The sequence below is a fragment of the Tasmannia lanceolata genome, unplaced genomic scaffold, assembly GCF_043159265.1.
Source record: "Tasmannia lanceolata isolate RefF3 unplaced genomic scaffold, GAP_Taslan_0.1 ptg000003l, whole genome shotgun sequence".
Lineage (NCBI taxonomy): Eukaryota > Viridiplantae > Streptophyta > Magnoliopsida > Canellales > Winteraceae > Tasmannia > Tasmannia lanceolata.
In genome coordinates, this window is record NW_027518680.1 from 38979396 (window position 1) to 39051484 (window position 72089).

At 41.6% G+C, this 72089-nt stretch overlaps 2 protein-coding genes and 1 long non-coding RNA gene across 3 annotated transcripts; all 3 read left to right on the plus strand.

Moving 5' to 3' along the window:
* Positions 1 to 11726: 11726 nt before the first annotated feature.
* LOC143854455 (uncharacterized) lies at positions 11727 to 31011 on the plus strand. Its single transcript, XM_077364444.1, has 4 exons — positions 11727 to 12265; positions 13345 to 13503; positions 28825 to 29421; positions 29780 to 31011. The coding sequence occupies exons 1-4, from the start codon at positions 11918 to 11920 to the stop codon at positions 30749 to 30751; spliced, it is 2076 nt and encodes a 691-aa protein (XP_077220559.1). The 5' UTR covers positions 11727 to 11917; the 3' UTR covers positions 30752 to 31011.
* Positions 31012 to 35316: 4305 nt separating this feature from the next.
* LOC143862278 (uncharacterized) lies at positions 35317 to 37660 on the plus strand. The gene is made up of 2 exons (XM_077373294.1): positions 35317 to 37138; positions 37221 to 37660. The coding sequence occupies exons 1-2, from the start codon at positions 36695 to 36697 to the stop codon at positions 37380 to 37382; spliced, it is 606 nt and encodes a 201-aa protein (XP_077229409.1). The 5' UTR covers positions 35317 to 36694; the 3' UTR covers positions 37383 to 37660.
* Positions 37661 to 42587: 4927 nt separating this feature from the next.
* Positions 42588 to 49440, plus strand: LOC143854462 (uncharacterized). The gene is made up of 2 exons (XR_013237525.1): positions 42588 to 45565; positions 48826 to 49440. It is a non-coding gene; the product is annotated as an uncharacterized LOC143854462 (long non-coding RNA).
* The last annotated feature ends 22649 nt before the right edge of the window (positions 49441 to 72089 follow it).

Below are 72089 nucleotides of genomic sequence, written 5' to 3' on the forward strand. Positions count from 1 at the left end.
CAAATCCAGTGTCGGCCCAGGGGCAATCCGGTAATTACCTAAGAGTAGGTAAACCTAAACCCACAGGAGGGCCGACACCTGTCCTGGGGTAGGTAATCCAACCACCCCAGGCCTCTCTCTATAAAAGGCCTCTTAAGGCTTGAAGAAAAGGGTAATAACTTCTGAACTACCACTCTTAAAAACTTGCTCTACACTCCTGCTCGTACTGACTTGAGTGTCAAAGGGCCTGTCCGGAGTAACGACTCCAGGTTGGTCTTCTGACCTCGTGTGCTCCTGCGCAGGACTTAGCTCCTTCACTTCGGTTCCTCGGGTCCTCCAGCTCAGCTCTTACGTCACTGCCGTATTTGTTACCGATTTTCGGCCTAACAGATTGACGCCATCCGTGGGACCCCGAACTAAAAGCTATTCGAATCCCCTATACAAAATGGCAGGGCGAAAGAGTGCTCGGGTACCAATTGCACGAACTACCCGAGCCGTAATACCCGCAGGACCCGGAGCGAACGAATCGCCTCGCAGGTGGTGGCTCCCTCTGCTACAGCAGAGCAGAGCCTCGCTCATTCGAAACACCTCAATCCCACACCCACTCCGGATCAAGTTCAAGCTCTCTTTCAACAAATGACGGCTCTTGTCGGTCAGTACCAACACCTGATCCAAGCGTCTCCCCAACAGAAGCTCCACGGCCCGTACAAGAAAGGTCGAATGCCCACAGGGGAGAGCCAGCGCGCCCCAGTGGAGACCGAACCCACCACTCCACAAGGCGAGCCCATCACTCCAGAACCAGGCATGCCCATACAGAACCTCACCACCGTCGGAGGTAGCGGTCCCGCTCCGCACGAAAGCACCGAGCCCAGGAAGACCGCGCACCGCAGGAAAAATCTCGGCCTCATCAAAGGAGTCCGGAAAGTCAGTCCGGCTTTGCGGCGAGCCCATCGGTGGAGAGAAACAAGTCGTTGGACCGAGCAGACCAGAGGGCTGACCCAATGCTACGACGAATAGAAGAAATAGATCACCGTATAGAAGAGCTGGCAAAAGATTAAGGCCGGCCCACTGCGAAGACGTACTCAAGCAGACCTCCGTTCACAGACAATGTTATGAACGCGCCGGCGCCCAGAGGGTTCAAAATGCCGACGGTTCCGCAATATGACGGAACCACCGACCCTGTGGACCACCTGGAAACGTTCAGGACTATGATGCTCCTCCACGGCGCCTCTGACGGATTCCTCTGCAGAGCATTCCTGACCACACTGACCGGTGCAGCCCGTGACTGGTACTCAAGGATCAATCCGAACTCCATTAGCAACTTTGAGGACTTTGGGGATGACTTGGTCCGCCATTTTATGAGCAGCCGGAGGCCAAGGAAAACAACAACATCCTTGATGGCCTTGCGGCAGAAGGATAATGAACCTCTGAAAACATTTGTCAGCCGTTTCAACAGAGAGGCTCTTCAAGTGTCAAACTTGGATCCATCAGCCGCCATGAATGCGCTCCTCACCGGCGCCAAATTCAACAATTTCCGCCGATGAGTTGCTCGCCAGAACACGCACTCACTGGCAGATCTGATGGCAGGGGCCGAGGAATATATAGCCGTGGAGGAGACTCTAGCGGCCTTAGACTCAAATCGGAGGAGAACCTCCGAAGAAAAGAACTCTACCAAGCAGCGTAGGGATGATAAGGCCCCCAAAAGGGAGAGGTCCCCCAGAGGAGGGAAGAAAACTTTACTCCTCTCAACACCTCCCGGAGACACTGTAAGCCCAAGGGTCTACTCTCCTATCTTGTTTTGATGATTCTAAACATAATTGATTGTGTTTTTGAATACTAATCAATTTGCTTTGAAGTGTTGTGTTTAAGATAGGATTGATCATTGAAGAAACCAACACACAACATGGTCATGCTTGGAGATATCCCATACAAGAGTCAAAGGAGCTAAGTGAAGCTCACCTCATCTCTCAAGCAAAGCATACACAAGATGGAAGATCAATTGAAGACCAAGACTAAAGAGAAGTTGAAGATTGCATAGGTATCATTGTACATCCTTTCTCTTTAGATTTCCAAGTCAAGGCAAAGTGTTTTCAACTTGTTTTTCAAAGAACACTTAAGAACTTAAAATGCATTAGTGAATGGTTATGTGATGGACCAACATGTTGGGACCCTCATAAACATTCCAAAATAACCATAGGAGTTGAGTTCCAAAAGCTAAAAATCAAATTTGCAATAAAAATCAAAAAGTGCGGATTTTTAGGCTTCTCGGAACTCCGAGAATTTTTCTCGGAGCTCCGAGCTCGGAACTCCGAGAGTTCCCTCGGAACTCCGAGACAATTTCTCGGAACTCCGAGAAATGGTCCAGTAGAAATTTTATTTCTTCTGGCCGTTGTCTCGGAACTCCGAGAATATTTCTCGGAACTCCGAGAATTCTCGGAACTCCGAGAATGGTTCTCGGAACTCCGAGAACCTCGCGACAGACTAAAAAATAGCCGTTGGGATTCAAATTAATTGTTGGTTTTTGATATTTCCACCCCCAAACGGTCATATTCTTTGGTGTGGTTATATATACAACATGTAGAGAAGTTTTTCACTCTCTCTTGATCTTTGAAAAACATCCTTAAGCATCAAAAACATTTGCAATCCATTTTAGCTTGAGTTTTTGTTTTTCATCCCAAACTTGCCTTTCACTTGTGAATCTTTTGAGTTTGGATATAGTAGTGCTTTCACTTGCAAATCACCATCTTTGAAGAGCAATCAAGGGTCTACAAAGAGCATCAAGCTTTCAAGAAGAAGCCAAGCTATTCTCTTTCAAATCTAGTGTAGGTGGCTAGGGCATTCCCTTTTTAATTCCCTAGAGAGCAACCGCTTAGAACTCGGCGGAGAAGGAGAGTCTTTGTAAAGGTGTAAGGGCATCCTTGTTTAATATCCCTTGGATTTGTAACCGCCTCGGAGCCGGGCATCGTGGAGGTCTCCTATAGTGGAATCCCTCAAGTGCGACCTTGAGTAGAGTGGAGTAGGCCGTTGGCCGAACCACTATATATCGGTGTGTCAATTTCTCACTCTTGCATTTCCATTATTGTTTTGGTTTGGCATTTCACTTTGTTCTTTCAATTATATGTGCACTAACCAAATATTTATTCAAGTGAAGAAAAATTCCAATTAGGGTTTATAGATAATTTTCAAAAGGCCTAATATTGAGTTAAATTCAATTCACCCCCCCTCTTGAGTATTTCAATTGGTATCAGAGCCTCGTCTCTATTTTTTTTAAAAACCCTAACCGGTTTAGAGTAAAGATTCAAAAATGGCAAACTACCCTCAACATCATGAAGGTTATTCAAACACTAGGCCACCCTATTTTGATGGTACAAATTATGGTTTTTGGAAAACTAAAATGAAAATCTTTTTAACTCAAGACTATCAAATGTGGAGAGCAATTAATAATGAATATATCCTACCCACAAGAAATTTAAATGATTGGACCGAAGCCGAACAACAAGCTTCGAATTATAATGCCAAAGCCATGAATTCTCTCATTTGTGCTCTATCTCCCGGAGAATTCAATAGAGTATCAAATTTGAATTCGGCTAAGGAAATTTGGGACACTCTAGAAGTCACCCATGAAGGAACCAATCAAGTTAAAGAATCTAAAATGAACCATATTTTTCGGCAATACGAACTTTTTCAAATGACACCCGATGAAACAATTGCCGACATGTACACTAGATTCACCAACCTTGTAAATGGATTAAGGGGACTTGGAAAACAATTTTCCAATAGAGATTTAGTAACTAAAATTCTTAGGTCCCTACCTTTGTCTTGGGAATCCAAAACCTCCGCAATCACCGAAGCCAAGGACATGAACACTTTGAACCTAGATGAACTTATAGGGTCCTTGATCACACATGAAATGATTTTCAAAACAAAAGCACCCGAAATCGAAACTAAAATCGAAAAAGGAAAAGGAATTGCTTTTGCTTGTAATGTAGGTGAAAGTGAAGATGCAAAGGAAGACATCGAGGATGAAGTAGCTCTCCTAACAAGAAGGATCAAGTTCTTGCAAAGAAACATGGGAGGCATGAGAAATAGAAGGACCAATCCTCCATTCAAGAAGAAAGAAGAAGTTGGTGATGGATCTTCTCAACCCCGATGTTACGGTTGCAAGAAGCTTGGACACATTCGCCCGGATTGTCCACTCAACAATGAACCTACTTCAAACAACCGCTTCAAGAGAAGAGAAGGCAAGAAAGGAATGTCCGCCACATGGGATGAGGAGATTGAAAGCGAAGGCGAACAAAATGATGGGGAAGATTGCCTATTAGCAAGAAATGTGTGCTTCATGGCCTCAACAAATGACAACAATGAGGTAAACACTTTAAATGATGTCATTATCTTACAAGAAGTTTTAGATTCCTTACAAAGTGCAAATGATGAACTTGAAATTCAATTTGATAAAATTGCATCACTTGAAAATTCTCTTGCTAACATGACAAAAGAATTTGGTTGGTTAAAAAAGGATCATGAATTCTTAGATAATGAAAATGAAAAATGCAAAGTAGAGATTCATGAGCTAAATGCTACCATTAAGACTTTGAATGAAAATCGACAAAATCTTTCTATTGAAAATAACAAACTAAAGCATGAAAACGGTAAACTATCTTTTGAATATGATGAACTCAAGAAACTCTTTGAAAAATTTGAAAATAGTTCATTAAAATTGGATAAACTTGTAAATCTTCAAAGAATGTCAAGTGACAAAAGTGGACTTGGACATAGATGGAATACCACAATATCTAACTATAAAAACAAACTTGAAAAGACCTCCTCTAGTAGTACCAAAATTTGCTTTTATTGTGGATTGTTAGGTCATTATAAAGTTGCTTGCTTGCATGCTAAACAAGATAAGATCAAATTGAACTCTAAAGTGAAAACAAATGAACATAGCAAGATTAGGAAGATTTGGGTACCTAAGGGATCTCACTTGCCTATTCCTATGTAGGTATGCCTTAAAAGCCACAACAAGAGGAACACATGGTACCTTGATAGTGGATGCTCTAGACACATGACTGGAGACCTCACTCAATTCGCATCACTATCACTCAAGGATGGTGGAGAAGTTACCTTTGGAGATGACAAGAAAGGAAAAGTCAAAGGTGAAGGCACCATAGGTAACTCTACCTCTCCCATACATGATGTACTCTTTGTTGATGGCTTGTCCCATAATCTTATTAGCATTAGTCAATTATGTGATAATGGTTTTGAAGTTGTCTTCAATCCCGACAAATGCATTGTTAAAAATAAGATAAATGGAGAAGTAAAATTCATAGGGTCTATAGACAATAACATTTATACAATTGGACTAGATGATCTTAGACTCCAAAAAGTGACTTGTCTAAATGCCATTAGTGAGGATTCTTGGCTATGGCATAGGAGGTTGGGTCATGCCGGAATGGATCTCATTTCGACCCTCTCCTCAAAAGAAAGTGTTAGAGGATTGCCTAAGTTCAAATTCATCAAGGATCACATTTGTAGAACTTGTCAATTAGGAAAACAATTGAAAAGCTCTTTTGCACCTAAAAATATGATTTCAACTTCCTACCCTTTGGAGCTACTTCATATGGATCTTTTTGGACCAATGAAGACTAGTAGCCTAGGTGGAAAGAGGTACGTGTTTGTAGTTGTTGATGACTACTCACGATTCACATGGGTCATATTTCTAGGACATAAAGATGAAACTTATGAAAACTTCCTAACATTATGCAATCAAATTCAAAATGAAAAAGGTGTTGCCATCTCCCACATTAGAAGTGATCATGGAACGGAATTTGAAAATGTACACTTTGACACTTACTGTAATGAACATGGCATTAAACATAATTTTTCCGCACCTAGAACACCTCAACAAAATGGAGTAGTAGAAAGAAAGAATCGAACTCTCCAAGAAATGGCTAGAACAATGTTGCATGAAAATGATCTCCCTAGATATTTTTGGGCGGAAGCGGTTAGCACCGCTTGCTATATCATAAACAGGGTATACTTAAGGCCAATCTCTAAGAAAACACCTTATGAGCTTTGGAAAAACTTGAAACCAAATATAAGCTATTTTAGAGTGTTTGGATGTAAATGCTTCATTTTGAACATTAGAGATAATTTACATAAATTTGATAAGAAGTCGGATGATGGAATATTCTTAGGGTATTCTTCTCATAGCAAAGCATATAGAGTATTTAATAGGAGAACCCTAGTAGTAGAAGAATCCATGCATGTGACATTTGATGAAAGAGAGCCAACACCTCAAGAAATGCCACATGATGAGGATGAACCCGTTGAACATCTTTTTCCAAAATTGAGTGCTCCTCCTCATGCATCTACTAGTCATACACCACCTAGTGAGGAAGTAGAAAATGAAGATGATGCCTCATTACCTAGGGATAGGAGAACATTGGTTGATCATCCTGAATCCCAAATCTTAGGTGATGCCACATTGCCAGTAAGAACTAGATCATACTATCGTAGTGTGAGCAATAATTTGGCATTCCTATCCGAATTAGAACCAAAATCCATCAAGGAAGCAGAAAAGGATGAATATTGGTTGATGGCCATGCAAGAAGAGTTGAGTCAATTCGAAAGGAACAAGGTATGGAGGCTAGTACCTAGACCTAGTGATCATCCAGTCATTGGCACGAGATGGGTGTATAGAAATAAATTGGATGAAAATGGAATTATCACTAGGAATAAAGCTAGGCTTGTAGCCCAAGGGTACAATCAGGAGGAAGGGATAGATTATGATGAGACATTTGCTCCTGTTGCCCGTATGGAGGCTATTAGGATACTTTTGGCATATGCATCTCATAAAGGATTTAAACTATATCAAATGGATGTCAAAAGTGCCTTCCTAAATGGCTATATCCAAGAGGAAGTGTATGTTGAGCAACCTCCAGGTTTTGAAGACTTCAAACATCCAAATCATGTCTTCAGGCTTGATAAAGCTTTATATGGATTAAAGCAAGCTCCTAGAGCTTGGTATGAGAGGCTTTGCACTTTCTTAGTTGAAAAGGGATTCGAGATGGGAAAGGTGGATAAAACCTTATTTATCAAAAGAGAAAATCATGATATCCTCCTTGTCCAAATCTATGTGGATGATACCATCTGTGGCTCAACTAATCAAAAATTGTGTGATGAATTTGCAACCTTAATGAAAAATGAATTTGAAATGAGCATGATGGGAGAGTTAACCTACTTCTTAGGACTCCAAATTAAACAATACAAAAATGGAATATTTTTAAATCAAGAAAAATATACAAAGGAGTTATTAAAGAAGTATGGCATGGATAGCAGTAAGACATCAAGAATTCCCATGAGTACTACTGCTAAGCTAGAAAAAGATGAATTTGGCAAATCTGTGGATCAGAAATTGTATAGGGGTATGATAGGTAGTTTGCTCTATTTGACAGCCAGCAGACCAGACATTATGTTTACTGTCTGTCTCTGTGCTCGATTTCAATCGGATCCTAAAGAATCTCACCTATCGGCAGTTAAGAAGATCTTCAAGTACTTAAAAGGAACCCAAAGTCTAGGACTGTGGTATGAAAGATCATCTTCCTTCACTCTCATCGGATATTCAGATGCAGACTTTGCTGGATGTAGAGTAGATAGGAAAAGCACTAGTGGGACTTGCCAATTCTTGGGTAAATCACTTGTTTCATGGTTTAGCAAGAAGCAAAATTCAGTAGCTCTGTCCACAACAGAAGCAGAATATGTGGCAGCTGGAGCTTGCTGTGCTCAAGTCCTATGGATGAAAAGCACATTGATGGACTATGCAATCAAAATGGAAAATATTCTCATCCAATGTGACAATACTAGTGCTATAAGCTTAACAAAGAACCCCATACAACACTCAAGAACAAAACACATTGAGATTAGGCACCACTTCATCAGAGATCACTCACAAAAAGGGGATATTTGCTTAAAATATATCAACACTGAAGAACAATTAGCGGATATCTTTACAAAACCCCTTAGTGATGATAGAATTTGCTATATCCGAAGTGCCTTAAACATATGGAGTGCGGATCAAATCAAAGAAATTGCCAAATAAATACTTTGTGCCTTTAACCAGCTTATCTATATAGTATTTATATATATAATCTTTGTTTGGTAGTATCTGCATGAATGAGATGTCAAATTTTTAATCTTAAAAATCACTCAATTGATATTCTTAGCCTTCTTAGTTTTTCTAAGTTGGAGAGGTATCTTCACTTTAATTAAAATACCTAACATCTTGACATATGTCAACATCTCGATCATGAACAGGTATATGTGCATTACTTGGTTATATAATTTTATACCATAAGCATTGATTCAGGGGGAGTTATCCACTCCTATTTTTTTTTACACCCTTTTCTGTCGATGACAAAAGGGGGAGAAGTTTGAAATTGATTATCTATTCAATTGACTATATGCACCACTTGCTTATAACTTGTATCATTTATATGTGTGCATATATTGAGGGGGAGTTCTAGTATTCACTTGCCTACTATGTCACTCCACACACACCTCATAATCAATTTTGTTTGTCATCATCAAAAAGGGGGAGATTGTAAGCCCAAGGGTCTACTCTCCTATCTTGTTTTGATGATTCTAAACATAATTGATTGTGTTTTTGAATACTAATCAATTTGCTTTGAAGTGTTGTGTTTAAGATAGGATTGATCATTGAAGAAACCAACACACAACATGGTCATGCTTGGAGATATCCCATACAAGAGTCAAAGGAGCTAAGTGAAGCTCACCTCATCTCTCAAGCAAAGCATACACAAGATGGAAGATCAATTGAAGACCAAGACTAAAGAGAAGTTGAAGATTGCATAGGTATCATTGTACATCCTTTCTCTTTAGATTTCCAAGTCAAGGCAAAGTGTTTTCAACTTGTTTTTCAAAGAACACTTAAGAACTTAAAATGCATTAGTGAATGGTTATGTGATGGACCAACATGTTGGGACCCTCATAAACATTCCAAAATAACCATAGGAGTTGAGTTCCAAAAGCTAAAAATCAAATTTGCAATAAAAATCAAAAAGTGCGGATTTTTAGGCTTCTCGGAACTCCGAGAATTTTTCTCGGAGCTCCGAGCTCGGAACTCCGAGAGTTCCCTCGGAACTCCGAGAAAAGGTCCAGTAGCATCTGGACACTTTCTCGGAACTCCGAGACAATTTCTCGGAACTCCGAGAAATGGTCCAGTAGAAATTTTATTTCTTCTGGCCGTTGTCTCGGAACTCCGAGAATATTTCTCGGAACTCCGAGAATTCTCGGAACTCCGAGAATGGTTCTCGGAACTCCGAGAACCTCGCGACAGACTAAAAAATAGCCGTTGGGATTCAAATTAATTGTTGGTTTTTGATATTTCCACCCCCAAACGGTCATATTCTTTGGTGTGGTTATATATACAACATGTAGAGAAGTTTTTCACTCTCTCTTGATCTTTGAAAAACATCCTTAAGCATCAAAAACATTTGCAATCCATTTTAGCTTGAGTTTTTGTTTTTCATCCCAAACTTGCCTTTCACTTGTGAATCTTTTGAGTTTGGATATAGTAGTGCTTTCACTTGCAAATCACCATCTTTGAAGAGCAATCAAGGGTCTACAAAGAGCATCAAGCTTTCAAGAAGAAGCCAAGCTATTCTCTTTCAAATCTAGTGTAGGTGGCTAGGGCATTCCCTTTTTAATTCCCTAGAGAGCAACCGCTTAGAACTCGGCGGAGAAGGAGAGTCTTTGTAAAGGTGTAAGGGCATCCTTGTTTAATATCCCTTGGATTTGTAACCGCCTCGGAGCCGGGCATCGTGGAGGTCTCCTATAGTGGAATCCCTCAAGTGCGACCTTGAGTAGAGTGGAGTAGGCCGTTGGCCGAACCACTATATATCGGTGTGTCAATTTCTCACTCTTGCATTTCCATTATTGTTTTGGTTTGGCATTTCACTTTGTTCTTTCAATTATATGTGCACTAACCAAATATTTATTCAAGTGAAGAAAAATTCCAATTAGGGTTTATAGATAATTTTCAAAAGGCCTAATATTGAGTTAAATTCAATTCACCCCCCCTCTTGAGTATTTCAGACACATACTGGCCGCAATCAGAGGGGAAGAGTTCGTAAGGTGGCCGACCAGAGAGAGACAAGTTGAAGTATTGTAGGTTCCACAGGGACCACGGGCACGACACAGACGAGTGCTGGCAGCTCAAGGAAAAAATCGAGCTGCTGATTGGTCGCGGATACTTGAAAAAGTATGTCAAGGATGACGGCCACAGAAGAGAGCGTAGGGAGAAGAGTCTCCAGGGCCAGAGCCCCCGACGGTCACAGCCGCCCCATGCGCGGAATCAATCCCCTCCGCCATGCAGTCCACAGCCAGAGGCGCGCCGATCCCAGCCCAAGGGGGTCATCAACACAATTATGGGCGGGCCAGCAGCCGAGGGCACATCATCTGCTGCTCGAAAAGCATACGCATGCCTAGTCAACGCCGTGCGCACATGCAGCAAAAAGATGAGGACGGAGAATGAAATCTCCTTTTCAGATGCGGATCTCGACAACTTGATACTGCCTCACGACGACGCCCTGGTCCTAACAATGCTCATCGCGAACTAGGAACTGAAGAAAATCCTTGTCGACTACGGGAGTTTGGCCGATATCATGTACTATCATGCTTTCAAGAAAATGATGATCGGAGACGACCGCTTAAGGCCGGCGAACTCCGATCTGTTCGGTTTCTCAGGGGAGGTTGTGAAAGTGGAAGGACAGATTGAACTCCCAGTCCTCGTCGGAGAACCACCCTGTCAAGCCTTCGCGATGGTCAACTTCCTGGTAGTGAGGGCCACTTCGGTCTATACACTATCTTGGGACGACCCGGCCATAACTTAATCTGCGCTGTCGCTTCAGCGTATCACCAGAAAATGAAGTTCATAACGCCAAATGGCGTGGGAGAAGTCAGGGGAGACCAACCACAGTCCAGGGAGTGCTATGCCATGGCACTCAAGGGCAAAAATGCGGTGGAATCGCTGCCGATTGAGCTACTCGATCTAAGGGACTCAGCTCAGGGGACTCAGCTCCTTCACTTCGGTTCCTCGGGTCCTCTAGCTTAGCTCTTACTTCACTGCCGTATCTGTTACCAATTTTAGGCCTAACATATGGTGTGCTACAGTTTACACCTATGAGTGGGCCCACCATCTCCTATCAAATTCATACATAAGGTGGGCCTTTCATTTTATCCCTGGATGGAATGAGACCCATCAATTCTACTCAAACCATTACATAAGGTGCAACCCTCATTTTATCCTCAGTTTTCATGGGCGGGTCCCACAATCTCCACAAACTCAACCGCAAGGGTGGGGCCCACCATTTTACACTCCATGTTTTGATGGGCATGGCCCCACTATTTTACACCATGCGTATATATACAACATGACATTAAGAACTCTTTTCCATAAGAAATTAAAGTTACAAAAAATTGAAACAAGTACAGGTGGCTGAACATATATTGGACGTCCCCGGTGAGCGTCATACTTGTCCGTCACGCTATCATTTCCCATGTGTTTTATTCGCAGTTCCTTCATACGTAACTCATCTTACGTGTCCCTCCCCAACACGTTTTTGCAAACATCCGCGGCATCATGATTTCCTATCTTCGTAATTTTCTTAGCCTTTTCAGGCAATCGATAAACCTCCCACGTAGTTTAAGGAAACCTCTCTCTCTCTCTCTCTCTCTCTCTCCAGCTAAGACTCGTTGGGACCTTCGCCCATTTTTTATTTCCAATCTCTCCCTATAAATAACAAAAAACCGTTCCAACCGGCCTAGCAAAACCCGAAAACCTACCTCAAGATTCCTCAACCGGAATTCTGACAAATCTTGCCGGAATTCCTGCGAATTCTCCCCGGAGGAAAATTATAAAATGGTTGTGAAGATGATGAGGTGGTCTCCATGGCCACCACAAGCAACAACAACAAAGAGGTTTCAAGTAAAGGCCAAGATTTTGAGAATAGAAGGGTTTGAAGGAGATGAAGGGAAGGTTTTGATGGCTGATATGATATGGAAAGGGCATAAATCAGGGGGTTTAGTTTCTTTGAGAAAGAGAGAGAAGCAAGAGCGCCGAAACGTTTCGATAGGGAGGTTGGTTTTGGGAGAAGATGGTGGGCGTTTCGTAGAATTTGGAGATGAGTTTGAGAACGTTTGTGGGTTCTCTGTCTTACACAAAGATCATTCCTTCAATGCGTGGGACGTTTCGATTTCGATTCTATACGTAAGTTTTATTGATATCGTCTTTTTTTTCTTTGAGGTTTCCGTACAAATCGAAATGTTTCTTTCTTATTTTTCCTTGTTAACGAAGATCTTTTGATTCCTTTGTACCAATTGTCCAGGGTGTTTTAAATGTTTTTTCATTCTTTTGGACTCAAAACTGCTTCTTTGTTTTTCGGTTACTAAACTTAATATAATTAAAATTTTGAAATGATATCAGCACAACCATGTTTTGATATTTGCACTAACTCATCTTGTCTTTTATTAATTAAATAGCTGTCCAAGGTTATTACAGGTCTTAAAAAGGTCTCAGGAGCCAATTAAAAGAGCATGGTTGTGCCGATATCATTTCCCTTAAAAAATTGGTGGTAATTTTCAGTGTAGAATGCTTAGGATCGTCCAACACAAAAGTTTCAGGCACTGTTCGAACTCAAAGTCATTTCTCATATTAAAAAACGAACAAAAAGATTTCGAAAATCCATGGAGAAAGATTTTGGTGCCAGAATTTGAGTGTCAGGTACCGAAATCTCCCCCCCTTTTTTGTTAGGGACCACGCTGTCTCTCTTTTTAAACATTCGTTTATTAGCTGTAATGATTCGAGGAACTCTTTTTTTTTTGATTGGTAATTGATTCGAGGAACTCTTATAAGGAAAGAGTTGGATTTTAGATTTTAAAATAAAGAAGAGGGAAATATCAGCCCATGTTTTTACCAGCCCACAAAATTCCCAATATTTTGACATTTTCAACTCATCCCCTTCTTAGCTCCAAATTGACAATAATACCCTCATTATTTATTTCAAACCTACGAATATAAGATGCTAAGAATAAATGCAATTTCAGTGATTGATATGGATATTTTCGTCAATCCAATAAAAGCATCACTGACACTCAATTACGGTATCTTCCAAGAATGATCCGTTTTTATATTCGACTTCGTCGTATACACCGAAGAATATCTGTATATAATACTCCTAGATCATAGAGTTGTGGACCCACCAGTTTATTCGTGGGATGAGTCTCTTAAAATGCATGGGCACCGAGTTTTCAGTGTATGTACTCTAACAAGTAAGAATGATGTTGCAGGGGCCTGAAGCTGAAGAACTCTCGGCAATAGGGACAGTTTCTATAAACCTTGCAGAAATAGCTTTGGAGGTGCAAAAGGATGAAACAGGATCAGAGATTCAAAGAAAGCTTGCAATCCCATTACATGTTGCTGCTGTTGTTAGTGATGCTTTGCTTTACGTAAGTCTTCTTCCCCCCCACTATTAGCAGTGCTTTTACTATTCATGAGAAGTGGTCAATGGGTTTCAGTGGTTCAAACCATTGACTTTGGCAATCTATCAAGTGGGACAGCCTTTGGTCATAATACAATAGTGTGATAAGGTGAATGCCTATCTTTGAAATTCTGGGCTTTATAATCAAGACCGTTGATCATGTAGGCCATGGTCCTAGTCCCATGTCCTTACATGAGATAAAAGATTACAAAAAAAGGGAGCTTGTTTGTTTTGGATTTTGAGAATTGGTTTTCACTCCACTGGAGTGAAAATTAAACATAATTTTGAATCCAATGGTCAGTTTTGGACTCAAAATTGATTCTCAAAATCCAAAACAAACAGGTGATTGGTTCTGTAACACAATTGGTGGATGCCTTGTACCTCAACCATGATGTTTTAGGTTACATCCGAGCTTAATAATTTTCAATTCAGGGAAGATTTCGAAAAAGATTAGGAAAATTTTGGAAAAATAATCATCAATTTTCTTGTGAGTTCAATTCGTTCACTTAAGGATAATCACTCCATCTGTTGTGGTAAAAAACAGTTAATGTGAGGTGGCAGCCCAAGAAAAGCAAACCTGACTGGGGTAAGATAGGATATTGGAATGAATGTCGATCTGATCGTCCAATAGAGAAGGTTCTATACCAAGGTGTGTCCTGCACAAGGTAACACCCGGTCAGAAGGCCAACCTGGAGATAGTCCCCGGACGGGCCCTCCGATGCTTAAGTCAGTATGGGACATCATCTATAGGCCGTACATAACAAAATAGTAATGAACAGTAATTTCTCGAGTTTTGGACCCCTACCTTTGAGCCTTTACTGGCTATTTATAGTAAGTGGGTGCAGTTGATTTACCCTTTTGCCCTTTCGACAGGTGTCACCCCACGATTGGGTAGAATGTGGGTTTTTCCCCTGCCCTCTAGGGTTAGGCTTTTAATTACTCCCTGCTAATAAGGGTAATTAGGGGATTATCATTTGGGGACACGTGTCATTCTCTGATTGGATAATCGGTTTTGAGTCCCCATCAGATGCCCCTAGTTCCTTAGGCCGTGTTTATGGCCTGGGGAAGTTGAAAGATGACTTCAGCCGGGGGTTGTGCCCGTTTGGGGGTTCGGATCGGCTTTGGACGATCGCATATTGGGATCGGATCAGCTTCATATTGGGACCGGCCAAGTACGATCTGATTTTTTGTCATCTTGCGGCCTTGCGCCATAACGGGATCGGCCAAGGACGATCAGATTTTTGTCGCCTTGCGGCCTTGCGCCATATTGGGATCGGCCAAGGGCGATCAGATTTTTGTCGTCTTGCGGCCTTGCTCTATGTCGGGAGCGGCCAAGTACGATCAAATTTTTGTCATCTTGCGGCCTTGCACCATATCAGGATAGGCCAAGGACGATCAGAGTTTTGTCGTCTTGTGGCCTCGCGCCATATTGGGATCAGCCAGAGACGATCGCATTTTTGTCGTCTTGTGGCCTCGCTCCATATTAGGATCGGCCAAGCACGATCGCATTTTTGTCGTCTTGTGGCCTTACGCCATATTGGGATCGACCAAGGATGATCACATTTTTTGTCGTCTGGTGGCCTTGCGCCATATTGGGATCGGCCAAGGACGATCGCATTTTTGTCATCTTGTGGCCTTGCGCCATACTGGGTCGGCCAGAGACGATCACATTTTTGTCGTCTTATGACCTTGCGCCATATTGGGTCGGCCAAAGACGATCGCATTTTTGTCGTCTTGTGGCCTGCCCCATATTGGGATCGGCCAGAGACGATCGCATTTTGTGAGGGAATTCAGACAAACTACTTTCCTCAATAGTTTTTTGTCTTTTTCCCATATGGGGGTTTCTTGGAGCAGGGGAGGGAAAAAGACGCCACTCTTCGTGAATCGTGCCAGCCATTAATGGCCTCTGGCGTTGTGAGACACGTGGCATTGTGGCATTCGAGGATGTGAAGGGTCGTCAGTGTTGTTTTTGGTTATAAAAGGAGATGATCCTCTTCATTTCTTCATTCTTACATTCTGCCTTTTGTTCTCGCTCTGGTGGTCAGATTGGCTGTGTTTGTTCTTCTTGAGTTCGGGGTCCTTCGTATGCTGATCGGTAATCTCTTCCTTGCCTCATTTAGTTCTTTCGCTTTTCGTTTTTTCGTTCATGTCTGGTAGTCGTAGTACAATTACTCGCGTCGAGTCCGGATCCGGTTTGCCTTCGGAGGAATCTTCTTCCTCCAGTAGTAGTTAAGGGTCTTGTTCTTCCGAGAGGACTAGATGTACCTCTAGGGGTTATAGTGGCTAGACCATGGCCGATCAGAGTCACAAGAGAAGGATTCCTGGTCCTTATGTCGTAGCTAGTGACCAGGAGGTAGATATCCTTAGCGACGATCCTATCTTGGATCTGGGTGTAGATCCTGATCCGGTCGTGTTCCCTCTTGATGAGGGAATGGATCATGATTCTGATGTTGAGTTGAGAAGTCGATTGCGGGGGGCTTCAAGTTCGTCTGCTGTGGATAGGATTGTTGATGTCATCGTGGAGGCACAGATGGTGGCCGAAGTTAAGCATCACAGAGCAGCCCTAAAAAAATCGAGTAGACTGGCAGAGTCTAGGTTAGACTTTATTAGAGACATGTATTGTATTCCAGAGCGATTTAGTTTACGATCGGCGGAACAAGGTGATCGCGCACCCAATAAAAATGCGAATGTGTGCATCTATGAGGATTCCCTTAAGGTTAGGTTTAGATTTCCCATAAATCCTTTTGTGGTGGAGGTGTTGCGTTTCTATGGTTTAGCACCGTCCCAAGTGGCCCCGAACTCATGGAGGATCATCTTTGGCTTCATGTACGTGATGAAGAAGAAATTGGAGAAGGATCCTTCATTGGAGGTGTTCTGCAGGTGTTGTCATCTCACGAGGAACCGCTCGAATAGCTGGGTGTACATAAGCCAGCGTTCCGATATTAAATTCATAGTTGGTTTGCCGACCTCGATCCATGGTTGGAAAAATTGGTTCTTTTATGTGAGCTTGGACAATCCTGGTCTAGATGAGAGGTGGAAGGTTCCCTTGGTATGGTTGCCCGTAGATACGAAGATGATGAGTGAAAAGCCTGAATTGTCGAGTGGTGATGAGGCGACCGTCAGAGCTCTCGAGGCGTACCTTCTGGAGGAAGGGTTGATTTATTACAAAGATTTCGATAGTGAGGAAGTTCTGTAGGCAATTGGAGTCAGTTCAAGCCAGTAGGTGTCTTAGGCTTGTTAGTAATTAGGGTTTGCCTTGCATTTAGAATTCTTTTGCTTCCTCTGGCTGTGTTCTGTTATCTGATTATTTGTTGTCCTTTTGATCTTTACTTTACTTTCAGTGATGGACGCTGCTAAGAAGGCAGAGATGTTGAAGCGGGTGATGACGAGCAAAGTAGGACAGGCTCAGAAGAGGAAAGAGCCAGAGAGACCTTCTGATCGTCTAGTCCAGGACAAGGGGAAAGCAGTCAGGTCGACTACGGCCGGTAAGTCTCTCTCCGCCTTAGCACAACTTTATAAGGATACTCATCCTAAAAGGGTTAAGGCATCAGGTGGCATAGCTGGGACAGTAGCGAAGCGTCCGGCTTCGGGGTTATTGCCGGTGGAGAAGGATAAGGTGTTCCGTCCGGATTGGTCTATCCTTCGGACTGACACCGCATTTGGTAATCTGGAAATCACCCGAGAGCATATCCGGAAGGGCGTGCTGGAGAAGGATGCTAAGCGCATCGAGAAGGAAGTCCCTGAGACGGCCTTTGGAGCAAGTTTTGTATCTATTTATTAGGTGACTGTTGTGATTTCTTCTTGTATTTGTTGTGCATGCATTCGTGACTCTGATCATCTTCTCACTCAGTGCTTGTGCTTGCAGCTGGGTTGCTATTGGATTGACTTGGAGAGGAAGTCCATGATGTTTTCTGAAACTTTGACAAGTGTCCAGAAGGAGTTGGGCCAGGCAAACAAAGATAATGAGCAGCTGCTCACCAAGCTGCGCGCGTCAAAGGATGCGAGGAAAAATTTGACTGAGGAGAATGCCCGTCTGAAGAACGCCCAGGAGGAGCAAATTTGGAGAGCATTGGATGATCAGGCCTTGGACCACCTTGCAGAGAAGAAAGAGGCAGTGGAGGCGGCCGTGGAGGCGAAGCAGACCGAACTCTACGAGCTCATCTCTATTGCCTACGCGGAGGCCTTTAGTTCCTACAAGGGTCTTATCTTTATCCTGATGCCGATCTTGACTTTGATGACATTTCTTGGGAGAGTTTATACTCTGGCTCTGTTGCTGACTAGGTCGACGACCCTATAGCGGGGGATGCCGGTCGTGATCGTGATCAGTCTCCTGCCTTGGTTCCTGACGATTAGGATGCTCCTGCCTCTTAAACTTATCTTTTCATCTTCTCTTTTTTATTTCGTGTTAAGATTCTGTATTTTGTACCTTGGCCTTGTAGGCCGCTCATGGACTGTTTAAGAACTTTGGTGGAACTCTGACTGTTTTATTCTGAGTAATTTCTCTATCTTTTGATCAGGATATCCCTAACCTTTCATGATGTGATAACCATTAAGGGTTAGCACTCGTCAGGTTTTCCCAAGCCTTAGGCTTTTCGGGGTTCCCAACTCTTCTATATCACCCGGCTTGGTTTCGGCATTTTTCCCAAGTTGTTCTCAAGATTGAAATGCGCGACCAAGTTAGATGTTTTTGCTTGACCAGAGTTTAAAGACTCGGGCTTATTATTTACTTAACTCGTCATCATGTCCTTTTGTCTCCCAGCCTGAGGTCATACTCCGGCTTTTGGGAGGATTGACAAGTGATTGGTTTTTGGTTATCCGGGATGGAACATTCAGATTCATCTCTATGAATTCGATAATAGTCAAGAAACTCATTCAATTTTATTGATGCCAAGAGTGTTTACATAGATTTCCTTTCTGAGTTTGTTCTTGATTACAAAACATTGTAATAGTTGGGGAGGGGATAGGAGCTCCGCTATTGATAATACTTCTTGAGGTTCTTGGCATGCATGGAGGCGTAAGTGCCCTTTGAGGGTTTCCAGCCTGTAATTGCCTGGTCGGATGACCTGTGCCACTTTGTATGGCCCCTCCCAGGTTGGGGAGAGTTTGCCAACTTTTCGGGGCTGTGAAACGACTGCTTTTCTTAGCACTAGGTCCCCTGCTCTATGGTCCCTTGGTCGGAGCTTCGAATTGTAATATCGTTCAATCCTTTGTTGATAGGCTGCGACCCGAAGCTTGGAGTCTTCCCTTAGCTCGTCGAGGAGATCAAGGTTTGCCTCAGGCCTTCGTGGTTCCGTCCTCCGTTGAAATGTTGTCTACGGAAGGAGGGAACACCAATTTCCACGGGGATAACCGCTTCGGTCCCGAATGTTAGATTGAACGGGGACTCTCCTGTCAGGCCCCTAGGAGTGGTTCGGGCCCTAGGAGTGGTTCGTTAGGCCCAAAGGACACGGTAAAGTTCGTTGGCCCATCGGCCTGACTTTTCATCGAGTCTTTTCTTGATTCCTTGAAGAAGGGTTCGTTTGGTGACTTTGGTTTGGCTGTCAGTTTGGGGGTGTGCTACGGACGTGAACCGCTGTTCGATTTGAAGGTCTGTGTAGAACTTCCTAAATTCTCTGCTGTCAAATTGGGTTCCATTGTCTGTGATAAGTACCCTTGAGATGTCGAACCGGCAAACTACCGACTTCCAAAAGAAGTACTGAATGTTCTGCTCTGTAATTTCTATTATGGGCTCTGCCTCTACCCATTTGGTAAAGTAATCCACCGCTACAACCACAAACTTTCATCCTCTTGGTGCCCTAGGGAAGGGTCCCAATATATGGATGCCACAAAACGCAAATGGTATCGGACTGGTGATGGGAGCCAGAGGTGCCCCTGGTTGATAGGATGTAGGGGTAAACTTTTGGCATTTGTCATATTTCTTGACAAGATCCATGGCGTCTTTCCTCAGGGTGGGCCAATATAGTCCTCTAAGAAGGATCTTCTTGATCAGTGCCTTCCCTCCGAGGTCCTCGCCACAAACTCCTTCATGTGCTTCTCGTCAGGAGAATGTAGCGTCGATGGGGTGGAGGCAATTCAGATATGGCCATGTGTAGGATCTCTTGTATAGGTTTTTGCCATCGTAGCTGAAGCAGGACGCCCTCTGCATCACTCTTCGTGCTTCTTTCTTATCTTCTTGGAGTTTTCCGTCTTGAAGGTATCGAATGATCTCGTCCATCCAACACGGCTCCCGTTCCACTTGCATCAACTCTTGGATCTCTGTTTCAATGGCGGCTTTTTTCATGTGCTCCACACATATGCGATCTAGCGCTAGGTATCCTGATGCTGCTAGTCAGGACAGGGCGTATGGCTTCACATTCTCTTCTTGAGGGATGCGCTCTACTTCAAAGCTTTGAAACTTCTTCGCGATGTGCTGGACTCTGGCCAAATACTTAGCCATTCTTGAGTCCTTGGCTTCAAATTCGCCTTTCACTTTACTAACTACTAATTTTGAGTTGCTGAAGGCTTTGAGTTTATCTGCGTGCACCTGAATTGCCAGATTCATACCTGCTATCAAGGCTTCATATTCCGCTTTGTTGTTGGACGTGCGGAATCCGAACCGGATGGCTATTCAGCAATGAAATTATCAGGTCCTGTCAAGATGAGCTAGCTCCACTTCCTTGTGCATTGGAGGAGCCGTCTACACAAAGTTCCCAGATGGTATTTGGACCTTGCTGATCGCCTTCACCCGGACCACTCTGTCCTTTAAGGTTCGGTGTCTCTTTTTCATGTCCTTGTCCCCCGGGAGTAGTTGTATTATCCCCCCCGGAGGTTGTTGTGGGCTTTCCACATCATCCATACGTTCCTATCCCTTGGGTGTAGTTGTGTTATCACCATCCGAGAGTTGCCGAGGGCTTTCCAGCTTCTCTTCTGATTGCTGGGGTTGAGTGCACTCCACTATGAAATCAGCAAGGACCTGAGCTTTTATTACTGGCCAAGGTAAGTACCTGATGTCAAACTCACTAAGTTCTACTGACCATCTGACGAGTCGCTTGGATGTGTCGGTTTGTGTAGAATCTGTCTTAGTGGTTGATTGGTTAGTACTTTGATTGTGTGTGCTTGGAAGTACGGCCTTAGCTTCCTTGCTGCCATTACCAATGCATATGCCAGTTATTCCATTCGACAGTATCTTGTCTCAGCTTCGTGTAGCACCTTGTTGAAGTAGTATATCGGCTTCTGCTGCCCATGATCTTCTCGAATCAAAACTGCTGCTAAGGCTACAGAGCTCACTGATAGATACATCACCAATTCCTCTCCTGCTTCGGATTTAGTGAGTAACAGAGGTGAAGAGAGGTACAGCTTCAGCTCTTCAAATGCTGCTTGGCATTCGTCTATCCACGAAGCAGTCTTTATTCCTTTGATAGGTTGAAAGAATGGAAGACGTCTCTCGGCGGACTTTGATACAAATCTTCCCAATGCTGCGACCATACCGGTCAATTTCTGTATTTCTCGGATCGTAGTGGGAGGGGCCAAATCTATGACAGCTTGAACTTTCTCTGGGTTGGCTTCAATCCCTCTATGGCCGACCATGAATCCTAGAAACTTGCCTGCTGTGACTCTGAAAGCCCATTTGGTCGGATTTAACTTCATCTTATACTCTCTTAAGACTTGGAACGTTTCTTCGAGGTCTGGAATGTGATCGGTTGCCTTCTTGCTCTTGACGAGCATGTCATCTACATCCACCTCCATATTTATGCCGATCTGGTTCCGAAAGAGTTTATTGAGCAACCTTTGATAGGTAGCCCCAGCATTCTTAAGGCCGAAGGGCATCACTCGATAGCAGTACAACCCTTGATCGGTTACGAAGGACGTTTTTGGAATGTCTGCCTCGTACATTATGATCTGGTTGTACTCAGAAAAAGCATCCATGAAGGTTAGCAGTTCGTGGTCTGATGTGGAGTCAATAAGCTAGTCAATCCTTGGGAGAGGGAAGCTGTCTTTCGGACAGGCCTTGTTCAGATCGGTAAAGTCTATACAGATCCTCCACTTCCCATTGGACTTCTTTACCATTACCACATTGGCTAACCAGTCTGGGTATTTGATCTATTGGATGAAATCTGCTCGTAGTAGCTTCTCAACCTCTTCTTTGATAGTTGGTTGCCGCTCGTGGGCGAAGTGTCTTTTCTTTTGTTTGATCGGTTTACAAGTTGGATCCGCGCTGAGCTTATGGACGCTAACCCTCGGATCAATACCTGGCATATCGGCCGGCGTCCATGCGAAAACGTCAGCATTGCCTCTCAGAAATTGGATCAATCGGTCTTTAACTTCTTCGTCTAGTGACGATCCTATTCGTACGGTTTTCTCAGTTTGATTCTCATATAACGGGACTTGAACAAGTTCTTCTGCTGCTTCGATGACGACCACTTGGGCTTCATCACGAAGATCTAGCATTTCAATGGGCATTGTTTCTGGTGACCTCTTCCCTTTGAGAGCGGTGACGTAGCATTCTTTGGAGTGAGTTTGATCGCCTTTTACTTCGCCGGGCCCTCTCGGAGTTATGAATTTCTTTTTTTAGTAGTAGGCCGAAGGTATTGCTCTCAACAGGTTCTACCCTGGTCTTCCCAAAATTGCGTTGTATGCTGAGGGGTGTTCACCACCATTTTTTAGTGGTAGGCCGAAGGTATTGCTCTCATAGCTGTGGCTCGTGGCGGTGCATTCCCCACGAGGACTGCCAGTTCTATGGATCCCACCACTTTGACGACCTCCCCAGCAAACCCATAAAGTTCTGTGGTGGAGGGTTTTAAGAGATCGTCTTTGATGCCTAGTTGTTTGACGGCATGATAGTACAAGACATCAGCAGAACTTCCATTGTCGATCAAGATCTTTGGTGTTTCGAAGTTGGCGATCAACATGGTGATGACTAGGGCGTCGTTGTGTGGCAAGATTACACCGTTCAAATCAGCATCGAAGAATGAAATTGCATTATCAACTTTCAACTTCTTGTCGGGGATATGTACTGAGTTGACTTGGCGGGCATAAGCCTTGCGAGCAGCCGAGGAGCTTCCTCCAGCGATTGGCCCTCCAACTATGGTCGTGACGACCCCAGCTGGCTCGAAAGATGGCTCTATTCCGGGAGGGCTTGCCGGAGCTGGAGACTTTGCTCGGCTTCCCCGCGATGTGGACCTTTGCGGACTTCTACCTCTGGGTGGACTAGAAGTTCGGGGTTCCCTTTTGTCTTGGCCCCCACCTTTGACGTAATTTCTCAAATGCCTCCGTTTGATTAGCAATTCAATCTCTTCTTTCAAGTGCCGACACTCTTTGGTGTCATGTCCGTGGTCCTTGTGGTATCTGCGGCATTTGGATTTGTCCCTCTTGTTGCTTTTGCTCAACATCTTAGCTGGCCACCTGAGGAAGTCTTCATCCGTTATTGCTGCTAAGATTCGGGCCCTGGAAGTGTTGAGCGGGGTATAATTTTCTTCTCTTCAAGGCAGACTCTTATCTTTTCAGGACGGTCCATCTTCTTATTTGTGCTTCTGATTTGATGATTGCCCATTTCTTTCAGATTGGCCACCATGCCTGTTATCCAAGGCAGCCACTGTGTCTTCCACTGAGATATATTTTTCTGACTTCGCGATGAGATCGGCCAAGGAAGTTGGTGCCTTCCGCGCTATCGATCGTTTTAAGTCGTTTGACTTAGCTCCTGATAGCAAAGCATTTTACAACCGCTGATGGATCCAAGTTAGTTATCTGCAAGGCTTCCCTGTTGAACCGACGTACAAAATCTTTCAAAGACTCATCGCGTTCCTACCTCAGCGCCATGAGTGATGCGGCCATCTTCTTGGGTTGGTGACTGCTCATGAAGTGCTAAACCAAGTTGTTCGCGAGATCTTCCAATGAATTAATGGAATTCGGCCTTAGGACTGCATACTAATCTCTGGCAGCACCTACCAGTGTGGTTGGGAATGCCATGCATACGAATCCATCTGAGACCTTATGTAACAACATCATGGTCCTGAAGGTCTCTAGATGGTCCACGGGATCAGTTGTCCCATCATATCGGGGGATCGACGGCATTTGAAAGTCTCAGGGAGTTGGCGGGTTTATGATGGCTTCCGTGAATGGAGGCTTGCTATTGAAAGCCTTGAGGTCGGGATTTTTACTGACTTTGGCTAATTCTTTGATTCGATGGTCGATTTCGTCAAGTTTGCGCTCTACACGCTCATCCTTTTTATATTCCTTTCTTTCTCTATGCCTTTTACGTTCTTGCAGAGCACTAGAAGCGGAATCTAATCGACTTTCAGATCTTATCTTTCGCTCTTGGTGCTTTTCCTGTCCTGCGATATCCTTCAGGCCTTGCTGTCGGTTTACCGATCTCGACCGATCCCGTCGGCGATTTCGATTCAGTGACGGAGATCGTCCTCGACGTTTGTTTCTACTCCTCGAAGGAGACCGGTCACGGCTGTGTCGGGAATATCGGTTGGACGAGCGGGGACGAGTCCGGGAACAGTTGTGCGGATCTTCGTGCCTCTGAGACATTCCTTCCCTTTGCACGCACGGCTCTGGGACGGCGGTCGTGAAGAGGAGGTCTTGACTTGCTTAGTCAGGTCAGCCACTTGTTGCATCTTGTGATTGAATTGCTCTACTGGGAGTTACACGACGTGTGTGATCGATCGTTGCTCTTCTAATCTTTGATCATCTGAACGGACTTCGGCTACGACCCGCAAAGCTAGGCATCTGATTCTATGAGGAGCGCTGGGAAGCGGGGGATCTCTAGGTGATTGCTGAGAGTGGGCCCCTCGTCCTGATCCCGCGCCTCGACCTGAACCCGCACGGTTGCCCTTCCTGCCTGCCATGTGGGAGATTGGGGACAACTTTTTGTTCGGGTCCCACGGATGGCGCCAAACTGTTGTGGTAAAAAACAGTTAATGTGAGGTGGAAGCCCAAGAAAAGCAAAACTGACTGGGGTACGATAAGATATTGGAATGAAAGTCGATCTGATCGTCCAATAGAGAAGGTTCTATACCAAGATGTGTCCTGCACAAGGTAACACCCAGTTAGAAGGCCAACCCGGGGGATAGTCCTCGGATGGGCCCTTGATGCTTAAGTCAGTATGGGACATCATCTATAGGTTGTATAGAACAAAAATAGTAATCAATAGTAATTTCTCGGGGTTCGGACCCCTACCTTTGAGCCTTTAGTGGCTATTTATAGTAACTCTATGCAGTTGATTTACCCTTTTGCCCTTTCGACAGGTGTCGCCCCATGATTGGGTAGAATGTGGGTTTTTCCCCTGCCCTCTAGGGTTAGGCTTTTAATCTGCTTATAAGGGTAATTAGGGGATTATCATTTGGGGACATGTGTCATACTCTGATTGGATAATCGGTTTTGGGTCCCCATCACCATCTAAATGTTATCTTGTTGATTTTCTCCTTTCTTTAGCTTTCTTCCTAGTTTATCCCAACAGCTAGGTGTTGGCCTCCCACTTCGCACTATCCTTTTTCAGATAGTTTCAGTTTTTTAGCTAGGAATTTTTTCCTTGTAAAGATCCATTATGAACTGATGTAATCTTTATCTCTCTTTTAAATTTAGTCACCCCATATACAAAAAAGGCATTTAGCTCATGTAACCAAATTCTAGTTAGGGTATTAATGAAGAGGGTTTGGGCACATTAGTTGGATCTGTTAGTCTCTATTGGATCCGTATCTTAATGTCCGAAATTACTTAGGATCGTTACAGAGGCGGAGCCGCCAAATCCAATGGAGCGTCCTTCATCTGAAATAACTGTGCTAATGTACAAAAATACCCTTCATATTTTTGCTCATTTAGGACTATTCATGAGTGCATTTTTGTGACATTCCAGACTGGTCTTGCTCTTCCTGCTGCTTCCCATGCTTCCTGCTTGTGACTACTTGCCTTGCCCATCCTACCCAAAACCAAGAAAAAATATTGTTTTTTCTGCTTCTAGTTTCAATGTTGGCTCTCTATACCCTCTTTTGGGCATGTTTGGCTGCCAAGAATTGTTTCTCACGATAAATTGGGTGTGTCCAAGTGGAGATGAGGATGAAGTCGGCTAAATATCCGAAAACAAAATCCCGGAACTAGTGTCTCCAGCGAGGAGAAGTTGCTAAAAATCGAGAAACCAAAAACTCTATTCAAAACTGTAAGCCCAATGGTTCCCACCCTTGGCACTTCCTTCTTGTTTTGATGATTCCAAACACAAGTGATTTTGAGTCACTAATGTGTTTAATTGTCTTTAGTTGTAGATCCCATTAGTGTGAATTCAGAATCGAGGCCTAGAAGCTTAATTGGAGAGCATTTGGAGTGCTAAAGAATCTTTAGATCCAAGAAGTGAAGGTTACTTGAAGCCGAAGTTCAAGAGAAGATTGAAGTGCTTTTCAAGTCAATTTAGATTGTACTCCTCTCCTTTGCTTTTAGAGATGTTAAAGGCAATGCTTTTCAAGTTAATTTAGATTGTACTCCTCTCCTTTGTTTTTAGAGATGCTAAAGGCACTTAACATAGTTTTAAAACAAACTTAGGAAAATGTATTTAAAAACTAGGACAAAAGCCCAAAGCCCAAAGCCCAATGCCCCAATGCTTTTTTGTATAAAAACAAGTTATTAAAACCAGGCCAGTCGACCTAGGTATCCCGGGCGACCGCGGGATGGTTGCTGGAACTCCAGCATCTTCTCTCCAAAAGTGGGCCGGTCGACCGAGGCAAGTCCGGTCGACCGCGAATGGGCTCCTGGAAATCAAGGAGGCATCCAGAAAGGACTTGGAGGTCAACCACTACGGTTTGAAATTCAAAAATAAAAAAGGAGGGCCGATAAGGACGGGCGACCGCCACACCCCGGTCGACTGCCACCATCTGGCAATATAGCCGCTGGAGCCTGCGGGACTTGCTTTTCTTAGCCAGTTATTTACCCTTTTGCCCTCAAACGGTAATATTCTTTCTTGGGCTATATATACCTTATCCAAGACCTTCTAAAATATCTCTTTGCATCATTTTGAACATCCAAAAGAGAAAATCAAAGTCGTTTTAGTGCCTCTCTCATCTCTAAGCAAATAAGTGGATTAGGCTTATACTTGTACATCTTTTATCCATCTCTTGTAACCCTCTTGAAGGGATTTTAGTTTTCTTTCTCCAAAGATCATTGTAATTTGGCGAGTGTGCGTGGAGTCGCGGAGCCATCTCCACAAGAGTGAGTGTTGGGGACGCGGAGCTTTCTCCGGATTGGCAAGTCTTGCGAGGCAGAGCCACCATCTTTGTAATTGGGTTGATTCCCCTCCTTTAAGGGAATCCGTAGTGAAATCACCAAGAAGTCTTGGTGGAGTGGAGTAGGTCCTTGGTAGTGACCAAAGCACTATAAATCTCGGGTGCACTCTTTCTATCTCTTTGTGCATTTGTGTTTTGTTTTCATTAATATTCTTAAGGTTTTACTTTGTCATTTAGTTTTAATTCTGCAATATCTTTGGCGAAGTTTTTGAACCCAATTCACCCCCCCTCTTTGGTTTGCCATCACCCCTGGGATTTCAAAAACCGGATCAACCTTCTCCAAGTTCTTAGCAACTTCTCCACTAGTTAAGGGATTTTGATTCCGGATTTTTAGTCGACTTCACCCTCATCTCCACTGGAGACACCCAATTTATCATGAAAAACAATTCCTGGCAGCCAAACGTGCCCTTTGTTTCTTCTACTTTCCTCATTCCTCTTCCCAAACCCAAAGGTCTAATTGTGTACAATGTAAGGAGGACTTAGACCTCCCATAGACAGTTTAATTCGAAGAAAGTAAGATCCAATTCATAATAGATTGTATCCAAGAAATAGGAGGATCCAATCTAAATTGGATCCATTGACACCCCTAATCCTACTTACTACTCGTTGCATATCGAATCTTAATAGATTGTGTCCAAGATATATGGTAATCCACTTACTACTCAAATGTCTAGGTTTACCTAGATTATTTCCTTTTATGCATCTCCTAATCCTCTCTACTTTCTGGCACGACATCTTGACCATCCAACACTTTGTCACCAACAAATGCTGTCTAGGATGCACCCACACTCACCCTTGCGGCTTTACCCTTTTGTTGTTTGACGTGAATCATACGATCTTCTTGATGCTTGATCGCACAAACTACATCCTCTGACACTCGAAGTTCATCTCCAACCTTCCAGCCCATCACCTCGATTTTAGTGAGAGACCATGCCTGCGACCTTATCTACCATGAGACACCCTTTCCATGTTTTAATTATCAAGATGAATTTGAATTTCTAACGAGATAAATGAATCTCTAAGATTTCTTAAAAATGATTTTTTTTTCCAGTTATTATCTGATTTTTTTAATAGTCATTTGGATATGTCACTGTTCAACTATCTACTGATTTCACATTCTACTGTTCAAAATTGCATTTGCCAAAATTGCAATTGTTTAATAAAAGTAGTTTAGGTAATTTTTTTTCTTAATTATAAATGCAGAACCCATGGCGTTGATCAAATCTTTTATTTTTTATTTCTTATTTTCGTCATTTTATTTTTAGTATTTATTTGGGGCGTCAAAACTTGTCTATTTAGCTTTATTTTGGTGTTTTTAGAAATGTTTTTCGATTACCTATCTAAAGAGCCCAAGATTACGCAATTTGGACTTGATTTGGCTAAGTTATAGGTAGTTTTAGGATAGGTTTAGGATAGGGTAAGTGTCTATTATAGGATTACTATTTTAGGATTATCTTAATCATATTTCTTGCTTTTATATTTGTTGCTTAAAATAGAAGATAGAGAATAATTGTTAGGCAAGTCTTTAGGGTTGCTATTCTTAGGTTTTGCCTCTTTATATGATGTAATGGCATGAGGAAAGAGGAGAGATTGAATAAAGTTTATTTTTGGGACAACTCTTGTGAAGAGAGCATTGGCTCTTTCACGTGGGTGAAGGAGCTTGGCTCCTTTCACGTGCTATATTGGAGCTTTCCTCCAAACCGTGGCATGGGTTTTCAAGCCCCCATGAGATTATTTTAGTCGCTACTTGTGTTTGATCTCCATCTTTGTGTTGCCGCTCCATGCTCCCTTCGTCAGAATGTGTGGATGAAATGTGCATCGAAAGTTTTTGAATGCCGTTTTCATTTGAAGCTTAGGGGGTTGTCCATCCAATCAATGGACCATACTATGGATGGTCTAAATCCTCCTGCCGTTCATGCATGGTTTGATGTGCTAAGAATTCCTCATCAAATGTCGACCAAGAATGGCATTTTTTTCAAAAAATGATATTTTCTTGTTTAAAAGCTTGTGTTGATAGGATACCCCTCCTTCAATTGCAGATATCCTTCAGCTTCATCGAGATTAGGATTTTACATGGGTCTCCAGAAAGTATAGAAGAAGACAGCTTCCTCAGAAGAGTAACAAGTTATGTGTCATCATCCCGAAGAATGAAGAAGAAGAAGAGCCCAGGGGATGAAACAGACAATGGGAGCTATGGGAGTGTCTCTGAAAGGTTTACTGCCGACGAAGATGAATCTGACCTCTGTGAAACTGAAGACTCACCTGATGACGAATTGGGTCCCACCCAACCGAACCAATTGGGCTACAGCTCCATTGCTTCCGCTGCAAACCGTATTTTGGCTGAAACCGTAGAGGAAACATCTGTGTATTATGCTAGTAGAGGTAGTAACAGTAGTGTAGAAACAAGTTCAGTGACTCAGTTGGCATCATCTTTACGTTCAGAGGCTCGGTCCGAATTGCCCCCGAAGGGCGGGTTTCTGTCATGGAAGAAGAGGAGGCTGAGCTTCAGATCTGGAAAGAGAAAGGAAGAGCCTCTAATTAAGAAAGGGAATTGTGATGAAGGCGGAGATGACATCGATATGATTCGCCGACAGCTCAGTTCTTCCTCAGACGAGTCCGCCTCTTCCACTGCGAAGGTACGTAATTAGGATTCCTGGGTGTGTCTTTGAATTATATCATTGTTTTTCTGTATCTGTAGTTTCAACCATGTCAGTTTTGCCTTAGGCTCTGTTTCTTTCGACATAAAATGGATGTTAAACAAATTTTATGCTCTTTTTTACGTGAAAAAGTGTGCATAAAATTTGTTTTACAGCTGTTTCATGCCAAAGAAACAAAGCCTTGATGTAATTTGCCTGCTTTTTTTACAAGCTAGGCAAACTGACATGGTGTTAATCCCTAATTTTTAGAGTGCCTATATATACCAGCCCCCCTTAAAGAAAAACATGTAATTAAGACACTAGTTCTCCTCTTAACTGTTACCTTGTGTTGTTACAGAATGGAGAAGTGACATTGCCAGAGAAACAGTGGCCTGAATCTGACTTTGGAGAAGAAGATTTCAAAGTTGGCAGTTGGGAAGAGAAGGAGCTGATTAGCAGAGACGGGCAGGTGAAACTAAAAGCTTGTGTTTTCTCTGCTTCGATCGACCAACGTAGTGAGAGTGCCGCTGGAGCCGGGGCTTGCACCGCCCTTGTAGCTGTGATTGCTGACTGGCTACAGTCAAACCAAGGAGCCATGCCCACAAGATCCGAGCTAGATAGCCTCATAAGAGAAGGCTCTTTGGAGTGGCGGAAGCTTTGCGAGAACAAGGCCTATAGGGATCTCTTCCCAGACAACCACTTTGACCTCGAAACAGTGTTACAGGCAAGAATTAGGCCAATAACAGTCATACCGGAGAAATCTTTTATCGGGTTTTTCGAACCAGAGAGCTTTGAATTCTTGCATGGTGCAATGTCATTCGATCAAATCTGGGACGAGATCATGAATAATGTTGGGGATGTGGAGCCAAGGGTTTATATTGTGAGCTGGAATGACCATTTCTTCCTACTGAAGACCGATGCCGATGCTTGTTATATTATCGACACATTGGGGGAGCGTCTCTTTGAAGGATGCAACCAGGCCTACATTCTGAAATTTGACAATGAGGCCAGAATGTATAATTCTCTGGAGAAAGAGACAGATGGGCAGAGCGAAGACCTTACGAAAGAAAAAGTGGGAAAGGGTGTGGGGATGGTGATAGGAGGAGAAGACAAAGGGGACAAAGGGAACGGCGAACTCATTTGTAGTGGGAGAGAGTGCTGTAGGGAATTCATTAAGAGATTTCTGGCTGCTATTCCATTGAGAGAATTGGAGATGGAAGTGAAGAAGGGAACTGTGTCAAACATTCTCCTCCATCACAGATTACAGATAGAGTTTCACTATAGCACGCCTTCAAGGGCGTCCATGACAGAAACCATTGATGATAATTAGATGGTTCTTGTTGCTTATTTTTTTGGAAATTCTACAGAGATCAAGTCAGCTGAATTAGCTTATTGACACGGTTCCTTTTGTATATTCGGGTGTGTATTTAATGATTGAGATGAAGTAAAGAGATCAATGAGAAACTAATGTTTGTGAGGACAGATATTATTGGGTATTGTTGGAGACAAGCTTTTACAGAGCTCAATTTGATTGATTTGCATATTAATACAGGTGTTGAGGACGATCGATGAATGGTCTCTTTCCCATCATTACCACCCCTTTTGTTTGTCTCATTCTTAAAATGACATCATTTTCAGGAAAATACTGCCAAAAGGGAGTAAAAAAGTAGCCAACTTCAGGGAAAAAAGTTATTGCGAGGAATGAAAATGCTACAAATGGGGCGTGGGGGGAGATATCATTTCTTTTTTAATCTTGAGAAATTTAGTTAGTTATGCCTTCAAATAATCCATGGAAGAACAAGGTTACCAAAGCGCCCTTGATGGTTTGGAATTGAATTTTGGAATCCTAAGAGCTTTAGAAAAATGCAGATCTATGAGAAAAACCGTCAAATATTAGTTGCATAAGAAATCTCGAAGGAAAGGTGTTCTAGAAGAATGAAAAATAAGTACAGAAGTATCAAGAGGATAAGTGATTGGCTAAGGGACTTCTGTAGTCTTGTAAACCAAGGAGAGATTTCAGCCTCTTGGAAGCTTTTTCCCTGAAATTTCTTGTAGTTACGCCTATGAAGGCTGTTACTAAGTGTTAGACCGAAAATCGGTAACAGGTACAGCAGTGACGTAAGAGCTGAGCTGGATAACCAAAGGTGCTGAGTCCTGGGGGACCGGAGTGAACGAGTAGTGAAGTGGCTAGAAGCGAGTCCTGCTATGAGGGCTGAGTCCTGCACAAGGCAAGCGAGGTCAGAAGACCAACCCGGGTTTTACTCCGGACAGGCCCTTCGACACTCAAGTCAGTATGAGCATAAGTGAAGGGGAGAAGTCTAAGAGTTTGGGTGGAGAGGGTTTTTCGCATTACCCCTTGGTCTAAGCTTTGATCCCCTATTTATAGGGGAAATCCTGGTGAGGTCCAGGACAGGTGTCCTGGACAGGTGGCGGCCTGTGAGCGGCTGGAGTTCACCTACTCCGGGACAGGTGGCAGCCTGTGAGAGGCTGGAGTTCACGTACTCCAGGACAGGTGGCGGCCTGTGAGAGGCTGGAGCTCACCTACTCTGGGACAGGTGGCGGCCTGTGAGAGGCTGGAGTTTTTACACCCCATCAGTTGCCCCCCAGTTTTCCAAGTCATTGAGGGACTTGGGAAAGTGTGATCAATCGTTTCTCTGAATGGGTAGGCGTTGTTTGGGAGTGAATCGGGGAATTCAGTCTGGAGGTCCAGTCCGGGGTCCGGCTGGAATTGGTCTGGGAGTCCAGTCCGGAGTCCGGAGTTCGGAATCCGGAGTCGGAGTCCGGAGTACGGCTTCCACTGGACTGATTTTGACGTTTTGTAGGACGCGTCGTATTCAGTCCGGAGTTCGGAGTTCGGAGTTCAGAGTCCGGAGTACGGCTTCCACTGGACTGATTTTGACGTTTTGTAGGACGCGTCGTATTCAGTCCGGAGTACAACTTCCACCGGACTGATTTTTGTCGTCTTGCGCCCAGTCCGGTTCGGACTGGACTGCTTTTTGTCGTTTTGCTGAAACCCGTTATATCCAGTCCGGCTGGGGCCGGACTGATTTTTGTCGTCTTGCGCCCAGTCCGGTTCGGACCGGACTGCTTTTTGTCGTTTTGCTGAAACGCGTTATACCGGACTGATTTTTGTTGTCTTGCGCCCAGTCCGGTTCGGACCGGACTGCTTTTTGTCGTTTTGCTGAAACGCGTTATATCCAGTCCGGCTGGGGCCGGACTGATTTTTGTCTTCTTGCGTCCAGTCCGGTTCGGACCGGACTGCTTTTTGTCGTTTTGCTGAAACGCGTTATATCCAGTCCGGCTTCGGAAAATCTAGTACGGAGCACGGAGCACGGAGTACGGAGCACAAAGCACGGAAATTTCTTCTGGAGATGCGAGTTTTTACGCGCGCAGGGACACGCGCGTGTTTGACCGTATTCTTGAGTGGGAGAATGTGTCCGTCATTAATAAGGGACACGTGGTGCTATTTGAGTGCTCTCGAGATGCGTGCATCGCATTTATTGCCCCACCGCCTCTGAAAAGTTATAAAAGGAGGTTTTCCCCTTTCATTTTTTACTTTTCACTTTTTATCTTCTTTTCTGTTCTCTCTCTGTGAGCTCGACTTCGCAGTTCGTAGTTGGAGTTGCGCACGGGTTCAACGAGCTCTACTCACTGGTATTCCTCTCAGCCCTTCTCTTTACTACATGTCTGATAGTAGTTCCCGTTCTGAGTCCGGTACGGAGTCCTCCACTAGTAGTAGTTCAGAATTTAGGTCGCCTCAGGAGCCTGTAATGGCTAAGTTATCCGCTAGGATAGACCTCGTAGATAGCGACGACGGAGGGGTCAGGGACGAAGTGATATTAGACTTGAACACCACCCCACTCCCGACTGGTCCGATTTTCGGTCTAACAGATTGGCGCCATCCGTGGGACCGCAGAACTAAAAGCCGTTCTCAAACATGTCACAAAAAATGACAGGGCACAAGAATGCGCGTGTACCAGCTGCACGGAATGATCAAGCCGTGCTGCCTCGCAGGACTCGAAGTGAACGAATCGCCTCGCTGGTAGTGGCGGCCTCTGCAACAGCTGAGCAGAGCCCCGCTAGTTCAGAGCATCTAAATCCCCTGCCCACTCCGGAGCAAGTTCAAGCTCTATTTTAACAGATGACAGCTCTCGTTGCGCAGTACCAGCAACTGCTTTAGGCGCCTTCACAACCTCCCCCAGAGGCTCCGCGATCTGTCCAAGGAAGGCCAGACATCCACAGGGGAGAGTCGTCGCGCCATGGTGAGGATCGAACTCACCACTCCACCAGACAAGTCCATCACCCCACAACGAGGCATGCCCGAGCAGAACCTTACCGCCGCCAGAGGTCACGGTCCCGCTCCGCACCAAGGCCCCGAGCTCACGAAGACCGTGCTCCACCAGTGAAGTCCCGGTCTCGTCGAAGGAGTCCGGAGAGCCAGTCCGGCTCCGCGGTAAGCCGATCAATGGGAAGAATCAGGTCCGCGGAACATAGAACGGATCCGCTCCTACAGAGAATGGAGGAAATGGATCACCGGATAGAGGAGCTGGCGAAGGATCAGAGCCGGCCCGCCTCCAGGGCGTTCTCAAGCAGAACGCCGTTCACTGATGATGTCCTGGGTGCTCCAGCACCCAGAGGGTTTCAAATGCCCGCTGTCTTGCAGTACGACGGGACCACTAACCCCGTCGACCATTTGGAGACATTCAGAACAATGATGTTCCTCCACGGCGCCTCCGACGGCTTCATTTGCAGAGCGTTTCCAACGACGCTAACTGGCGCGGCGAGAGACTGGTACTCCAGGATCAAACCGAACTCCATCAGCAATTTCGATGATTTCGGAGAGGATCTGGTACGCCACTTCATGAGCAGCCGCAGGCCGAAGAAAACGACAGCATCTCTGATGGCTTTGCGACAGGACGACAATGAGCCTCTGAAAGTGTTCGTCCGCCGCTTCAACAGGGAGGCACTTCAGGTGCCAAATTTAGATCCCTCAGCAGCTATGAATGCGCTCCTTGCAGGCGCCAGGTCTAACGACTTCCGTCGGGCTGTAGCGCGACAAAATCCGCACTCACTGACAGATCTCATGGCCGGGGCAGAGGAGTACATAACGGTGGAGGAAACACTAGCAGCCCTTAATTCAAATAGGAGGATAACCTCTGAAGAGAAGAATCTCCCTAAGTAGCGTCGGGAGGATAAACCTCCCAGAGGAGAGAAGTCCCCACTTCCGCAAAGAAGAGGAGAGAACTTCACACCCCTCAACACTTCCAGAAAACATATATTGGCTGCCATCAGCGAAGAGGAATTCGTGAAGTGGCCTGCGAGAATGATCTCCAAAGGGAACAGAAGAGATCTCTCAAAATACTGTCGCTTCCACAAGGACCACGGCCACGACACGGATGAGTGTTGGCAGCTCAAAGAGGAAATTGAGCAGCTGATCGGCCGTGGTTATTTGAAAAAGTATATTCAAACTGACGGCCTCAAGCAAGAACGAAGAGAGAAGAGCCCCCGAGGCCGCAGTCCTCGAAGATCACAGCCGCCCCCTGCTCGCAACAAAACTCCTCAGCCGCCCAGTACGCAGTAGGAGGCACCTCGATCTCAGCCAAGGGGGGTCATCGGTACAATAATGGGTGGACCAGCCGCCGGGGGCACATCCTCTGCTGCCCGCAAAGCATATGCGCGACGAGTTAACGCCGTGCACACAGCCAGCAAAAAGACGAGAACGGAGAATGAGATCTCCTTCTCAGATGCAGATCTGGACAACCTTATCCTACCCCACGACGATGCACTGGTTTTAACCATGCTCGTTGCCAACTGGGAGGTGAAGAAAATCCTCATGGACAATGGGAGTTCGGCGGACATCTTATACTATCACGCCTTCCAGAAGATGATGATAGGCGACGACCGTCTGAAGCCGGCGAACTCAGATCTGTTTGGCTTCTCAAGAGAGGTTGTGAAAGTAGAAGGACAAATTGAGCTTCCAGTCCTTGTTGGAGAGCCACCTTGCCAAGCGTTCACCATGATCAACTTCCTAGTAGTAAGAGCCACTTCGGTCTATAATGCTATCCTGGGACGGCCTGGCCAGAACCTGATCCGTGCAGTGGCCTCGGCCTACCACCAAAAAATGAAGTTTATAACCCCCAATGGCGTGGGGGAAGTTTGAGGAGATCAACCCCAATCCAGGGAGTGCTACGCGATGGCACTCAAAGGTAAAAATGCAGTGGAATCACTGCCAATCGAACTGCTTGATGTAAGGGACGAACTCAGGGGGAACCAACCCGCTGAAGATCTCATCTCCATCCCACTATGCCCAGAAGATAGTGAGAAGGTGGCTCTGATCGGTTCCTCTCTCAGCAGTAGTATTCAGAACCAGCTCACTGAGTTTCTCCAGGACAATGCAGATGTCTTTGCAGTCTCCCCCGAGCAGAAGGAAGTGTTGAAAGCGACGTTGCTGAGGCGTCCACAACATTCCTTCCTGGCCGGGCGGTGGAGGTGATCGCTAGAGCGCGAATGGAGGCCAACCCAAAGTACAACCTGCGAGCTATGGTCGAGGAAAATTACCTCACAAGGTCCATGTTGGGGGACATTAGAGACAAGTACTGCGTGCCCCCAAGATTTGAACTGAGGGCAGCTATAGAGGGAGACAGAGCCTGTAACGAGAGTCAGGATCTCTGTATCTACGAGGAGTCGCTGAGGGCGGGACTCCGATTTCCTTTGCACCCATTTTTCGCAGCGGTGCTTCGATACTACGGACCGCCCCAGCCCAAGTAGCTCCGAACTCGTGGAGATTACTGACTGGGTTCTTGTATCTCGTCCACGGCCGGTTAGAAAGGAGCGTGACTTTGTCGCTATTCCGTGCTTGTGCGCATCTGAAGAGGCATAAGGAAGGGGGCTGGATTTACATCAGCCAGCGCCCTGAGCTAAAAATCATTACCGGCATCCCCTCGTCGATATATTCATGGAAAAATAGGTTCTTCTACGTCGAGGATAAGGAGGCCAGTGAGCCCTGGCCCGTCCCTCTAGTGTGGGACACTCCGGACACTTCCAAATTAAGTCGAAAGCCGCTCCTCGAGGGTGAGGATAGAGAGACTTTTGCCTTGATGCGGAAGGAGGTTGAGCAATCGGGCCTTATCCGCTGTGCAGAGTTTTCAGGAGAGGAGATTCTGGTTGGGCTGGGCGTGAGTGCCGCGACTCCAGAACGTATGTAGCTAGACCTGTCTTTAGAATCTGTTTACTTTTGTATACTTGCTTCTGACTGCTTACTTGCTTTGCAGAGATGAAGAAACAGTCAACAATTGAGAAAATAAGACAAGGAGCCCAGCCGCGGGCACAGGAGGGTGCTACGCAGGCACTACAGGAGCGCCAGAAGAGAAAGGCGGCTGAACTGGCAAGTCCGGCCCCATCACGAGGCACTCCTCCACCCCCAGCCCAGAGGGCCAAGACAACAGTGAAGCTAGTAGGCCCCTTTGCCCAGGGTGGTGGCTCTTCTAGGTCCGGTGGTGCCTCTACTGGAACCGGTTCTGGAGCCCGTCCTCCTATGGCGCTGAGTGAGAACATTTTTCGGCCCAATTGGGCCGTTCTGAAGGACGATACTAGCCTAGGCGAGAGCCGAGTAGCAGGGGAGATCATGAGCAAGTGTCTGTTGCGGAAGGACAAGCAACAGGTCCTTCGTGAGCCGCCAGCTACAGGGGAGGAGGCGGTGTTGTCTTCACTTTACCAGGTAAGGAAAAGATGTAGTTTGCTAGCTTTCTGTCCATTTTTCCTTTTGTCTATACATCGCTGATGCTTGCTCCTTTCTGCAGATCTCACTATACTACAATGATCTCAAGGGGAAGAGTAAGAAGTTCTCCGAAGCCATCACCACATCTGAAGAGGTGAACGGAAAGCTGGCCACTGAGGTCAAGGAGCTCCAGACGACTACGGGCGAGTGGAAGTTGAGAAGAAGCTGCTGGTGGAGGATCTGACCCTAGAGAGGCAGAAGCTGGATAAGGCTGCCGAGGCCATGAGCGCCCAGAGAGAAAGAGCCAAGGAGAGGCAGAATGTCGCAGTGAAGGCGGCTGTAGAGGAGAAAGAGGCCGAGCTCTTCAGCCTATCGAGTGAGGCTTATAGTCTTGGGTACTACGACTGCCTCCAGGAGCTCCAGGCATGCAATCCAAACTTAGTGATGGATAATATGACTCTTCCTACCAGGCCGAAGATTACTGATGAGGAGCCAGACGCCCCTGCTAATGCTCTTGCTGACATTACCTCTCTTCCATATGCTTAGTATTTTTCTGTTTCATTTTGTAATGGTCCTTGAGACCCTGGAATTTTTGACAGCCTTTTAAGGTTAATTTTGTAATGGCCCTCGAGGCCCTACACTTTAATTAATGAAATCATACTTGTCCTTTTCTGTTTTCTTCGTCTCTAATAAGCTTTAACTGAGTGACTTGCTCGACTTGCCCTTTAGCTTTGATAACCTGGGACCAAGACTGTTGATGGCCGAATTTTGACGAACCGGGTTTCCAGCGAGTACCCAAGTTTAAGAACTGGGTTTCCAGTGAGTACCCAAGTTTAAGAACTGGGTTTCCAGTGAGTACCCAAGTTTAAGAACTGGGTTTCCAGTGAGTACCCAAGTTTTGCGAACTGGGTTTCCAGTGAGTATTCGAGTTTAAGAACAGGGTTTCCAGTGAGTACCCAAGTTTTGTGAACTGGGTTTCCAGTGAGTACCCAAGTTTTGTGAACTGGGTTTCCAGTGAGTACCCAAGTTTTATGAACTGGGTTTCCAGTGAGTACCCAAGTTTTGTGAACTGGGTTTCCAGTGAGTAAGGGTGAAACTGAGTTTGCAAAAAAATTATTTATTCATAATAACAAATTTACAAATTTACAAAGTCACCTTTTTACGCCGGACAGTTTGACTATTGATAATATCTCCTGAGATTTTTGGAGTTCCATGCGTGGGGTAATAAGTACTCCTCCAGTGTCTCTAGCTTGTAGCTTCCTGGGCGGATAACTTCTTTCACCCGATACGGCCCTTCCCAAGTCGGGGAGAGTTTTCCGACTTTCGTCGGTTGGGAGACGGCTGCCTTTCTCAGGACCAAATCCCATGTCCTGAATTCTCTGGGACGAATCTTGTAGTTGTGATAATTAGATACCCTCTGCTTGTAAGCAGCGACCCGGATTCGAGATTCTTCCCAGATCTCTTCTAGCAAGTCGAGATTGGCGCGGAGCCCGTCGCTGTTAAGCTGCTCATTGAAGCTGGTGATTCTGGGAGATGGAGCGCCTATATCAACCGGTATCACAGCCTCAGTACCAAAGGAGAGGTTGAACGGTGATTCACCAGTTGTCGTACGAGGAGTAGTGCGATATGCCCATAGAACGTGATAGAGCTCATCTGCCCATTGACCAGCTTTTTCATCCAGTCTCTTCTTTATCCCCTGAAGCAGGATTCTATTAGTCACTTCCGTTTGCCCATTTGTCTGGGGGTGAGCCACCAAAGTGAACCTCTGCTCAATCTTTAGATCGGAGCAGAACTTCTTAAAGTTCCGGCAGTCGAACTGTTTGCCGTTATCCGTTATCAAGGCACGGGGAATCCCAAATCGGCAAACTACTGATTTCCAGAAGAAGTTCTGCACATTTTGCTCTGTGATCTGTGCTAGAGGTTCTGCCTCCACCCACTTAGTGAAATAGTCGATCGCCACTACCACGAACATGCGCTTTCCAGAGGCCGGTGGGAGAGGGCCCAGGATGTCCATCCCCCATACTGCGAAGGGGAGTGGACTAATAATTGGAGCCATTGCTACGGCGGGCTGGTGGATGGTGGGAGAGAACTTCTGACACCTCTCACACCTTTTAACCAGACTCAGTGCATCCTGCCTTATGGTAGGCCAATACAGTCCTCTGAGCAGCACTTTTATCGCCAGGGCTTTGCCCCCCAGATGTTCTCCGCAAATTCCTTCATGAGTCTCCTGCAGTGCATACGCGGCGTCGCTCGCTCTCAGACACTTCAGATATGGGAGAGTATATGACCTTTTATACAGATTGTCGCCACTGAAGGAGAATCGGGCAGCTCTCTGTATCACCTTGCGGGCTTCCTTCTTATCCTCCGGGAGTCTAGCGTCGCGCAGATAACCCATGATCTCATCCATCCAGCACGGCTCATCTTCCACCTGCATGACTTCCATGGCTTTACTTTCGATGCTGGACCTTTGTAGGAATTCCATGTGTATGCTTCCGAGAGTGGTATATCCAGAGGCAGCCAGTTTTGACAGCACGTCGGCTTTGGCATTTTCTGTTCTTGGTACTCTGATGACCTCGAAACTTGCAAACCGGCGGGAAAGTTGGCGAACCTTGGCGAGGTACTTAATCATACGCTCGTCTCGAGCTTCATAGACCCCTTGGATCTGGTTTGCTACCAGCTGCGAGTCGCAGTATGTTTTTAATTTCTGGGCGCCGGTCTGAATTGCTAGGCTCATTCCGGCAAGGAGGGCTTCATATTCTGCCTCATTGTTGGATGCACGGAATCCGAATCTCAGGGCGTAATCCGCAGTGAACTCATCAGGCCCAGTGAGGATGAGGCCGGCTCCGCAGCCGTTTTTATTTGAAGATACGTCGACATATACTTCCCAAGTCGGTGTGCTGGTTATGGAGTCCTGCTCGGCTGACGGTGGCCTGATTTCCGTCTTAATTTCCTCTGCTATACATTCTTCAGGAACTGCTCTCTCTGCAACTGGGAGCTGTACTGCTTCAGGATCGGCGACCTGCTGGGGGATGGTGCATTCAGCCACGAAGTCTGCCAGTACTTGAGCTTTGATGGCTGGCCTACGTGCGTACTGGATATCGAACTCGCTTAGCTCCACGGCCCACTTCACAAGTCGCCCGGAGATATCTGGTCGATGGAGTACTTGCCGGAGTGGCTGATCAGTCAAGACTTTTATGGTGTGGGCTTGAAAGTAAGGCCTTAACTTCCTGGCCGCCATTACCAGCGCATAAGCCAATTTCTCGACCCGCTGGTACCTTATTTCTGCGTCGTGAAGAACCTTGCTAACATAGTAGATAGGCTTTTGATGTCGATGTTCTTTGTGGACGAGGACAGCTGCCAGAGCCGTGGAGCTAATGGAGAGATACAGAAATAGCTCCTCGCCCGGCTCCGGCTTTGTTAGTAGTGGTGGGGAGGACAAGTACTTCTTCAATTCCTCGAATGCGGTTTGGCATTTCTCCGTCCAGGGCGCGGCCTTGAGTCCCTTGAGCGCGCTGAAAAAGGGCAGGCACCTCTCCGCTGATTTAGAAATAAAGCGGCCCAATGCTGCTATCATTCCTGTGAGCCGCTGCACTTCTCTGATAGTTTTCGGAGCAGTGAGCTCCATCACGGCCTTGATTTTCTCCGGATTTGCTTCTATCCCTCGCTGGCTTACCATGAATCCTAAGAACTTTCCTGAACGGACACCAAAGGTGCACTTGGTGGGATTAAGTTTCATGTTGTGCTTCTTCAGGACCTGGAATGTTTCTCTGAGATCAGACACATGGTTCTGCGCACTCCGACTCTTGACCAGCATATCGTCTACATAGACTTCCATGTTACGGCCGATCTGGTTCTGAAAAAGTCTGTTCACCAGCCTTTGGTAAGTAGCTCCGGCGTTTTTGAGGCCAAAGGGCATAACACGGTAGCAATAAGTCCCCTGATCTGTGACGAAGGAGGTCTTTAGTATATCTGACTCGTACATCCTGATCTGGTTGTATCCAGAGAAGGCGTCCATGAAGCTCAACAATTCGTGACCCGCCGTGGCGTCAATAAGCTGGTCGATCTTCGGGAGTGGATAACTTTCCTTAGGACAAGCCTTATTCAGGTCGGTGAAGTCGACGCAGGTTCTCCATTTTCCATTTGCCTTCTTGACTAGGACTACATTTGCCAACCAGTCCGGATACCGAATCTCACGAATGAAGTCAGCTTTCAAAAGCCTCTCCACTTCTTCTTTTATTGCCTGTCGCCTTTCGATAGCGAAATGGCGTCTCTTTTGCTTTACTGGTCTGCAAGTCGAATCGACGCCGAGTCGGTGGGTGCTGATCTCCGGGTCGATGCCTGGCATATCGGCAGGGCAGTGACGTAAGAGCTGAGCTGGATAACCAAAGGAGCTGAGTCCTGGGGGACCGGAGTGAACGAGTAGTGAAGTGGCTAGAAGCGAGTCCTGCTATGAGGGCTGAGTCCTGCACAAGGCAAGCGAGGTCAGAAGACCAACCCGGGTTTTACTCCGGACAGGCCCTTCGACACTCAAGTCAGTATGAGCAGGAGTGAAGGGGAGAAGTCTAAGAGTTTGGGTGGAGAGGGTTTTTCGCATTACCCCTTGGTCTGAGCTTTGATCCCCTATTTATAGGGGAAATCCTGGTGAGGTGTCCATGACAGGTGTCCTGAACAGGTGGCGGCCTGTGAGAGGCTGGAGTTCACCTACTCCGGGACAGGTGGCGGCCTGTGAGAGGCTGGAGTTCACCTACTCCAGGACAGGTGGCGGTCTGTGAGAGACTGGAGCTCACCTACTCTGGGACAGGTGGCGGCCTGTGAGAGGCTGGAGTTTTTACACCCCATCACTAAGAATATTAAAAGAGATTGAAAAATTAAACCTCCGAAAAATGCAATTACACTGAATGCAGGCGCAGCAGCAAAATATTGAATATGGTGTTGGTTCGAGATTCTAGCTGAAGTCAGGGCATTACCGGATGGTTTAAGATTATGCAACACGATGAATTTAACAAGGAATGAGTTCATAGACTTAGATAGAATAAACTTCTCATTAACTTATTGGTAAGGGTGCCCATCCTTGGTCGATCAATTATTGGTGGACAGAAACTAAACAGCTTCTAATTGAAATTGATACTCATATTTCTCACAAGTACTGTGAGACTAATTGTGTTGCGGATGCGCTTCCTAATCAGGCTTGCGGTTTTTATTTATTATTTATTTATTTTATGGGTAAGCTGCGGTTTACCGATTTATTAGATAAAGATAAAGATGATAAAATAAAAGCACAAAACCACCCCTAACTCGGAACATGTGAGAGGGGAGAACCAACGCTCAACACATATGCGCGACAAACACTAAGCCCAAGAGATCTAAATGCTCAATGCTTGTGAATTACGTAATTAACTAATTTGGTAGGGGTATGATGGGCTCTTAGTGGGCGTCTTGGCCAATTTTTCTCGTGAACTTTCCACCCTGATTCATTTGATTTATCAAGTTCCGAATTCTTCTCTTCACTACTATCCACATGCTCGACTGGGATAAGGTAGACTTTATTGTATTCATCCACCCATGATAACTTCTTTTTTTTAGATTCCTTTGGACCTTTTGTCCTTTTTGTATCATCCTCCTTTTCTGAGGCAGATTCTAAGGAGGAGGACACCTCTTCAAGGTTGGAGTCGTCCTCTGTTCCAATGTCCTCCTCACTCTCTTCATCATCCGTCTTTGCATTTGAGTCTTGATTATCATTGTCTTGGATAGCTTCTGAATCTAGGTCCTGAAGACTGTGGAATGGATTTTTTGTTAGGAGGGTCTTGGATCCGGGAGTATTTGAACCTTTTTTTTGGAGGGCTTTTGTCTAGGGTATCACCAATCCGACAAGGAGCCTGAGAGATATTGTCTCTCTAGGCCAGATATGTTCCTTCAGTTGTAGGATCCGATTTATTTTTTTTCAACCCATTCTTGTTTCTTCTACAATGGGTCAGTGTCTTGGGTGGGCGTTGGGGGCATCCTTCAGCAGTATGACTAAAATCATTGCCGGTTGTACATGTATTGGGTTACCAATTGTATTCTACTACCTGAAAGATGGTCCCAAAAGGAGTCTCAATTTCGATTTCTTCAAGGAAATGACTCTCAGAAGTGATCTCTACACACACTTGAGCGTAGAGGAGTTAGAAAGCTTCAGCTGTGGTTGAGAACATGAACAGCCTACCAATAACACTAGCAAGTTTACTGAGGCCTTTGTGGTTCAAATAGGGATGGTGTTGAGTTTCAGTCTTTCCATAAAGCAGTCAAGGATCCATTTTTGGAGGATGAGGGAATGACCTCCATAGGTTGTAGTGGGGGTTTCAAGGACCTTAGTATAATCCTCTTCATTCATGAACTTAAAAAGGAAGAATCCACTTGGTAAAGCTATGAGCCGAAATTCCCCTCTGAGTTCCCATTTTCTTTGCAAATAGTTTTTTAGAGATACATAGTATTCTCTCCTCCCAAGAAAGTAGCCCACAAGACAGTGTTTCCATTTTTCTTCTGCCTCATCGAAGTCATCTCCTCTGAATGAGGCTTTCGTTCCTGCAACGGTTTTCTTTGGTGCATGGTATTCCAATTTTGTTTCTTGTATTTTGCTTTGAGCAGATTCAAACAGTTGATTCCAGAAAGGGTTTTGCTTGGACATAGTTCTTGCTCGGGCAAGGAGTTACAAAGGGGGATGCCAACATGGAAACCGCGGGTGCTGCGCCTCAGAGCGGTGAGCCTCTGCTGTGAGAGGCTCCTCGGCAACACCCATCTCCTTCATTGGAGCATAACCGCAAACACCTTGCGCACGTCTTTTGTTGGGGTACATAAACAGAAAAGGCAGGAAAATGACCAAACACCCTGCGCATGACCTTTCCTTTTGCTACTTTAGGGGGTTTCTCTCACCTCCCTAGAGAAACACATCGCGCCTCCTATACTGTTGTCTCCTATAAAGAAGGATGAGTCAGGAAGTCTACCTTGGGCTCTCTTGTTTAGGGGTGCAACTCGGGTCAGGTTGAGGCCAACCCAACCCGACCTGACCCGACCAACTATTTGCTCAGCCCGAACCCGACCCGACCCGAGTTCCAACCCAACAAGGTTCAACCCAACCCGACTAGAGGAACCCTTTTTGCCAACCCGGACCCGACCCAACCCGAGTTCAACCCTACCCAACTCGAGATTTTAAGCTTAAAAAAAAAAAAAATTATTAAAAATGTCGGGTTGACTCGGGTCGGATTGCCCAAGCCCTCAACCTGAACCCAACCCAGGTTGAGAAAACTCAATCCGAACCCGAACTCAACCCCACCCGACTTTTTTCTGGGTTGAACCCGTCGGGTTCGGGTTGAGCCCGCCCAAGCTGCACCCCTACTCTTGTTGCTGTAACCCAGATAGTTATTCTTGCATAATACAACACTTTCTTTTAAGACGAGACCTGAATATGCAATCTTGCCATTTAGAAAACAAAAGTTTTGTAACTGAATCCATATTCATGATCTTTAGTTATTTCCTCATCTTTGATTTTTTAAGAAGCATGGACCATAGCAATGTAGAACTGCTTCCACAATGAGGCTTGCAGTTCTACGACTAACATGCATTCATGGAAATGAGAAGAACCACCTATAATTGCCGAAGGTGATGGTAGAATATGATGCTATCTGCCTTCAAACAATCAGGATCATATAATGGTTTGTTCTTTATTTGTTGTTTTGCTTTGTTAGTATGCTGGTTTTGAAAAAGCCGATTTTTGTTGGAAACGTAATTCAAATCATGGGTTTGCTAGTGGGCTCCACCAAAGCAAATTTTATCTTTATCTATTCTCGAATCGGTGGTGTGAGTCTTTATCTTATTGTGTCTTTATTATCAATTAAAAGTTGGTAGCTAATTTAGCTAATTTATAGGGTCAAGTGAGGTTTTAGAGTTTAACTAGGTTTGTGAAACTTGAAAAATGTGCAACTATTTTGAACGTCAGCCAATCCTATTCAAAATTTCTACAAAGTGGTATCAGAGCAGAAGGTTCTGGGATTTCCATAGAAGCAGAAAAGCCACGGCGAATTCAAGAAAACACCGGCAAGGGTTCGGTAAGCTCTCGACATTGCAGGTAACACCAAATCTTCAAATTTTTAGCAAAGTGTTCCTTTATTTAAAGGTGAAAATTTTCAATTTTGGTCTATTAAGATGAAGACATTATTTATGTCTTATGAGTTATGGGAATTGGTGGAGAATGGGTATGAAAATTTTGCAGAACTAGAAAGATTGACCACGACACAAAAGAACGAATTGAAGGAGAGTAAAAAGAAAGATGCAATGGCTCTTTTCCTCATCCAACAAGCCATGGATGAACCAATATTTCCAAGGATTATGGTTGCAACTACATCAAATGAAGCATGGGATTTGCTTTAAGAAGAATACCAAGGTACTACAAAGGTAATTTCTGTTAAGTTACAAACCCTTCGTCGTGATTTTAAGAATTTAATTATGAAAAATTCTGAATCAATTCAAGTTTTTTTCTCTAGAGAGTTCTATTGTAAATCAAATAAGAACTTATGGGGAAAAATTAAATAATAAAAAAATTGTTGAAACAGTGTTAAGGAGTCTTCCAAATAAATTTGATCATGTAGTTGTTGCCATAGAAGAGTCTAAATATTTAACTAAATATTCTATGAATGAATTAATGGGTTCTTTGCAAGCACATGAGCAGAGATTGAATAGGACTACAGAAAATCTATTAGAACAAGCGTTTCAATCAAAAGTGGATTTGAAGAAAAGATTTGATGATTCAAATAAAGGTGTTTGAGGAGGAAGAGGCAGTGGACGTAGTGGATTTCGCGGCAGAGGAAGAGGTAGAGGCCAATTCAGTGGTTATCAAAGAAATCAAAGCGGAGGTAACCATGAATCTACTTCATTATTTTGTTCTTTTTGCAAGAAATCAAACCATGCTAATAAGGATTGTTGGTATAAGGATAGTGGAAATCAAAACAGAAATTTACCACAATGTTTTTATTGCAAAAAATATGGCCATATTGAAAAAAATTGTCATCAAAAGGCTAGGGAACAAGCAAATTATCATGAAGAGAAAAGTGATGAAAAAGTTAAAAAAGAAGATAGCATATTTTTATCATGTGTAACTGCTAATGTTGAATTGAATGATGAAATATGGTATTTAGATAGGGGTTGTTGTAACCACATGACCGAGAACAAAGATTATTTTCTCAAAATAGATGAAACTATCAAACCACGAGTAAGGATGGGTGATAACAATCATGTAAATGCCCATGGAATTGGTCCCATAGTAGTTTCTACAATGGTTGGCAGGAAAAAAAATTCAAGATGTTATGTATGTTCCTGGGTTGGCTCAAAATTTGCTAAATTTGGGCCAATTGATAAAAAGGGGTACCATGCTATCTTTGATGAAGGAGAATGCAAGCTCTATGATAAGAAGAGTATGAAACTAGTGTTTTCTATTAAGATGACAGAAAATAAGATGTTTCCACTAGTGTTTTCAAAACAAGTATTCAATACTTTTAGTGCATCGGATGATGACTCTATGTTATGGCATAGAAGATATGGAAATTTAAATTTTGGTAGATTGTCTTTACTGCAAAAATTGAATATGACTGTTGGTTTTCCTTTTTTGAGATATGGTGGAAAAGTGTGTGAAGGTTGCGTTTTAAGAAAACATCACCGTGAACAATTTTCAAGTGGTAAGTCTTGGAGGGCATACAAGCCTTTGATGCATGTCCATGCCGATATCTGTGGCCCTATGGAAACTTTATCTTTGAGTGGAAATAAATATTTTATTATATTTGTTGATGATTACTCAAGGATGACAAGGGTTTATTTTCTGAAACAAAAGGATGAGGCTTTCTCCATCTTCAAACAGTTCAAGGCACTTGTTGAAAACAAAAGTGGTTATTCTATTATTACTTTTCGTACTGACCGTGGTGGATAATTTATTTCCAAAGAATTTTAGGATTTTTGCATTAAAAGTGGAATAAAAAGACAGTTGACCGCGAGTTATACCCCACAATAGAATTGAGTCACAGAGCGGAAAAATAGAACATTTGTTGAGGCGGCAAGGAGCATGCTAAAAGACAAAGGGTTGCCTAATGATTATTGGGCTGAAGCAGTAGCCACGACGGTATACCTATGCAATCATGCTCCTACAAAAGCAGTTCCAGGAAAATCTCCATATGAGGCTTGGAGTGAAAGAAAACCCAATGTGAGTCATTTTAAAATTTTTGGTTCTATAGCCTATGCTTTTGTTCCATCTGAAAAAAGACAAAAGTTAGATGATCAAAGTAGAAAGTGTATTTTTATTGGCTATAGTGTGGAGACAAAAGGGTACCGGCTTTATGATCCTATTTTCAAAAAATTGATCATAAGTATTGATGTTATTTTTAATGAAAAGAAGCTTGGAATTGGAAAAACGATGTGGAAGCCCCCTTATGTGTTCTAAATGAGAACATATCATGTGAGACACCTTCCCTTGAGATTTGTTTACCAAATCCAAGTGGGTCTCCAAGGTCATCTCGTGATTCCACTCCCATGAGAATGAGAAGTCTTGCTGATATTTATGATTCATGTGAGTTTGCGTGTTTTGTAACGGAGCCTTTCAGTTTTGTTGATGCAGTGAAAAAGAAAGAATGGTGTGATGCAATGAAGGAAGAGATTAATGCAATTGCAAAGAATAATACTTAGATATTGGTGGATTTGCCATCAAACAAAGAAGCAATTGGACTTAAGTGGATCTACAAGTCAAAGTTCAATGTCGATGGTTCTCTCCAAAGACATAAAGCTTGATTAGTTGCAAAAGGTTATGCCCAAAAGCTAGGTATTGATTTCTTTGAAACATTTGCGTCTGTTGCTAGAATGGATACATTTAGAACTGTTTTGGCTTTAGCAGCTCAAAAGAATTGGCAAGTTTTTCAGCTTGATGTGAAATCAGCCTTTCTAAATGTAGAACTTGATGAAGAAGTGTATGTGGATCAACCTCAAGACTTTGAAATCAAAGGCATGGAACATAAAGTATACAAATTGAAGAAAGCACTCTATGAGCTTAAACAAGCGCCAAGAGCATGGTATAGTAAAATTGAGAGGTATTTTCTTGAAAACTTATTTCAAAAGAGTGCTAGTGAACCAACTCTTTATGCTAAAATTCAGGGTTATAATATCCTAGTTGTTTGTTTATTTGTGGATGACATGATATACACTGGGAGTTCTCTTGATGTGGTTAATGAATTTAAAGAGAGCATATTGAAAATTTCTGAAATGTAAGATTTGGGTCTATTGCATTATTTTCCTAGAATTGAAGTTTTTCAAGGATCTAATGAGATTTTCATATGTCAGAAAAAGTATGCTTTGGATTTATTGAAATAGTTTGGTCAAACAAATTTTGCACCTGCAAAAACACTTATGAATACTAATGAGAAACTTACTTTACAAGATAGAGTTGGAAAAGCAGATGAGAAAAATTTTAGAAGCATGGTTGGTGGTTTGATTTATCTAACTCATACAAGGCCAGATATTATGTTTGCAGTAAGCATTATTTTCAGGTTTATGCACAGTCCAAGCAAGCATAATTTTGGGGCAATAAAGAGAATTATGAGATACATCCAAGGCACAATCAATTTTGATATTGTGTACTCAAAAGCCACTAACTACAAATTAATTTATTTTTCTGATAGTGATTGGGCAGGTTTCATTGATGATCGGAAAAGCACAACGGGCTATTGTTTTAGCCTTTGATCGGGTGTCATAACTCGGGCATCCAAGAAACAACTCACTACAGCGCTCTCAAGTACGGAAGCCGACTACATCGCTGCTACAACTACAGCTTGTCAAGCAATTTGGCTATGGAGAATTTAGCGTGATTTGAAGAAGGAACAAAATGGACCTACGTGAATGTTTTGTAACAACAAATCCACAATTGCCTTGACAAAAAATCCGGTTCATCAAGGGAGGACGAAGCACATTGAGATTCATCATCATTTCATTAGAGAAGTCACAGCCAAAGAAGAAGTGGAACTAAAGCATTGCAACACCGAAGATCAAGTGGCGGATATTTTTACAAAAGCTTTGCCAGAAGAAAAGTTCAAGAAATTTCGTCAGATGATGGGAGTACAATCATTCACATAGCTTGAATTAAGGGAGCGTGTTGGAAACGTAATTCAAATCATGGGTTTGCTAGTGGGCCCCATCAAAGCAAATTTTATCTTTATCTATTCTAGAGTCGGTGGTGTGAGTTTTTATCTTATCTGTGTATTTATTATCAATTAAAAATTGGTAGCTAATTTAGCTAATTTATAGGGTCAAGTGAGGTATTAGAGTTTAACTAGGTTTGTGAAACTTGCAAACGTGCAACTATAATGAGGCAAAGATGATTTATTTGATACAATTGATGAGATGAAATAAAAAATCAAGTACGTTTCCTCCTTCAACTTCTTGTATTCTCTTCAAGGTATACAATTTTTGTTCTCAAAATTTATACAATTTTATCCTCTTGAATCATCCTCTTTTGGATATTAATAAAATTTTCTTGGTCTAACCTAGGGCCTAAATAAATTTAGGTTTAAAAAAAAAGTAACAAATTCTGGATAAATTCTGGTTTGAAAAAATATAGAAATTGTACATGTTCATACTTGAAGACTGTTGGGAGTCAATAGATGGATCAGACGATGAATTAAAATTTACACTAAATAATAGTGTATTGTCATCATCGAACACGAATGCAGTGGAAAATGTCCGAAAAGCTTTGATCTCCAACAATTGTCAACCGTCTTCATCTCTTGCCGGCAAGCTTATTACACGTAAAGGGCAATAATCCATGCATCAGTATCATAAAGTACACTAAGGATACCTAGAAGCCACCATATTTTTGGAGACAGACGAGAGAGAGAGAGAGAGAGAGAGAGAGAGAGAGAGAGAGAGAGAGAGAGAGAGAGAGAGACAGAGAGAGAGTCTTTTCATGTTTTCTACCTTGGGTTTTTTTCTCACGTTTCTTAGGACAGAGATAATAATCCCATCTAAGGAAACTCTAGAGGGTTTAGAGAAGTCCCAGTAGGATTCTCTTCTTCTGTCATTTAAACTTTAAAAAGAGTCTCCTCAAGCCTTTGAAGGCTCCACATTGGCTTAAATCACGGATCTCCAAAAAAAAAACACAGTCAACATCTCCCACTCACACATAGTAAAAAAGAAAATAATAACTTAAGAAAAAGCTTGAAGAACAGGAGAATTGCAGAAGTCATTTGTCACCTTCTTTGATGATGTTGGAAGTATGTCTTTTTCACTATTTATAGTATCTATTGTACAATCAAATCACAACTTAGGTAAGTGTGTGTAGACACCCTATTTTGATCGTACCCCTAATAGTGTTAAATCCTATCAAGTTAGTGTTCTAGGGTCCCGAAATTAGTCCTAGCATAGTTTAAGGTCCCATTTTAGGTGTGAAAAATTTCAAGAAAATTTGATTAAAAAATGATAAATGAAATAAGCTGAGAGTGTGTGTATAGCATATTATGTGGAAAAGAGAGGTGATCTATTTAAAAAGGGGGTGGATCACATTTGAATGAGCTGTCCAAGTGAGATTTGAGGGGGATAAAATACCATACACAGTTGATTAAAAGAATGAAAGGGAGGTGAATTATCTGCACCAAGGGGCTGTCCATGGAAAAAGAAGCAAATATATCATTTTTTTTTTTGTAGAAAAGGAGGGTGAATTAACCCGTTGGAAGTTGAGCCAAGTTCGCGCTCTCATCATGTTTTGTGCGCCCATCAATTGGGGTGTGCCAATATCTGCGGTCCCCATATGGATATATAAGAAATCAACGAAAAAAAAAGGAGATCTGAGATTTTTTTCTTTGAAAAAACAGAGAGAGAGAGAGAGAGAGAGAGAGAGAGAGAGAGAGAGAGAGACCCATTTTTTCCTCCTTCGATCATCTTCTCCGGTGCACTTGTCGGAGCTACGGCTAGAATCTTGTCGAATTTCTTCCTTGTTTTGTATTCTAGCAACTAATTTTCTTGTTAAACCTTAGATTGAGATTTTAAACCCTAGATTTCCTTTTCTCATTTGGATTCAAAACCCTCGATCCGAACCTCTTCTTCTCTAATCATACTTTTCTGATCAAATTTCTCCGGCCAAACTTCAATTGTAAACCGAAACCCTAAGTCTGCCTCTATATCGTAGATCTAACCTTGCAAATTTTGGATTCAAGCTTTTACCTGCAATCAACCCTAGATCTGAGCTTGAAACCTAAACCGCATCATTTTCTCCTGGAAAATCTAACCATATACCCTGTTTCAGAGTTTAAATTGCATTTTCATTTTCAATAAGATCTGTTCAAGAAGAAAACTTAATTGCAAATGAGACGGGTTTGAAGGAGAAGATTTGGTGATTTTCGAGATTTGTAAGGGTTTTCATCTTATCCTCTGTTGATTATCCCTAATTCAGGTAAGATCTACACTTCTTCATTGTTTAAAGTTTATATGATTATATCTGTTTTCTGTTTTTTTTTTTTTTAGATGATGTTTAGCTTGTTATGTAATAGATATTTCTTCTTGCTGTTCTGATTTTGATAAAAGGCATAATCAAGGTCTTGCTCTGATTTTTTTTTATAATTCTAATCTAATGTGCGCATTGGAAATGAGCAATTTCTTGATATTGAATTGATTTTTAGTGGTACGTGTAGCTTCATTGGATATATCACATTACTATTTTTATTTTTTTAGTAGGCTTGTAATGGTGACACTCTGTTGGTATTCTGTTCAAAATATTTTAAGATTATCACATGTTTTAATAATTGATTGAAGTAGAGGAGTCTGTCTGTGTGTTTAATGAATCAATATGTTTATAAGGTAAAGATACTTACGTTTCTTTATATTAAAATGGTATAATTCGGGTTGAAGACTGCAACAGGGCATGGATCATAATGTACTATTGTCTTGGACTTTGGTACATATGATAAGGTTACTGGTTATATTGCTTGGGAGGTAGAATCCGTTGCCGGTATATGTAGTTTGGTTGTTTTTCTTTATGATTGAATAATGGTCTTTTAAAAATTTATAACTTTAATTGTGGTTATGTCATTATTATTATGATTTAGCTGATTTGGAGATTTAGAAACAGTAATGGTTTTCATTTATTCATGTTAGGATTTTTGAGTGCTCACATATGCATTATTTGCTTCATAAACTTTTTTGGAAAGTTTTAGAGCATTAGCTATCAGTTTCTGGTAAAGAGTTTTTTTTTAGAATAATCGTTCAGCTATGTTCTGTTAATCAAATAGATTGGGCTTGGCTTTTAATTTTTTCTAATTGGTTCATGATGACCCATTTGAAAAGTGTCAACCACCATTTGATGAATCCTTAAAATAGTAAAAGACAAGAGTGGGAAGTATAATTAAAGAAGTATGATTCCATTTCTCTGGGCATGGAAGCTGATATTTGTATGACGTGTTAGATGCATTTTGTTTTGATAAGTGCCCTTTGTAAAATGCAGTGGAAACATTGAATCTATTAGTTGTATTTTGTCTTGATAATTGAGCTACTCAGCTGTGATAAGGCCCCCACCTCCCCCCCTAAATCTGTTGGGTTACTTCCTCTTGTTAATGGCAACCACCACTTCATTTCAATATTTGCAGCCCTTACATTTTGATATCGGTAGTCTTTACACCCTTATGAGAATGACATCAGCTCAACCATTATTTTGATGATTCTTTAGCCCCTGCTTGTCTTTTTCCTCTTAATAGGCTCGTAAAATTTTTGAAAATTGAAATGATATCTTGGCGGACTTTCATTTTTTTTATGGAAAGGAAAAGAGTTGCATAGAATTTTTGTGAACCTGATCATGAGTAATAATTATTCATTAGAGGCTAGTAGATTATTTATTTATTATTATTATTATGGGTGCGATTATATTTCATTGATCGCGTTGATACTTGCTTAATCTTGTTGGGATGACGGTTTTTCTTGTAATAGCACTAGGAGATTTTATCTGAATAGATTTATATTGTTTCTCTTGTTTTGTTATTATCCGTAGGTAAGAATCATCTTTGTCAGGCAAGATTGAGTTGATGTGATGATATGAATTTGATTGATCGCTAACTAAGGTCTGTGTGAATTTTGTAGTGGTAATATCGGTTGTTAACCGTCGGTTTTTGGGTTAACTCATTTGATCCTTGACATAAAGGTTAGTTGTATTCCTTATTCTTCCTATCACAGAATACCCTTCAAACATTGAAATTGTCCTTGACAGATATGCTACAAAAGGTGTTTGAAGTATTAATTTTGTCCTATGTCATCTTTAGTTTTAGGCTAGATTGAAATGATAATGGAGTAATACGATCATTATTCTCATTTGCATTTTGGATTAGTAGTATTCGGTGTGTGTTAGGTGGTATAAGCTTGCATACCTGAACCTACCCATGTTTTGATTTCTTGGAGCTCTTACTTGAAACCTTGAAGAAGAGGATAAAGAGTTAAAGTTTGCCTGCTTGATTTGATTGCACTTGGATTTGGTTTTCCCAACGAATGTTTGAATGATCCAGGGAGCGTAATGGTAAGATACTGTTATTGGCTTTAGTTTGTATCGGCAAAAATTGCATTTATTTGAACATAAAATTTCTAAATTCACTTTACTTGAGATTTTGGTTTTGGATTTGTAAGAGCAAAAGAGGCTGTGATGGCGATAGTCGGAGCCTCCCATTTTAGAGAGACAAGTTGTGTCTCTATAGAAAAAGGCCCATCTGTAGGGGACTTACTCAGTCCTAGTAGAGTTTTTCCTCTTTTATTTAGATACTTCTCTAGTCTTTTAGAAGCCATTAGATGGTAGTTTCTCTTCCTCATTGCAAGGGCGATGAAAGAGTTATCTAGAGCCCCCATTAGGAGACACACTATGTCTCATTGAGGTAGTTCTCTTTTGGAAACAAGCCTCATTTAGGACCTACCCTTAGGGAGGTTGCCTTAGTTTGGTAGGGAGTTTTTTCATAGGAGGCATGCCTTGCCTCATTTATAGAATCCTTGTTTGGGGACAAGCCTTGTCTCATTTAGAGAGTTCCCCTTTTAAGAGACTTACTCAGCCTCAAGATTAGAGTCTCCCTTCTTTTAGATCGAGTCTTTGACTCATTTGTCTTTATTAGAGAGGCTTTGACTCATTTGTCTTTCTCATTTGTTATTATTAGAGTCTTTGACTCATTTGTCTTTTTTAGCGGTATTATTAGAGAGTCTTTGGCTCACCCGTTCTTTTGGTAGTATTATTAGAGAGTCTTTGACTCATTCGTCCTTTATATGGTATTATCAGAAAGGCTTTGACTCATTCGTCCTTGGTTGGTATTATTGATTAGGAGTTTCTCCTTAATTTCGTAGTCATTCTCCTTCTATGGAGACTAGCACAGTCTCATTAGAACTTTTCTTATTTGTGATCTTAGATCATTCCCTTGTCTTTGACACTAGCTTACTAGGTTAGGGGTTTCCCCTATTTGCCCTAGGGTTTGGCCCTAGGGTGCTGCTTTATGTCTTCCCTTAGGTCTTTGACCAAAAGGGTGAAAACCGACAGAAATTCGAAATCAAAAAAAAACTGGAAAAAGTTTTAAAATCTAAAAAAAAACATTGAATATTTTAAAACTCAAAAATATTTGAAAGCCTTAAAAATATAAAAAAAAACATTTGAAAACATTAAAAACCTTAAATCTTTTGGAGTGTTAGGTTTTAATTAGGAGAGTTCGTTTCGAACTACGTTGGCTTGATCCTCTTTCATGAGGTACGTAGTGCAGCTTGGGATCCATATCCCTAGTCCAGCCAAACCTTGTAAATAGTATTTTAAACTTTTTTTCAAAAGCCTTTAAACCTTGTTTTCAAAAGATCTTCCTCTAGAGTTAGGAGTTTCTCTTAGATAGAGAGTTGTAGAGTTAGGGGTTTCTTCTTGATAGGTTGTTTGACTGTTTGTTTGTTGTGTGCTTGTTCTAGAGTTAGGGGTTTGTCCTAGAGTTATAGGAGCGCCTCCGTCCGGTCAGCTGGCGATCTACATCGCCGACTGATGACTAGAATAGGATGCGCTAGTCCGCCCTTTGTTTTCCTTAGGAAACACAGCCTAGTTACACATAGGTTGTAGGAACCACCTGCATTAGCTTATGGCTAACCTGCATTTAGTTAGGGTGTCCTAAAATCTACAATTCATTGGAATTTAAATAATTGCTCAAGAAGCTTTCATAACTAGTCCGGTCTTTTAGATCGAGTCTAGGATAGAGGTCTAGGTGTCTTAGGCATCATAGCTTAGAATAGGCGCGAAGAACTACATTGCTCTGATTCTTTCGGAGGCGGGGATACATAGCCTTCTTTGGATGAACATCAGACCATCCAAGGACTCGGGCTCAATCGTTTAGAGTCTTAGGATTTGTTATGTTGTGTGTTTTGTTATGTTTTCTTACTTTCATGTTCAGACTTTATACCTTTAGCTGTAGCATGCATGTGTTTGTCCATCAGAACTTAGACACCAATCAGGTATGTCACTCACAACCCAACAATGTTTAGGTGGCACCTCTTTCATTTATCTTTTTTATGTGCTTATTATTTGTATTCTCAGGAAATGCATGCTTAGGTAGACGACTCCTGAGGATGTTCCCATTTCATATGATTTTTGCCCGAAACTCTTTGAGATTAATAATAAATGGCATAAGAGACCAAGTGCTTGCACTCAGACGAATTGGGGGTGCTCTTCTGACCTTCTCCATTCGTAATCAGGCACGGGCCCATTTATATTTCTGGTTATCCATTGCACAGAGGATTTAATTTTGGGGTTCCATGGCCTATACATGGATGATGACTCTGAGTTATTCTAGGTACGTCATGGTTTGGGGATTTATCCTTGGATCAAGAGGTATCTAATTTGTATCACCACTGGTGCTATGCTATGAGGGTGGCACCGTTTCGAGAGTTCCTTGGCAGAACTCTCTTTCACGTGGAGATCTAGAGGATGTAGGGACTCGTTTCCTCATCGTTCTCAGGATCGGGGTCCACAGTGTGTTTCTTGAAATATGTGATACAAGCCTTGATTGTCGCCTTGGTTTCCATGCTAGCTATCCTCTGTGCAATCTTGCTTTGTATGGAGATTATTGACTTCTTTTCTCTATGGAATTTTGCTTTGTATGGTGGATATTGACTACCATTCTTGCCTTCACTTTGATTCACACGATGCATTGTTTCTTCTTTGACCACATGTCCTTATTCACATAAATCACCATTCTTGCTGTGATTTTCTCAATCACACCACTACTTTCCTTCCTTTTTTTGACCTTCTAATTTGTCATCTTCTATACTCCCCCGTAAATTGGACTGGGGTCGAGGCCACAAGCCAAGTTTGGTAGGAAGCACAATAACGACATCACGAGATAGAGGCTTTGCAAATATATCAGTGAGCTGATTATTGGATGGAACGAACTCTGTGATCAAAGAACCGAGTGCCACCTTCTCTCGCATAGAGTGGTATCTCGATATGCTTGGAGCAAGCATGAAAGACCGAATTAATGGTCATGTAAAGAGCACTCATGTTGTCACAAAAGAGTGTAAATGGCTGAGGGTGAGGAAGGCCGATATCTCGAAGGATAAATGAAACCCCAGTTAGCTCAGCTGGGGTAGAGGCCATGGCATGATACTTAGCCTCAGCACTTGATCGAGCAACAATGGACTGCTTTTTGGCACTCCAAGATACACAATTGGAGTCGAGAAAAGTACGAAAGCCAGTTGTGGATCTCCTTGTGGAGGGATAACCTGCCCTATCGGCATCTGAGAAGGCATATAAATCAAGAGAGCTGGGAGCAAGAATGCACAATCCAAGATGTAGAGTACCCCGAACATATCGTAAGATTCGTTTGACCAATTGAAAGTGGCCAACTATTGGATTGTGCATGTGTTGGCAAGCACTATTAACCACAAATGATAAGTTTGGTCGAGTCATAGTAATATATTGAAGTGCTCCAACAATATTGCGGTATTGAGTGATGTTTAAATGAGGTTCAATAGCACCATTTGTAGTTGTAGGTTTGGCTGCCATAAGAGTAGAAACACTCTTACATGCCTTTATCATAGCACGATCTAGAAGATCAATTGAATATTTGGATTGTGATAAAAAAAAGACCATTAGTGGTGTGATGGACTTCAATGCCGAGGAAATAATAGAGAGGACCCAGATCTTTCATTGAGAAAGAACTTCCCAAAGTGATGATAAGATCAAGTAGAGATGAAGCATTTCCCGTCAGGATTATATCATCCACATAGAGGAGAAGAATGATGGTGTTTTCACCATGTCGATATAAAAAGAGAGACGAGTTTGCCACACTGCAACAAAATCCATAATCAAGGAGAAAGGTACTAAACCTATCAAACCATGCCTGCAGAGCTTGTTTGAGGCCATATAGGACTCGTTTGAGTTTGTAGACATAATGAGGCCGAGTCGAATCAACAAATCTTGGAGGTTAATCCATGTAAACAAGCTCCATAAGATGCCCATGTGAAATCCCAGTTAGACAACCAAGAGGGGGGTGAATTGGTTGTCTTATAAAATTTTACCTTTAGGGGGGGTTAGTCGCGCGGGATTTTAATGTGCGGACTTCTCCATATTGTCCATGACTCTTTGGGGACTTGGACTTTAATGTGCGGACACTTGGGACTTTCACTCTGGCGGAGACTTTTTAGAGTCACGCGGACATTGAAATCACCCATTAGTCATCAACAAATACATGAATTTGAAGCCGTAGAGGTTTAATAATCAATTTTTACTATGATCCCATGGATTTGTGGGCCCTACTAAAATATATAAGTAATATTGTGCATTTGAGGGTCCTGTTAAAGTAGTCATTTCACTTTGGATAGGGTTATAGGCTCATCTGTCTAGGGCAATAATAAGTTATTTTTTAGATTGATCTGAGCCGTCCACTTGATAGGGCTTGGGTTGGATCTCCTATAGCCCCAAAATCAAGCCAACTATGCCGGCAATCTAAACTGCCCTCTTGATAGGGTTGCTTTGAATCTCCTGTGGAGGCCACAAGAGATCCAAAGCAAGACTTATCAAATGGATAGCCAGATCATTCCAAGGTGGGACACACCATACCTTTGTGGATGTGTCCTATCACATTTATAGAGTAAATCAAACATTATAACGGACACTTAGTAGTCAAACATTATGACAAACTTATAACAACCAAATTATGAGGGTTTCAACTTCAATTAAAATTGTAGAAGACCCATCCAAATGATGTTTTAACAACTCATTAAAACCCATTTCTATAAAAGCTACAAAAACAATCATATGTGCATAAAACCCAATGAGAGAGCAAGTGAGATTGGGTAGTAGCACCAAAATACATCAAAGTAAATATGAATGTACTCCAATCTCCCATCAAGATCCCGTGTAAACCTCCTATTCTTCCAGCCAACTCTTCAATTTATCCTATAAAAAAGAATTAATAATAAGTTAGTGAATAAAATTTATCTCATTATGCAAGAAATTTAAATGAGATAACCAATAAAACATACGACTTCTAATGACCATTTGTATGATGTATTGAGTCTTCCCACATCTTAGTGGCTATATTATCTCGCATTGCAATACCAAGCTCAAGTTGTTGAGTTTGAGTTTGTAACCCCCTGTCAAAATCATAATCTTCCTCTTCGTTTGTTTCTTCCTCATCACTTAGTTCTTCCTCTAACTCATCTGGTGGGAACTCATCATTGCTGCATTCCTTTCTCAGGTAGTTGTGCAAAGCACAACATGCCATTACTAACTTCACTTGTGTTTTATAAGGGAAGGGTGGTTGAACCTTAAATATAGTAAAGCGAGATTTGAATATACCATATATACGCTCAACCGCATTCCTTAACGATGAATGTCGATGATTGAACACCTCTTTTGGATTTTGTGGTCATTGGTGTTGGGCACCATAATCTTTCAAGTGATAACGTACACCTCGATATGGGGCCAAAAAATGAACTCTGTTTGGATATCCGGCATCCACCAAGTAAAACTTGCCTACATAAATTAGCAAATTTATCATTTGAAAAATGTTGTCAATTGATTTGTCTGAAAAAATAATAATTGTCTAATTCTTACCCTTCGGCACTTTAAGACCATTACGCCTTGTAAAGGCATCCTTCAGTACCCGTGCATCATTTGCAGACCCTTCCCAACCAGCAAGCACATATATGAATAGTAAATCAAAAGTGCATGCCGCCAATACATTTTGAGAGAGCTGACCCTTTCGACTGCGATAAGCGAGTGTGTTATCCCCATATACCATAGCTGGAATATAAGTTCCATCGATAGCTCCAATGCAATCCTAATATCAATCAAGAAAAATGTAATAAACTAGTAAAATAATCATTAAAATAATGGAACAACACTTTTGATATAAATTTGATAGCACTTACCTTAAAATATGGGTTCCAGCGAGCTTCATTTAAAATTTTCTCAGGAGTGCTACTTGGAGGATGCGCCATCATGACAGGCTCTAAGCCCATTATCGCATTTAAAGCTTTATTAAAGTTTTTACCAGTTGTCCAAGAAGTGTGAGAAAATCGTTCTTTACTAACAGAGTATCGCTGATTTTGTCCAACGGTAAGTAAAAATGTCGCCACCATCTCTTCCACAGTTACGTGTTTTGTATCAAATATCAGTGCCCTTTCTTTTAATATCCGACACAATTTAGAGAATACGTTTGGATACATCCTATACATTTCACGAAATTCATTTGGTGGTCCTTCTAGTTTATTCATAAGATATACATATCCATCTGAACTAATTGGACGACGGCTTAGAGTAGGACGATGAGAGTGAAGAGAAAACGATGCCATGAGAATGGCTGCATGGCCCATAATTCTAATCTTTCTATAGTCCTCTTCAGATAAACAATTGGTTGATCCTGAAATAGACATGGTACCTGTGATAACAAAGGCAATAGAAAACAAGATTGAGCATCTAACAAGTCCAATTAGATCTTCATGCCCTTGAGTTTGTTCTTGAAGAACATAAAGCTTTGCATATAACGTAATCTTAAGAGGAAAACTAGTTTCTTCAACAGCTATTCATTAATGTGAAATATCAATGGAATATTCAAAACTGTCTCTGTACATCCATGACAGAAGTAACTACAGTTAATTTGTAACTACTATTCTAACTATGATCACTGCCTTAAACTAGTCTTACTTCTGAAGAATAAACAATGATCGAAACAATTCACCTGCTACAATTTTCAATAGCTGTTCAAAGCACATACAGAAAACTGATATTTTCTTTATCAGTGTGCAAATATCAGAAATCATCATCCAGGATCTGATAAAAAACTTGAAATAATGAACCAAAAGACATAATTATTGACTTTCACTGCCTTTGGACATTTTTTTTCATCCTTTTTCTTTGTAAAAAAAAATCATTACGGAAATTATATCAGTAGCCGCAAAGACCTAAATTGTGATGCAAATTCTAAAAGAAACAGATGAACCTGAATGAGATCGGGGTTTCAGCAATCCTTCCTAAAATTCATAGCATTTTACAAAATTCACTGTAAAATAACTATTGTCTTCAGAAATTAAAAGAAACATAAATCCACGAAATCTTTAAAAATTCTAGCAACAAATTCTCAACAGACATGGGAATCCCTTATTAGAAAACTGTTACAACAATGAATGATGACAAAACCTGCTGAAAAGTGAGCCAAAGCTAAATTCAAACCTTCAGCCCATTTGCAAAAAAAAAAAAAAACACTATTTACAAGACTGAGTCCAAACAAAATGAGAGGTGTGCTCTTTGAGTGCTCAAATCAAACACTTTGAATGCATAACCATGATCAAGTTTTCAAGATAACAAGCCATTTCAACTATCAGGAGCTGAAACTCATGCCTTAGATGAAGTTAAATTAACTATCAGATATCACATATATTCATGGGAAGCAAATCAGTCACTAAGCCTGGGCAAATAATTTAGAACTACCTTCCAACACAAGCTTCAATGTCTTTCTAAACCATAGGAAATGTGCAAAATATGAATCTCTATGGAATAATAACAGGGAAAAATGGAAAGCATTGAACCCTAAAACATTTTTTAATAACATGGAAAACATGGAATTAATAACAGGGGAAAATCCTCAGCATAATGCGTCTCCCTCCCCTGTCTTTCTCTCTCAAAACCCCCAACCATTCTCCTTTTTTTTCTTTCTCAAAAGCACCAATAAAAATCAAAACTTCTATAAAATCCTTCCATGTTTTTTCTCCATATACCCCATCTTTAACTTCCCCTCTCCAACCCCACCAACACCCAAACCCTAAAAAAACCCTAAACCCCAAAACTTCTAGTCTTCGCTAGCCTCCAAAAACCCTCCCTCGCAATCCCCATCTCCCAACCCAATGTTGAATCCAAAACCCTAGAATAAGAAACCCTAGAAACCCTGCCTGAAACCCAAAAGGGGAAGAAGAGACAGAGAAATGGGATGAAAGAGAGAGAGAGAGAGAGAAACAACAAGAAGAAGAAAAAGAGAGGGAGGGATATTAAAGAGAGAGAATACCTCTAATGCCGCTTCAATGGCGACCCTTCTTCTCAGAGAAGAGGGCTAAGGTAGGGAAAAAGTCGGGTATGTGGCGAGGATGCGTGACTTTTTGAAGTTTCACCTCTGGAGCGTGAACATTCGGAACGTCGTTTTTATTTATACTCCGGACTTCAAGTTCGCACCTAGCGTAAAGGTCGTGACTCGACGGAATTTCCGACTAAGGGCTCATTTAAAAGGTCATGAAAAAAGTCATACGCGACTAACAACGGATTCTTTAAATCCGCCAAAGATCCCGTAAATGCGCCATGACTAAGCCCCCCTTAAAAAACTTTTACTATTTAGATTTCTAGTGTTGCTTTTAATAGCTTAAATAATGGAAGCAACACTTAACACTCAAAAAGCATTCAACACTAGTTTTAAGTTTGTTAACTTAATTAATGTAATTTGATTACCCAAATAAGCACTAGTTAATTGATTGACCAAATCCTAGAGATATCTTCAATAAACATAAATCAAAGGTATTCACATCAAGCAAGCAAGAGTTAATCCCAATAGATATAAAACACAAGTAAAAGAGTAGGGATAAAGAGAGTGTACCGAGAAGGATAAGAGATTGCACGCAAGATTTAAAGTTGTTCGGCCTTCAAACCCAAGGCCTACATCCATTCTTCTTGAGGTCGTACTCAAGGGTATCCACTATCTCGATCCTTCTTCAAATGGCCGGATCAATGAGCCAATTACAATCAACAAGCTTCACCTTTCTTAGGCCAAAGCGTAAGACCCTCTTATAAGCAAACTTCTCCTTTCTCAAGGACCGAAGCGTAAAACCCTCATACAATCTTGATTCACCTTTCTTAGCAGGCCGAATCGAAGACCCTCTTTAGAATCCTGAAGAAATAAGGAGAATATATAACATCTATGTATAACTTCTAAAATTCATATCTCCTTCGTTTCTTATCGGATTTTGACGTTCTTGTACTCGATTTGAATTAAAATGATGAGATCTTTTTGTTAAAAATATTTTTAAAAATAATTGAAAATATTTTGGACCAATTAGGATAGGATTTATGTGCTGGATCCATTTTTCAAGTGCTAATTTCATGTTTTTCCATTCTGAAACTTAACTTAGCACTTGGGCTTTGGGGCCACTTGGTTTTGGGTCACTTTTGAAAATATTTTGGGGTATTCTTTAGTGTGCCTTTACCAAGAATAAATCCAAGAGAGAGAGGAATACATTCCACCATTTTGAACACTCTCTTGAATGACTCTTGTGCTAACTATTGCTTGATCTTCCATTCAATGCATGGCTTGCCTTCGGGATCTTCATCTTGAGCTTGATTGCTTGAAATCTTCCATCTTCAAGGTCTTCAGTTGTGAGATGATGTCACCAATGTGTTCAAGCTTCTTTGTCCTTTAAGCATGTTGATCCTCAACTTTGGCCTTCATTTATCTTCCTTTGATTCTTCAAATGGTTGGGATGGTTGAGACAGAGCTTCTCCTTGGTTGTACCTCTAAGGCATGATGAATCTTGTTTGTTCCAGCTCCTTCTGAAATACAAGTGTGGCAACCCAAGAGGGGGGTGAATTGGTCAATTTAAAATTTTTGCCTTAAATACAAGGGTGTGTGAGATTAATCCTAGATTATTTTAACCCTTGTTCAAATATGCTTGGTTGAAAATGAAGAATGATATAATATCAATTTTAAGTCATTTATATCTAACCCTTGTTCAATTAAACATAAACAAAAGTAAGGTTAGAGATTACCAATCACCACATGCAAGAAGTGGGCAAGCAAGAGAAGAAGAGACACCAAGATTTATAGTGGTTCGATCTATCATCAAGACCTACTCCACTCTTTCAAGTTTGGCTCCTTGGGTACTCCACTAATGTTGAGATTCTACACGCCGACTCTCCAAGCGTTACAAACGTCTTCTCCGCGTCCGAGGGGACAAACTCTCTAGCTCCGGATGCTCCTTCTTAACGGGCCGAATCAGAGACCCCAATCAAGCTTCTCCTTTCAAGGCCGAAGAGAAAACCCCTTTCCACAATGTTGAATCACCTTTCTTACCGGGTCGAATCGGAGACCCTCAATATAATGAAGAACAAGGAAAAGGAAAAACTCTCTTAGCCTCTTAATAGGCTTGATACATAGATAATAGCTCACAAAACTCTCCAAAAGATTAAGCAAATAAAAGCGCAATGGAGATCTTCTTCAAGTATGGAAAATGCAAGTTCAAAGCTATTGAAGAAAACTAATGGATTTGAAAGTTAAAACTCAAATGAGGTTTTCAATAAGTCCAAAAGTCTTAGAATCCATGAGAAAATATCATATTCATAGCCCACAATGATTGCTCAATGTTTGGGGGTAGTTTGGGCAAGAAAAGACAAAAAACGGGTCAAAAAAGCTACTAGCCGTTATGCCTCAACGGCCAACGACTAGTTACTCATGCACTGGCAGTAGCCCGCGGGGATTCAGTCGACCGCCGAGGGGTCATCTGAAATTTTAAAAAATAGAATTTTTACTACCCCGGTTGACCGGGGTTCGGCGGTAGCTCGCCACTGGTCTGTTGTTTCAGCAAAGTGTATATTTTCAGCCCGGTTTGTAAAAAAATAATATCTCCCTCATTTCTTATCAGATTTTGATGTTCTTATACTCTACGGACAAGAGAAAAATGAGAACTATTTGTTAAAAATATTAAAAAAAATATTTTTAAATATTTTGAACCATTAAAATCAGTTTTAAGCTGCTATTCAAGTGCACAATTCAAGTGCTAATGTCATTCTTTTTCATTTGTAAACTTTGGTTGGCACTTGGGCTTTGGTTCCTTGGGCTATGGACTTTTGTTTTACTAATGTTTAGGACCTTTGAAAATGGTTTTCCATGAAATACAAATAGGTTTCATGTTTGGTTTTGATGGAGGTTTGAAAAGCACTTTGAAATGCAAAACCACTTAGAAAAAATCTCCAATACAATCTATAAAGTTAAACTACCTAGCACCTTGATCGTATTGGCTTCAAAGCTCCCTTTGGGTTTTGGCTTGTAAGTGAACACTTGAGAATGCTTTGGTACATGTGGCTTCTCTTCTTGAATGAATCTTCACTTTTGAGGCATGAGAAGGTCACCAACACTTTGTTCAACTTCAAGCTCTTCTTGCCATATGGTAGGCATGCTTGTGGGATCCTCAACTTGAACTCTATGCTTGGACATCTTCCAAAGATGGGTCCTCCAATGTGTGCAAGCTCACTTTGTTCCTTTGTGCATGTTGATCCTCAAGCCATGTGTTGTGTTGTATTGTGTAATGGCGATATGATATGTGTAGTTCCTGTCTAAGACACAACACTCAAAGATAACACATTAGTCCATAAAGACTAATCAATTTGGGTTTGCTAGCATCAAAACAAGAAGGTAAAGGTGAATAGTTGAACCCATGGGAACCCTTGGGCTAACAGTCTCCATCTTTTTTATGATGGCAAACCAAATTGATTAGGAGGATGAGATATCAACAGAATAGATAAATAAGCATTAAATGATATAAACAATGAAGCTTTGCTCCCCCTCACTATATGCACAAGTATATTATAACAAAAGAAAGCAAATAATGCATATAGATTATGGACTGCCTAATCAATTGCAAAATTCTCCCCATTTTGGCAACAGCAAAAATGGAGGTTTTATCATGTATATAAGATGCTCAAAGTGAAACATACATGATAAGAATGAAGTAACATATGAAAACTAAAGTAGCCGCCCGTTTTTTTTAAAGGAAGGAGATACCATTTATGCACAATCAAAGGGTTTTTTTTTAGCATGGACATTCTAAATATAGCCTTATGAAGCCTATGAACATACAAGATCCGATAGTTAAGCCCTCCCCCTAAATTTTTGTTATGCATACACATAAATCACTAAAAATGATGGCATAATAAGAAAAATGATTGATATGATATAACATTTATGGTTCTATTATAAAACTATCATGACTATAGGGTAATCAACTTGAATACATATGATAGGCATACGGACAAACAACACATAGAGATATGATTTGCATTTGTAAGACAATTCTATGTTTGTGTCCTATGTAGAGCTCTGTAAGATGGGCACACGCAACAGATATAGAAATACTACAAACTAACTTTATGGCCCATGAGAACATGAACGAATGTCAATTTAAGCTCTCATAATGCTTATCATAAGGATTTTATAAGAAAATTCAAACAAAGTTCATGATAAGCATTTTTTTTTAATCATTCGATCTAGAGGATTTGTAATTTAAGCACAACTAATGGGGCAATGGACATTGTGAGGATATCACTATGATCCATATAAACATAAAGTTGAAACAATTTGGCTCTCCCCATAAGAATTTGTCATTGTCCTTAGATAAAACCTATAAAGCAAGTCTTGCCAATGCAAAATGGCTCAAGATATGACAGTGAGTGAATAGCCAACAGTGAGTGAATAGCCAATGGATCTTATCATGAAGAATAATATATTTACCTTCAAAAGCACATGATTAGAGATATTAATTCATAGGAAATGGGATTTATCGAGTGAGATAGGATCCTATGAATGGAGTTTCAAAGATTTGTAGGATAAGGCACAAAGATGGAAACTTATTAATGGAAAATGTGATAACTATCATGAGGCCATTCAAGATAAGTTTGAAGCCTAAGAAAGAGATAACATTGAGGCTCAAGCTAAGGGAACTTGTCATAAATGAGAGTTGATCTCAAAGTGAAGGCACAAGACAAGACCCAAGTACAACACAAATGGAGCAATGTGGCTCCAAATGAGTGTACTTATTATATGAAATGTAATAATCACATCAAACATCATATGATAAGATAGACAAGGACAAATATGACAAATATATAGCTCCCCCTTTGTTTGAGACTCATACATAGTATGAATCCAAAGGGCTGTCCAATACATAGTCACCAAGGGTTTGAGAGGCGAATGATTGACAAATAATCATTGGGCTACAACTACATGTTTGCTAAGGACACTCAATTGATATCAAATGAGATGGTGAGGTATCCTAGCAACACATGCTCCCCCTAACTATGTGCACACACACACACACACACACACATATATATATATATATATATATATATATATATAAGTAGCAATTCAAAGCACATATGACTTATCGTGGTTAAGATGCTAGCAACAAGCCAAGGAAATTAAGTGTTTTAATTAAAGTGAAGGTCCAGTCTCCCTCTTAACTAGGAAGAAGGCTAAAAGCACCAATTGAGTAGCTTTTAACTTTAAGGTTTAACATCTTACCATGTAGCTAATACTACACAACGGGGATATACATATATAGAGAATTATAATTTTTATCAAATGAATCACACTTAGGATAATAGATGGACTTATTTAGACATACTATCCTAAGAAAGGCAAGTCTATTCTAGTGAGAGAAGACAACTAACTCTTTTGAATCTTCCTATGTAGATTAACTAGCTTGTCTATCTAGAGGGCATTATCCAATTCTTTTAAGTTTCAACACTTAGTTTATTTCAACCCTCTATGACACAAGTACATGAGACTTTCAATTTTGATCATACCTGTGAACCAATCAAAAATCATATGGGAGATGGAGATAATAAAAACATGTGAGGCATATCCCATAATGAAAAAGAATTTTCAATGTGCACACTTATACAACTTGTGAAGAGTTTTGAATAATAAAGTTTTTTACTTCTTCACAAATATTCATTTTCACTTGTTAAAATAATATGTGATCATAATAGAGGTTTTTACAACAAGTGATGATTTTCATTATTTTCATGTCAAATGAGAGTGTGCAAGTGGAGAACATTGACATGAGAAATACACACTAGTTCAATGAGAATCTTTGGAATAGTCAAGCGATTATACACATTGAACCTAGCTTCTAACAAAATTTCCTTCTATGGCTATATCATTGTAAACTTAAAGGGATGTCGAAAAGTCAAAGGTTTTTGAGAATTTTTCCTTAGTGAAAGATACCTTAGACTTATAAGCTCACTCATTTTAACTTGAGATTTTCTTATGATTTAAACCAAGAGTTTAGAAATTCATCAAGTACAATGTTTTGACCTATTTGAGTTGAAGATTTGAAGGTTTTTTTCCTATTTTGCTAGGAGGGTACTACAGGATGTAGCAGGTATCAAACATGAGCTATTTTAGGTTCAAGTTACAATGATATCACTTGTGAATTTAACTTGTGTAGACACCCCCATTTTACTACACTTTAAAAAAGCTAAAGATTCAGTAGTTTGTCAAGTTTCGAGTTCGTATTCCACCTACGATTAGGCATCTGTGCATTTTAGGGTAGATTTCGCCACGTTGAAGGAATTCTGAAGTTGATTCACGATCCTAAAAGTTTCTAGGGTGTTCCAATGGTATCTAGAAGATGAAAATTCAAGTTTCCAAGCAAGTGAAAAAACCTATTATTTTTAGAATTTTTGGGGTTTCCCTCATTTTTGCCCATTTTTACACTTCTTGGGTATTTTAGACATTTTCAACATGTCATATTTGGTCCCTAAGTTGTGTCTAAGAAATCTTGAGTCCGTTCATAAATTTTCAGAAATCTGCTATTTTTGGAATTTCTCAGGGTTTTCCCTAGTCTCGCCAAATTCTTGCACCTTGGGGTAATTTGGTCGTTTCCTGCGTAATTTTTTTGATCCCCGAAAGGTGTTTGAGAGATTATGAATGATTTCTTGAATTTTGAAAAACCTGCTAAATTTAGAATTTCTCAGGGTTTCGCTTAATTTGAAAATTCTGAGTGTTGAGGGCATTTTGGGTATTTTCAGGGGATACCAAATGATCATGTTTGATATTGCTCACCGAAAGGACCCAACTTCAAAAGTTCCTATTTTTGAAGTTTAGATACAAAGGCTTCCCATTTTTTTATTTTTTCCTTAAAGGTAAATCAATTTGTGGGTATTTTGATCGCATTTGGATGTGTAACGGTCAAATAAGGGCATTTTGGTTCAAAAAGTTATTTTTCCAAAAAAAGATGGTTCGATCATGTGTTAGGGGTGCACTATAAATATTATATGGGTTGGGTTCATCAATAAAAAATTTGAATTTAAAGGATTTATTAAATTTTCATTGAAAAAATCCAAAATACATGTCATAAGGCCTATTGGGCTAAAGCCCACAAGATGGGGTCCATGTGGACCCACCATGTGGGTTGGCCACATAAGTGGGCACCCCATATGAGGAGGCCACATGCAAAAACGTCCAACATGGGATGAGGTGGTTGGTGACATCATATTTGTTTTAGAAAAATAATAAAGAAATGAAGAGTTATAATTAGAAAGGGCTTCTATGGCCAGGTTACTAAAACTGCCATAACGTTTTACCTTTTTGTCTAAAAATTTTTCCCTTATACTTGTTTCGAACGTCTCGAAAAGATCTACAACTTTCTAGTTTATGACTGTTCCTGAATCAGCCTCTAAATAGGTCAAAAATGAGCTCAAACGTCGGACAGCCCTTTTTGGACAAAAATCATTCATAAAAGCTAGTTTCCTATGTGAGAAGGCTTCTAGATTGATCTTGAAGGATCTCCATTGTATAATTTAGCATTGCTTGGCTTGCAAGAAATCAATATTAGAAGTAAATACAATTTAGAAGATAAGGGAAAAGCAAGCCATAGGTGAGAATTAGAAACTAACTAAAGGTAGGAGTCCTCACATTGGAAACTTCCAAATCCAATCTAACCCTAACTTTTTCTATAAAAACAAAGAAAGCATAACCTTTGGCCTAACTCAAAAAATTTGTCCACCTCTCTCTCCTCTCTCTCCAAGAAAAGAAAAACCCTCCCTCTCTCTAAGTTTTGGTTCATCTCTCTCAAGTGCTCTACAGAAAGGGTTCTTGAATTCTTTCTTCTTCTTCAATATATATCATACATCAAGGATTATTAGGTCATTCTTTGGGTCTTCTTGAGTATATAAAAGGGTTGGACAAAGCGTATATCTCGGATTACCAACTCTAGAGATAAGGATCGCGATCAACGGTAATAATTTCTCATCTTTACGAACTAGAAAAAGCATGCTAGGGTTTTACTTTTGATAGATCAAATTAATGAATTTTTCTTTAAAATTCCAGTATGTTATAATATAGATTATGAGTTTTCAAAATCCTAAATTTCACCCAAAAATTAATTTTTCTCCATATAAATAATGATTTTCTTTCTTTTTTATTCAATATGTATTTAAATTGGATTTTCAAAGCAAGTGCTTGAAAACATGAGTTTTTCAAAAACAAATATTTTTTTAGGTTAGTAAAAATTTGAAACCTACTGGAAAGTTTGATCTTTTGACCACGGTTTGACCGCCTCAATTTTCATTTTATTTTTTGAAAGATAACCCAACAATGGGTTATTTCTTGAAGAATAAAACGGAAAACGGGTCAAATCAAGTCCACATTTCATGAAAATTTATTTCCAAACCAATTTTTGGATTTCCAGTTCATCCTAAAATTTTCGGATTTTTTTTCTTTTTTTAATCCGAATTTAAATTAGTTTAAATTCGGCCTATTTTTAATAAATAACAAAAGTTTTTGAAAATTGATGAAAATTTCCAAAATTAAAGTTTAAATATAAAGTGAAGTTTTTATTGAAAAAAATTTCAAAAAAGATATTTTCTTTGCTGTTTTCTAATCGATTGTCCGTTTTGTATGCCGGAATTCCTTTTCGTATCAAACTTGTGGATTTTTGAAATTTTTCTTCACAAACCAGTAACTTAGGTCACTGGAATGTTAGAAAAATATTTTCAAAGGATTTCACTTCCTAGGAAACATATTGACCTTTTCTATTTAAAAATCGATTTTATGGAGGAGCTTTAATTTTTAGGTTTTGAAATTTTGATAGAAAATTATATAATTTATTATATATCTACTGGAATTTTATTTTAATTTTAGGATACACTTACGATCAACTCTGATTCCAGTGAGGCGGGGATAAGTAGGCAACTTGGATGCTTGAGTGGCATACCTAGCCCGAGTCGGCCCACCACAAATGATGGGGTTTTGTCTATTAATTTTTTATGAATTCTTAACTAAATTAATTAAAGTACCTAAGATTTTCCATGAAACTAGATTTTAGGAGAATATTCACTTAGATTGAATTCAAACAAATTAAGAAAATCAAGATGCACATTTAGGAATTACATTAAAATTAGATTTTAGAATGCATGTCACGTAGTTCGCACATTAATATAGAGTTAAATGAGCTATTTAAAAGAAATTCAAAAGAGTTAACTTTGGGAATTGAAGACCGATTATCGGGCAGGAATGGTGCATGTGGTGGTAATTCCACATACCTTCCATTCTCGTAACCAGGTAACTAGTCTAGATTTCTGGTCAATTATGGGTCTTAGATCCCTCATCTAGGTGGTGACTCTATCATTCTCTTTTGCGTGAAATTCGGATTACCTTAGTGATCCCAAGTTCATGAAAAAGATGAATTAAATCAGTAATAATAAACGACACACGCCAACCGCGTGAGTACGAGAGACCAAGAGAGATAGCGTGGAGGCTTGTGCCCCAGGCCCCTCTCGTGGGATCGGGTCCCACAACTTGACCTAAGCTAAACCTATGGTCCACATGAGTTATTGAGAAACTGTTGTATTCATGTGAATTTGGACATAGGTACTAAGTATATGGGTAAGTTTCTAGTGAAGTCACACACTTAGATCAAGGAATATGATCATACAATTACAAAGGGATATGATTCATTCTATACTATAACATGGGTTATATGATTAACCAAAATGATTCATGTCATAGAAGGTATGATCACAACATTATAGATACATAAAGGAACAAGCAATGTAAATATGTTTGTATCTATAATACATTTTCAAAAAGATAGAATCTTTAAGCACAAACAAACTAGATACAAGATTTTATATTCAAAATAGAGTACAAGGTATTTAGAGATCAAATTTTGAAACAATCTACACATTGAAGAACAAATATAAACTAGATGCCAACATGGGACATCTAGGGAACCTTTTTCAATAGATATAACAATTGAGACACAAATAACAAGATGCAAGGAGAATCAATCTATCTTAGGAATATAGCATTTAGCATGCTCACACAAGATATAACTTTTGAGCACAATATAGATACAAGAAAATAATCAAGAATGTGCACATGAATCTCATATCTTAATATTCAAATGATATTAAAATTTAAGCACAACCCCTAAATCTAATAAGTATAGGAGATGCTTCAGGTAGAGGGTTTTGGAACCCAAACCATTTTGGGCCCACTCAAGTTTGTTTTATATAATGAATTCTTTTTAATCCATACAAACTTGGAACCTTTTACAAATCTAAATTTACATCTAGAATTGCATTGTCCAAATCTACTACAATAATCACAAGATGAGAATGAATCGGTAGATGAGGAGCAAGATA

Coding starts and splice junctions, on each gene's coding strand:
- LOC143862278 (XM_077373294.1), top strand. CDS start 36,695: ATGAAGAAACAGTCAACAATTGAGAAAATAAGACAAGGAGCCCAGCCG. Junction 37,139..37,220: donor TGTTGTCTTCACTTTACCAG/GTAAGGAAAAGA, acceptor TCCTTTCTGCAG/ATCTCACTATACTACAATGA.
- LOC143854455 (XM_077364444.1), top strand. CDS start 11,918: ATGGTTGTGAAGATGATGAGGTGGTCTCCATGGCCACCACAAGCAACA. Junction 13,504..28,824: donor TTAGTGATGCTTTGCTTTAC/GTAAGTCTTCTT, acceptor CTTCAATTGCAG/ATATCCTTCAGCTTCATCGA. Junction 29,422..29,779: donor CCGCCTCTTCCACTGCGAAG/GTACGTAATTAG, acceptor GTGTTGTTACAG/AATGGAGAAGTGACATTGCC.